Below are 70,765 nucleotides of genomic sequence, written 5' to 3' on the forward strand. Positions count from 1 at the left end.
AATTGTCTGTCTTCTCCATGTCTTCAGGATGAACCTACAGGGCACTGGGAATGAAGACACAGTCTCCTGTTCCTCACCTCTCTCCTAGCTCTGCACTACCCGAGTCACTTACTGCAGGTACCTGATGTCCTTCTTATTGTACCGTCAAGACTCCACACCCCTCCCCAGCGACCACTTCTACCTGAAGCTGACGCCCGCCCTGTCTGACACCACCTACCCTTCAAACCACATATTCCCCTTTTCCCCCCACTGAACCCCCTATGAAAGCAATCTTGGGGTGAAAGGTAAGAGATCAAAGAAACCACACTCGCACTCAAGGATAAATGACTAAGAGTGATGCTTAGCATCACCGGGTAGACCAGTTGTCCCTAGTGGCTCTTTGGCAAATGAGTATGTTTTGGGTTAGTCCTGAGAGGAGAGTCATGTTCCCTCTGTGTGAGAACCGTAGTCCTGTGGGCTGAGAGGCAGCGGCCGTCTTTCCTGCAGAGACAGCTCTGACTCTAGTGAGAAAAGCTGGTGCTGCATTTCCACTCTGTGGAAGAAGGGGAAGGTGCGAGGGTAAGTTTGAACATGGGAGGTTTTGCTTCCTGGAGCTTTATTTTCTCTTCCGTATTTTTTATGCTGATTGAGTCTCTTCTCTCTTCTCTGTCAACAGAGGCATTTGGGTCTTTCTGAGCCTTATTTATTTTGCTCGTGCTGACAAGCTGGAGGCTGAATAACCCGCTGACCAGAACATCTTCCTTGAGGCTCTACCCTGGGGACTTGCTACGCCACACTGGGGCCGAGGAACTAGGTGCCCTCCTGCGTGCCCGCGTAGGATAGTTGCCTGTGTGGGCCAAAGGCAGGCGGGGATTTGGAAAAAAAAATGCCTCTAGAACAGACACCAAGTTTTGAGATGGAGTATCTCAGAGGCTCGTGAAAAGAAGCTAAACCCTCCGGAAAGCAGAAGTACAGAAGGACACTTATCTATCAACTCAATTGGGAGGGGCAAAGAAACCACACACAAAACAGAATATGAGTAATGCTTTCACAGTGATCTCACCTCAAGTATTTCATGAATTTCACATGACCCGCCCACTTTTCCTCTGCACCTCTGAAGCTGACCATCTCAGCGGCAATAATAGTCTGTTGTTCAAGGCCCAGATTTACATATCAACGTAGCCCGGGCATTCCTGAGTGTAGAATATGTTACTGTTCCCCAACTGTGCGGTTTCCACAGCATGGTTAATTTTTTGCTCCCTTACCCCCCTCCCTTAATCTCATGCCACCCCCTACCTCTCCTCAATCACTGGCTTGTTTCTCTTTTGAATAGTTTTCTCCTTTCCTTGGGCATCAGGAGCTGAAGAACCCACGAAGGGTTGTACATGTACAACCCTGCTATGTTTTAACCTCTTCGTCCCTAGGCCGCAAAAAGCCCAGCCAGAGACAGAAAAGTCGGGACTTGGCATTTGCGAGAGGACTCAGGGGCTACCTTCTCCCCTGTGTCCATGCGTGGGCAAAGGTCCCTGTGTGCCCACATCATGGCCCCCTTTGTTTCTTTATTGGTGATTTTGATTTTTGGGTCACAACTGGCAGTGCTCGGGGCTTATTCCTGGCTTTGCACTCAGGGGGCACTTTGGGCAGGGCTCAAAGGACCCTTTGGGGGGCTGGGGATTGGATCTGGTCTGCAGTGTGCCAGGACAGCACCCTCCTCGCTGTTCTATCACTCCTGCTCCAGTGCTCTTTCTTTTACATACCGTTTTGCTAAAATGGTATGTGCCAGAATCGAATCCAACGGTTTTTCATTCCCAGTGGAAGTTTGGAAAGGGCTGGATGAAATTTTGAATTCTTCGACTCCTGTGTGTGAGACTTAATGGAGAGCCAGCTGGAGCCCACAGCGGCTATTTTAATGAGCTTCCTCTCGCTCTGATGTGCCCCAGAGGGTACGGGCCAAGCCGACCCATGTGGCCCGGGCAGTAACACGATCATCTTGGCTCTGTTTGGACACCTGTGCTCTCTAAGCAGGCAGCGAGGGGAACTGGACACACACACACACACACACACACACACACACACACACACGGACGGCCAGAGAGAGGAGACGTGGTGGTGTGTACCAAGCGCTACTGAAGCACTTGCCACTCGAAACTCAGCAGAGCTGCACACAGAGCTGGCTGGGTGGGAACCCACAGTGCCTCCATGTGGGGGGTGTCCGAAAGTAGATGAAAATGTAGGTGTCGGCGGGGGGGGAGGCAGGCGGAGGGAAAATGAGATGCATTTTTGAACAGGAACTGCATGCCTTGGAGGTTCCTTTCTATAAAAGAGAAGGCTAAAACCATGGCTCTAAAGTATGCCCAGAATCCTGAGCGCCTGTTCTCCTTCCAAGCTTCCTTCCCGTCCCGAGCCAAACACGCACCCACCGTATCGACTTCTCCAGGGACCGGGGGCTGCCCGGCTCTCCCACTCCCACGGTCTCTTACTGCAACTCCTCTACTCGTCCTCCTTAAACTCGATCTCTAATCCCTTTCGCTGTGTGCCTTGCTTAGTGATTTCTATGTCTGTGTGCATTTTTCCTTCACGGGTCAGAAAGTTTTCAGGGCTCCTACTTACAGAAGCGGATACACCCTCCAAGTCTCTCCTCCCTGCTTTGTTAACAATTCAACTGTTTCTCAACCAGTGTTAAATACGTGGTTGCTCAATACTTCATCTTGACTTTTGTCCCTTTCCAAAGTCTTATTTTACAACATGATACAGATTTATCTTTATTTTTTATTGTTTTAATTTATTTATTTTGGGTTGAGGGGGCACCCCGGCAGTGCTCAGAGCTTACTCCTAGCTTGTGCTCCTGTGTCGCTCCTGGTCAGGCATTGAGCCAGGGTCAGCCATGTGCAAGACCAGTTCCTTAACTTTTTAAAAAAATTTCTCCAACTCAGAGATGTATTTTTATAAATTCAAATGCAAATATTTCCTAAAGCAATTCCTCTTTTCAAAACAAGTGCTTACATTTCCATTAACTTAGATTCTTTTTGAATTATTGTAATATTGCAAGTACACAGTACAAAAATGATGGCACAGCAAACCTTCCATCAGCCAGATGAATGGAGTTGCTTCATCTCTTTTTTTTCTTTTCTTTTTGGGTCACACCCAGCAATGCTCTGGGCTTACTCCTGGCTCAGCACTCAGGAATTATTCCTGGCAATGCTTGGGGGACCATATGGGATACCAGGGATGGAACCCAGGTTGCCCGTGTAGAAGGCAAACACCCTATGTGCTGTACTATTACTCCAGCTCGCTTCATCTCTTTTTGATTGTGTACTCCTGGATTTGCACTCAGGGATAACTCCTGGCATTGTTTGGGGGGTTCATCTTTGGTGCTGAAGACTGAACCCAGAGGGGTGCATTCAAGTCAGGCACCTGCCCACTGAATTATCTCTGCAGCCCTGCCTCATCCCTTTAAGAGTTGAAAAGTGCAGCTAACTACCATGGCCTCCTCATCCCCTTCCTCTCCCTCCTTAAAGACACTCACTCTCCTAAAACAGGTGTGCAGGTGCCCAAGCCCGCGTTTAATTCCCACGTGATTCAAAGGCTCTCAGTGGCCCTTATGGAGCCAGCACCTGGTATGTGTGCTACTGGCTGGCCATGGGTGGAGGAAGATCCTTCCAGAAGTCTGGGAGCGCTTTCCAGAGAGGTTGCTGGGAGAGCAGCAAAGAGCCAAGGCAGGGGAAAAGCCCTCCCACCTCAAAGAAGAGACAAAGAAGAGACACAGAACCAAGAAGGGCAGAACCAGGAAGGCCAGACTGAGGTTATGCAGGAGCAGGAAGGGCTGAAAGCTCTCACGAGGGTGTCAACCCCGGAAGATGTGAGAACAGGAAGAGCACAGGTGCTCAGAAGAGCACTGAGTTCAGCACCCCTCACCATTAGAGCAAACGTGTCTGGGCGTCCCTCAAGCCCCCAACATGCAAGTTGGGGGTCCAACGGCCTTGGCTGGGTCCTTCAGTAGCAATCTCAGCATGTCAGACCCACTCCCAGCTACACGCCCTGGCTGAATGGTTTAACGTGAGAAACGGATCTACTTTTGTTTCTCTTAGGTGGGGAGTGGAGGCATCCAACTTTCCTCGGAAGACTCCCTTGATGGGCAGCTGGGAGAACAGAGGATACCCAGCTGGATAGTAGAGTTTCCGATGAACCTGGGTGACTTTGGAGGGCTTCATAAAAGTGTGTCTCAAATAATCTTGTGGGACATACTTTTTTTATACTAAAATGGTGTTCGTTCATGAGAAATTCAAATGTGTGTCCTGTATATATTTATTTCAAAACCTGGGTGGTAGTGGGGGGCTTATTCAGAGGACCCTCTGTGGTGCTGGGAACTAAACAGGTGGGGTGCAGGCAGGCTTTATGCTATTGTTCCAGGCCCCTAAAACCTGGAAATTCTACGTGGTGGGTTTGGGAAGGATTTAGCAAAGCACTTTCGCAGTCTTTGTCAACAGAGGGAGGGTCACCCTCTAGAAGGTGCAGCAACCAGCACAGCATCTTTATCAGGTTCTCAGTGGCCAAATCCAGGCTAAAATCACCACAAAACTGCCTTTGCGCAACCAGGAAAATAAAAAGATGCTTGCTCTGCAGTGGCCTCATTGAACTACCATTCACACACCCTAAATTCCTCTAGTCGGAAAGGTCCAAGCCTGTGGCCTGTTTCCTTCAGTTCACTGCGAGTGCTGTGCCAGGTGTCACCAAATCCATGGTCAAACACATTCGTCGCTCAGGGAAGAAACCCAGCACCCAGGACCAATCGCTGCTCCCCCCGCCCACACACACACACCCAACCCGGCCACCACCGGCTTTGCACCTTGCCCCCAGGTCCCCAACCTCGGCTCCTGGAAACCCCTCACCCACTTGTCACTTGAGACATAGCCGACTAGGGATATTTCATTAGAAACGGGAGCTGACGGGACTGGATCAATAGCACAGCGGGTAGGGGGTTTGCCTTGCACGCTGTCGACCCAGGTTCTATTCCCAGCATCCCATATGGTCCCCTGAGCACCGCCAGAAGTAATTCCTGAATACAGAGCCAGGAGTAACCACTGTGCATCGCCAGGCGTGATCCAAAAATCTAAATAAATAAATAAATAAACAAATAATAGAAAAAGAAACGGCAGCTGGGAACTGCTCGGTGGCCCGAGAGTCTGATTCGGTCACTGCGCCCCGGAGGCATCACGTGTTTGCCCCCTCCCCCGGCCCAATAATCACTCTTGCGTATTCCTATTGGGACACCGAGGTTCACTGGCTTATTTCTGCTTTCCTGGCCCTTAGGACTAGTGCCTAGTTAGTGCCTAATGCGATGAGAGGCCACTGGGGTCCAGGGACAGCTGCTTTTCCTGGTTCCAGCAATCGTCAGCCATACGGTAGCCCTGGCCGCTTGGGGAGGAACGGCGACTCGTTCGCCCCCGAAGCCGCACTATGCTACGTTCTCGGCTGCTTTCTGCAACTTAAGGGTGCCCCCGGTCCCTTCCCGGGCCCCCACCCCTCCGAGGGGCGCCCCGCATCCCTCCAGGCGCATCCCCAGCCGCCCGCGCACCCCCCGGGCCGGCTCCGCAGCCGCCGCAAGCCGCGCGCCCGGGGCCAATCGCAGCTTCGCCTCCCGCCGGGCCCCGCCTCCCCCAGGCCCCGCCTCCGCGGCGCGCGCCGGGCCGGAGGAAAAACAGACGCGCGGCCGAGGCCGTGTGGACATTGTAGTTCTCGCGGGCGCCGGGCGCGCAGGCGCCGCGGGGAGCGAAACTACAACCCCCAGCAGCCCGCGGGGCTACGGCGGCCGCGGGGGCCATTCCGCGTGCCGCGCCCCCGCCCACCCCGGCCGTCCGGGCGGCTCTCCAGGGCGTCTGTAAACACACCCCGAGACTGTCATGGACGGGGAGGAGGAGGCGGCGGCGGCCCGGGGAGGCGTTCGGGGCCGCCTCCCGGCTCCGCTCTGCCACTCCTGAGCGGGTCCCCAGCCCCCGTGACGGTGGCATCAGGCAAAGCCAAGGGTTAGGCGAGAGGAGGAGGCAGTCAGGACCACATCCCCTTCTCCCCACCCCCCCCACCCCGGGGCGGGGGCCGGGCCAGGGCAGGGGGAGGGCGCGCCCGGCCACCCCGGCCTGCCCGCCGAGATGGATGACAGTAAGGTAAGTCCCGAGGCTGGCACGCCGCCGCCTGCTTGCCGCTGAGTGCGGGTCCCGCCGCCCCGCACCGCCGCAGCACCTGCCCCAGACATCCCCGCGCCCGTCCACTTGTGGCCCCCGTGGTACCCCCGTCCACCCAGGAGCCCGGGGGCGGGGGGCGCCCTGTGCTCCGGGCCGCCGCCACCTCCCCTCTCCTTCCCACCCCCCGGGGTGAGCCTGTTTGTCCGCTTTCCCCAGCGCTCCGGACCGAGAAGAGAAGGACCACTGACCCCTCGCCACGGCCTGGCCGCCCCCCGGCCCTCCCCCCCCACACACACCCTCCTCCCAGGTGGTGGGGGTGCTAGCGAGTGCCCCCCTGGACCTGCCCCGGGCCCCCCCAGTCGCTCCCTCGCTTCCGTCGGGCACCCTCGCTCAATGCCCCATTCATATCAGCAGTTCACTCCCCCTCGGCGCTGTTTTCCTGTGGTTGGTTGGAACGCTCCGCTGAGCTCCTGTTGCTGCTCGGCCCGCGTGTGCAATCCGACCTCGGCTAGCGAGACTGCTCTTAGGGACTGGACTCCTTCTGGTTCGGCCGCCTGTTCCCTAGCCCGGCCCCTGCCGCTCTCCAAGGCGACAGTCCGCGCCGTGGGGTCACTGGATCGATACAGAACCCGCTTTTCTGCCTTTTTGGCTGTCACTGCAGTGCTCTTTAGCTACCCAGGTGTAATGGGTATAGGAATAACTTATTGACGTTTTAGGTTGCTTACAAATTGGACCTTTTAAAGGAATTAGACTTCTAGAATTTCCCTTTTTTTTTTTTTTAATGAAAAAATAAAATCACTCCTTGCCCACTTTCCAGAGAATTTACTTCCCACAATTTCTGGCATGGCCCCTGGGGGACCCTTTGCCTTTGTTTAGGTCCCTTTCCCGCCATCTGACCAGTGATGGTCAGATCGCCAGTGACTCGGTTCCAGGGGGGGAAAAAAAAAAAAGGAAATGATTTCCCATAATTGAGATTGCCAGGTTAATCTTTCCGTGTTGACTTTTAAAATTAGATCTGAAACTCTCTTCATTATTTTCCCCAGAAAATAATGACCTGGCTATGTAACGATGCTGAATTACATTTTTTCTTTCATTTCCTTGAGATTGTCAGTGTTTGGGACGTCCGTGTCAGATGTTTGTCTTTCAGAACTCTGAAACATTTCATACGTCTCTCAGAGTCTTCAGTCATCTCAAATAAGCCCAAGAAAAATATGTAAGATTCAGGGTTATTTTGCTTTCCCATAAAAAATCACATAGAGATCACATCTTAAAGGAGCAAACTGTAGTGGAGGGATGGATCGCATGTTACTGACTTGCCTGAAGGAGTGAGTGAAGTTAGTTGCCGGTGGGGGGGGGGGGAGAGAGGCGAGCCCCCATTTCCAGTAAGCAAAGTGCAGTCAAATCTTTCTTTGAAATTCGTGGTTTATCTGAGTGTTGAGAAACAGGCCGTTTGTTAAACCTTAATGATTAGGGACCAGAATGTCCGTTTCCACTGCCTGCGGATGGCGGGCGCCGCTGTGAAGCACCCTACTTTCACTTTGAGCCCTTGTCATCGTTTACTGTGGATGAGTAATATTTAAATACCGTGGCCGGCAGCACCGGCTTCTCTTCCTCATCAGCCTTGGGAAAGAGCCTTCGGGAAGCCCTGTGGCCACTCCCGGTCCCGGCGTCTCTGGGCCCTGCCCTCACTACACCCCACAGGTCACTCGGTGCCCCTCGGCCCCCCGCACACTCACACACAAGACCCAACTCTCCCCGTCACGTCCTGCGTGGACGCAGGAGCCAGGTCTCGTCTCCCCTCTGGAGTGACGCTGGTGTGGGGTCTGTGCCCATGAGCACAGAGATGGCACGTTGGCAGTGAGGCCGGGGGACGGCCGGAGGGTGCAGCGGGCAGCGCAGCAGTTAGAGGTGGGACTGGCCTGAGCCGCTCAGGATACTGACCGGGAAGGCCTGACTTTTCCAACCAATCGGATTCGGAATCGTTTTCTTATGGGGTGTGAGTGGGTCGGCCAAGCCGTTTCCACATCCTGCCTCCTGGACCCGATGGGAACAGGCCACAGCGCTGCCTCCGGGAATCTCAGCGTGTGCCCGATGCAGCGTCCAGCAGGAGGGAAGGGGGACAGCGCTGAGCCAGGGGCAGAGCTGCGCTCAGGTGCCCCGCGAGGGGTCAGGCAGATGGTGCGGCGGCTGGGAGAACACCGGCCTCCCAGCTCCGCGGGGTGTGACCCCTTTTAAAAAATTCTGATGTCGCTGGGCTTCATGAATTAGCGTGTTCCACTCAGCAGACCAGCTAGAGCGTGCAGCCAAGAGAAAGAGCGGAGAGACGGGGCATCCCAAAGCCGGCCTGGGCGGAGAGCAGGGGGCAGCTCAGGGGTCTGCGGGGTTGCGGGCTGTGGCATCTTTGGCTCGCATGAGGACTGGACACCATGCCCGCAAAGCTTCCAGTCCAAGCCCAGCGCTGTTTCACACCCACTGGGTGTCACCTCCCGCAAAGGGGCTGGCTGGCATGTCCCAGGGGAGCAGGAGAGAGTAGCCTCGCATGCTGCTGGCGACAGCTTGTTTGTTCGCTCTAAGAAGACAGATTTCCATGGGGCACTGACCGCTTTTCTGAAAAGGCCAAATTGGGGTGCCCCTGGCTCGTAAATACACAAGTTGGGGCTCAGCGTGTCCTTCTCATGCTTCTCCCCCTGGCCTTGACTTTCGGGTCCTAAAGATCGTGCTGTCGGTGTCCGGGACACTCACTTTCGTTCCCTTCACCCCGGGCCAATGAGTGGTCTATAGTCACTGGCCCGCAGGTGCGTGAAGGTTCAAAACCACTGATCTGCAGCTGCGTTTACGCCTGACATGCCCCCCTCCGCCCCCCTTAGCTCTGCCTACAGTGGGACAGGGCAAGGACACGGCACCAGGGAACACAAGCTCCGTCCTCAGTGGTTCGGTAGTGTGAGACTGAGAAAGGAGAGCGTTTCAGAGAGGGAAAGGGGGCTCCATCACATACCCCCCCCCGAAAAAAAATGGTTACGTGCAGTAAGTAGTGAAAAAGCAGGTACTGGACTTGGAAAAACTGTATAGGAACCTAGCAAGGGACAGTGACCAAGTGACAGAGACCAAAGCTGAAATGTAGGGTTTGAGGGAAAAAAAAACAAACACTGAGGGGGGCTGGAGCGATAGCACAGCGGGGAGGGCGTTTGCCTTGCACGCGGCCGACCCGGGTTCTAATCCCAGCATCCCATATGGTCCCCTGAGCACCGCCAGGGGTAATTCCTGAGTGAAGAGCCAGGAGTAACCCCTGTGCATCGCCGGGTGTGACCCCAAAAAAAAAACAAAAAACACTGAGGACAGACCTAGCCATGCCAGGCGAGCTATTTACTAGTTCTGGGCGTTGCTAAAACATATGGACTGTGACATGTAGGTGAACTAGCCGGGACCAGGGACGTGACTCAGTGGCAGAGGCCATACCTGCGTGTGTGAGGTCCTGGGTTTGATCCCCGGAACTGCAAGAAAAAAAATTTTTATACTATAATGTCAAGTAATAATAACTCCAAAGGAGGGAGGTGTCGACCTTCTCATCTTCATCTTCTTTCACTTTATCTCCTGCAAAATTTGTTTCCTCTGTTGACTAGAAAAACTGGCAGGACGGTTAGCAGCAGGAAAACGTGATCAGCCTTTCTCTGAAGATGTGGGAAACACAGCCCCTGGGGCAGAGCTGTGAGGGTCTCGGGGACCAGGGCACCAGATGAAAGCGCAGCTCTGGGGCCGGAGTGTTGGTCCAGCACGGAGGGCGTTTGCCTTCACGAGGCCAACCTGGGTTCGATCCCTGGCATCCCATATGGTTCCCCAAGCACCACCAGGAGTGATCCCTGAGTGCAGAGCCAGGAGTAGCCCCTGAGCACCGCCGGGTGTGACCCCAAAACAAAACAACAATTAAGAAAAAAAGTGCAGCTGGGGCTGGAGCAATCACACACCAGGTAGGGCGTTAGCCTTGCACGAGGCCGACCTGGGTTCGATTCCCAGCATCCCATATGGTCCCCCAAGCACCGCCAGGAGTAATTTCTGAGTGCATGAGCCAGGAGTAGCCCCTGTGCATCGCAGGGTGTGACCCAAAAGGAAAAAAAAAAAAAAGTGCAGCTGCTTGTATTGTCTTTAAAGCGGGCCCCTCCCTGGCTCTGACGTCTGGGACTGATGGGAGAGAGCTGCTGAAGGGGTGTTGGGTAGGAAGCGAGCCGGGCTCTCTGCTCAGTTGCCCCCTGGGGGCCAGTGCTGCAGTCACTTGGTGAAGGCGACCGTCCTCTGCTTAACAGCTTGAGAAGCATTTAGGATTTGCTCTGAGAATTAGACTATAGGATGTTACAAAAGGGGTTTTAATGATCAGAGTTCTTGGTCAGTTTTTCAGACTTCATATCCCTTTACCAAGTATTTTTACAACCTCTGTAAGTCGTTATCCATGATAACAACTTAGATGTATTTCAAAATAGTATTAGGTTTTGGGGCTGGAGCGATAGCACAGCGGGTAGGGCATTTGCCTTGCACGCGGCCAACCTGGGTTCGAATCCCAGCATCCCATATGGTCCCCTGAGCACCGCCAGGAGTAATTCCCGAGTGCATGAGCCAGGAGTGACCCCTGTGCATCACCGGCTGTGACCCAAAAAAAAGCAAAAAAAAAAAAATAGTATTAGGTTTTTTTTTCATGTGATTTCTTTTCCGTGGGGGAGGTTGAGGGTTGGGGCCACACCCGGCTGTGGTTGGGGCTCCCTCCTGGATCTGTGCTCAGGGCGCACTCCTGGCCATGCTCAAGACCACATGTGGCGCCCGGAATTGGGCCTGTTTCAACCACACGGAGGCAAGGGCCCAATCCACTGGGCTATCCCTCCAGCCCCACTGGGCCAGGTTGCAGAGTAGAAAATACAGTGTTGACCCTAAGGGGCTCCCACTATTTGGAGGGGAGAGAAACAAAGCATGCGACACCACCCAAACCAAACAAGCCGTGTAGCACAGATGCAGTGAGCTAGCTCCTGTGTGTTCCAGAAACTTGAAGAAGACAAACGACTATGGGCAGAGTATGGGTGAGAGCTTTGGAGAGAAAGGAGCGGGACGGAGGGGTCCTGTCATAGACTAGCATCGTATTTGTCCTCTTGGATGGAAGGGGGCCGAGGCGGGGAGCAGAGGGAGAAACGCACCCCTGGGCCGGGAGGTCTCTCCTGGGGATGACGAGGCTGACTTGGCGAGGGAGAGTCTGGATGTACTGGCTAAGTACCTGAGAGTACCTCCGCATCCTCATCCCTGGAACCAGGCAGTAACGCCGCGTATGAGGGAATAGTCCCTGGAAAAGAGTGAATTATGGCCTCATACGTGAAGGAGACGAGGCCGGCTCAAGAATTGGGAGAGGAGGGGTTCATCCTGGATTGTCTGGGCAGACCCCAAAGCCAGCTGTTCCCACAAGGGCTGCAGACGGGAGACCACCAGGGCAGAGACTGGGGGGCTTCGGGCCGGGACTGTGCTCCGCGCGCTGGGGGGAGGCAGAGAGAGGTTTCCAGGTGGTTTTGTTCATTCCGCCTCTGTCCGGAATGGCTGGTTTAGCCTGGAGATCGTAGACTAAGACCAGGCATTGTTTTGAATTGTTGAGCGCAGCGTGGCCAGAGAGACGGCTCAGTGGCTGAGCGCGTGGCCCCTCGCTCCCACTCCTGATGGCACTGGGGACCCAGGCAGGGTCGGTCACAGCCAGGGCAGGCGCCAGAACCCCGGTCCCCACTCTCCGGCCCTTGGAGTCCTTGATCCAGTCACCCGGCCGCTGGGCATATAGGCTGGGCCACGTTCGGGCTACTGAGTGATGCTGCCTTGCACATACGGGTGCAAGTAGCGTTTTTAGTTTGTGTTTTCACATCCCGAGGCGTGGCTATCACGAGGGGTGTTGGGTTATCACTAGGAGGTGTGTGGTACTTTCATTTGTAGTGTGTTTTTAAGGGGTGTGCTATTCTCCCTAGTGCTGCAGGGATTCCCAGTTCCCTCCCCCCACAGAGCACCTGCGCCTTTTCCTCCAGCCCTGTGGGTGCAGGCCCTCCTCACAGGTGTGGGCTGGCCTCATTGTCGTTCTGACTGACGCTTCCTTGCCTGTACGTGCGTTGAGGGTCTCTCCACACGCCTTCGCACCATCGGCCTGTCCTCACCGGACATGTGTCCCTTCGGGTCTTCGGCTCGTTTTCTGTCTGATTTTGGTTTCAGGGGCAGACCTGGTGGTGCTCAGGACTTACTCCTGGTGGTACTGGGGGACCAGACAGGTTTCCAGGGTTGGGGCGGGGGTCCCCCTGAGCCAGGCAAACGCCACAAATCCTGTCCTAGCTCTCCAGTCTTTGTTGTCGTTTCTGGTTTGGGGGCCGCACCCGTTGATGCTCAAGGGTTACTCCTGGCTCTGCACTCGGGGATCACTCCTGGCGGTGCTCGGGGAACCAGATGGGATACTGGGAGTGGAGCCCAGGTGAATAGCGTGCAGGGCAAGTGCCTTACCTGCTGCACTGTCTCTCCGGCCCCTCTCCAGACTTCTTTTGCTTGTATTTTATCATTGCTTTGCTTGGAATTTTTGCTTTTTGCTTTAAAAAAAAATAAGCTGAGTGAGTTCTTTATTTTGGATATCATTCCTTTGTTGGATGTATGATGTGCAAATAATCTCCTAATTGCTAGGTTTCCTTTTTGATATGGGGGAGTTTCTTTTGTTGCATCAAAGCTTTGGTTTTTGTTCTCTGCTCCTTGGGTGCTCCGTGCCTCACTGTACCCAGCTGAGTGCACCTGCCTCCCACGGCACCCGAGGGACAAGGCTGTCCTTTCCCTATTTCCGCTCTTTCAGCGTTTTGTTGAAAATCAGTGTAAAGACATATTTTTGGCTTTCTCAGTTCTCTTCCATTGATTCATATGTCCCAGTACCTGATTTCTGTAGCTTTCTAATCACTGTATCACTGTCATCCCGTTGCTCATTGATGGCTCTAGCAGGTGCCAGTAACGTCTCCATTCATTCCTGTTGCATGCTAGTATAGCCCAGTGGTGTCTGCTAGCTCCAGGAACATGAAGAGCACGTTGTTGTTGCAGTTTTTGGCATATCGAATATGTCATGTGGAGCTTGCCAGGCTCTGCCGTATGGGCGGGATATCCTCAGTAGCTTGCCAGGCTCTCCGAGAGGGGCGGGCTTTGAGCTTATATAGCTGAGCCGGAGGTGGTTTGTGGTTGTGTCTCCCACATGCCTAACTTTTGGCCATTTAATTTCTTGGTAAACTTGGCCCCAAGTTGGGGTCTGGTCAAAGGCACAGCAGCAATTTGGGGATATCTGGAAGTCTGAAGGCACCACCAGGCTGCTGATGCAGTCGCCCCACAGGTACAGGTTGACCTGCTGGCAGCACCAGACCCCCAAGTAGCTTTCTAATACGTTTTGAAATGAGAGATTATGAGTCCTCTAACACACACACACACACACACACACACACACACACACGAAGATTGCTTTGGATCCTTTGTATCTCCATCTGTATTCAAGGGTCTTCTTGTCGATTTTGCAGGACGTCTGTGATTTTGCGAGGCTGGTGTTGAATGGTTGAATGTGCAGGTGAATATGGAGAGAATTTGCGCTTTGAACAAGGCAGAGCCGTCTGGGCACTACCAGGGAGGCCCTTTCTCTTATTCTTTGAGCTTCCGTTTAATCTTGCAGTGATGCTGTGTGGTTCTCAATGCACATGCCTCGTGTTCTTTTGCTAAATTTCTTCCAGAGCACTTCGCTCTCTCGGATGCCGCTCTGAGTAGTATATTTGCCAATCGCCCGGTTTTTCTAGGGTAGAAGCACAACTCATTTTGGCTCCTTTGTGTCTTGAGGAATTTTATTCATTTCATCTCCAGTTTCTAGTTTGCTCTTCTTCTCTTCCTAGTTTCTTCAGGTGGGAAGTTTGCGTTTTTATTTAAATCTTATTCCCTTTAATGTAGTATTTGTAGCTTCCTCCGAGTGCTCTTCAGCTGCGTGTAACAGTGTTTTGTCACTCGTGTTTTCCTTGTGATTCCATCTTTGACCTGTTACTTAGGAATGCTTAGCTGTTTTTTTTTTCTTTTGAATTTACTAACTAGCCATGCCAAGTTAGAATTATATGACACATTCCAGTGCTCCCTTTCTAAAAATAATGACCTCTAGCCTATTTGTCTCAAAGGAGGAAGCATTAAAAACAGAGGCTTAATGGAAAAGTAGGAACTTTGCTCTTATTTGCATATAACAAACTAACATTTAAAAAAATATAATGAAGACAGACCTACCTTAAGATCCCTACTGAAATCTAATTTTTATTTTGTTTTTTTGTTTGTTTGTTTTTTGGTTTTTTTTTTTTCTTTTTGGGTCACACCTGGCGATGCACAGGGGTTACTCCTGGCTCTGCACTCAGGAATTACCCCTGGCCATGCTCAGGGGACGATATGGGATGCTGGGATTTGAACCCGGGTCGGCCGCGTGCAAGGCAAACGCCCTACCCGCTGTGCTATCTCTCCAGCCCCTGAAATCTAATTTTTAGTAGCCTACCCAAGTGAAATAAGATCTCTGTGGAAAGTTTTTTTTGTTTTTTTTTTTTTTTTTTTTGCTTTTTGGGTCATACCCAGCAATGCTCAGGGGTTACTCCTGGCTTTGCACTCAGGAATTACTCCTGGTAGTGCTTGGGAGACCATATGGGATGCCAGGGATTGAACCCGGGTCGGCCTCATGCAAGGCAAACGCCCTACCCGCTGTGCTATCGCTCCAGCCCCTCTGTGGAAAGTTAAAAATCAAGGGCCGAGAGACAGTACAGCAGACAGGACGCTTGCGTTGTGCGTGGCCACGCCATGTTGGACTCCCGGCAGCCCATCGGGTCCCCACCACCTCCAGGAGTGATTCTTGGGTACAGAGCCAGGACTAAACCCTGAGGACCCCCGGGTATGGCCCAAATTTTTAAAAATAATAATACGTGGACAGGGGCCTCCCTCAGTGGTGCTCAGGTCTTACTCCTGGTTCTGTGCTCAAGGATCACTCCTGCTGGGGCTCACTCGAGGTCTTCTGGGTGCTGGGGATCAAACTCAGCTTGGCCGCATGCCAGGCAGCTGCCCTGCCCACTGTGCCATGGCTCTGGCCCCCAACATTGCTCTTTCCTAGGGACTGTAGGCACAGTACAGTGGGTAGCGCACTGGCCTTGCATGTGGCCAACACGGGTTCGATACACAGCATCCTATGTGGTCCCCTGAGCACCACCAGGAGTAAGAGCACCAGGTATAGCCACCCCCCAAAAAAAACCAAACAAACAAAGAGAATTACCCGTTTCTAAAAACAGCTATTCAAATTTACATGTGTTTGAGGAGACAGCCTGAAAGGCTGTGTGTGTGCTGTACATGCAAGTGATCCGGCATGAATTCTTGGTACTGCATGGTCCCCTGAATCCGACCACCAGGGTGGGGGAGGGCAGGCAACCCCCGCCACACACACACACACACACACACACACACACACACACACACACCCCTTCTGCTGCACCCCAAGTAAATAAATTTTCATGGGGCTCTTTGTCAACAGAAATCGAATTTTAGAACAGGAGGAGACTGACTGGGGGTCCTTTCCCTACGTGTGTTTGTGTCGGCCCTGCCAGAACTTGCTGTTCCGCCTTCCCAGCGGTGCTTGGTGCGGTAGGACCCCGGCCGCCTCTGGCCGCGCACTCGCTCCGGCGCTCTGGCCGGTTCTCTAGCCCGGAGTCAGTACTTCCCTCTAAGCCCATCTCTGTGCCGCCGCCCAGGAGAGGCTGGAGGAGAGGGCAGGGGGCAGTGCAAGGGGCAATGCGGTTATCACTGCGTCCGTGAGAACTTTGTGAAACGTTGCTAAGAGTGGCTTTTTGGCCCCGAGATATTTAAGGAATTTGTGAGTTTAATTTTCAGTTTCTGGTTCCCAGTTTCTGATGAACTTCCCCTCCCCGGCACCCCGTGTCTCTGTCTCGGCGAACTACATCGCGAAGCCAGCTTGTGTGCCCGCCTCCGTGCGGGCAGCCCCCTTTCCCTCCAGACAGCACAGGCTTCCCGACCCTGGGAGCCTCTTGGGTCTGGACCGCTGGCGCATTTATCAGATGGGAGCTGGCACCAGACGCAAACACTTGGGTCCATTACTGGGGAAGACTAAGCTAGAGGAGAGGTGCCACCAAGTCTCCAGTACCATCTTTATAGGCGGTGACAGGAACCGCCAGAAACCTGCCTTCGTGGACTGTGCCGTGCTAGTAGAGAAAGGGAGAGCGGGATAAGATAGATCCAATCTCAATATTTTGCTACCATAAAAACTAAGCAAAGAGTTTTTAACTCTTCTGATTTTGTGACCGCGCTCAGTTTATTCCAGAAACCAGTGAAGTCTGTGAAGTACGCTGTGTTCTCTTGCTGGCTGCTGCGAGTAGCCACCCTGAATTAATTAGAAGCAGCAGTGCCGGTGTTGTGTAAGAGTGCCGTGTGATTGGTGACTCATTTTACAACACGAAGAATGTATGCAATCACTATTGATTTCATGATTGACAGGAGTTACTGCTACAAAAACATTGCTTTTAAACTGCAGTAGGGGGCTGGTGCGATAGTACAGTGGGTAGGGAGCGTCCCTTGCACACAGCTGACCCGGGTTCGATCCCTGGAACCCCATATGGTCCCCCAAGCACCGCCAGGAGTGATTCCTGAGTGCAGAGTCCAAGTAGCCCCGGAGCATTTCTGGGTGTGGCCTCAAGTCTCCCCCCCAAAAAAAAATAATAAATCAAAACTGTAATCATAGCCAATGTGCTTTGTTTTAACATAGGGTGATTTCATAATGTTTCAGTTGTACAGCTGATAGGATCTATGTGTAATTTAAATTTTAGCCCGAGGTAATATTCGGATGCTCTGGTCATTCTACGGCAGCAGAATCAAAGGTTTGGCTCTGGGGCAAGTTTCCTGACTCGAGTCTGACCCTGTTAGAGAACAGGCACTGGGAGTGGGGCGAGTGAGCTCCGCGAGATCCTTCCTGGAGAATGTGCCGCCACCTCGGGCCACCTCAGAGATGCTTGTTTGCGCCTCGGCTCTGAGCCAAGATGGTGTCTTCTCCAGCGTCCCTCGGTGTGGGGGTCTCGGCCAGACCGTGAGGGTCCGTGGAGGGTACGAGTGGGGCTGCAAAGGCAGGAGTCAGTGTTTGGGAGACAAAGGAAGGTGGCCACTCTTTCAGTCATGGGACCTGGGAAGGCATCTGATAGGTTTTTTTTTTCTTTTTGGGTCACACCGGGCAATGCACAGGGCTTACCTCCTGACTTTGCACTCAGGAGTTACTCCTGGCAGTGCTCAGGGGACCATATGGGATGCTGGGAATCGAACCCAGTCGGCCCGTGCAAGGCAAATACCCTACCCGCTGTGCATTATTGCTCCAGTCCCATCTGATAGTTTTTCCCCTAGTGGTTTGACCAGAGTTTTGTAAATGTTTGCATCTTCCGCTTTTATTTGCAATTGCTTTAAATCCTCAGTAGTAATCCCTTTTGTTATGCTGAAGTGATAGTGTCTGTAATCTTTTTTTTTGCTTTTTTTTTTTTTGGGTCACACCCGGCGATGCACAGGGGTGAGCTCAGGCACTCAGGAATCACCCCTGGCAGTGCTCAGGGGACCATATGGGATGCTGGGATTCGAACCTGGGTCGGCCACGCGCAAGGCAAACGCCCTAACCCGCTGTGCTATCACTCCAGCCCCCAATAGTGTCTGTAATCTTGCAGGCTGGTTTCGGGAGGAGACTTTACTGGGAAGTGGGCAGTCATGTGCTTGGAAGCTGAAGAGTCCTGTACTGCACTTGACCCTTGTTCTGCCAAGGAAGATAGGAGGCCAAAATGACATATTCCCCACACCTTTTTGACCTTCCATCCCCCTTTTCAGAAAAAAGCCAACCAGCAACCCCCCAAACCTTCTCTAAGGGCACAGAGGCAGCCCTCCAACGCTCTGGGGGGCCTTGAGTGTACTCCCTGGGTCCGCCCCTTGCACAAACCCTGCTTCCGGCTAGTAAGGACAGCGCCTGGTAAAAAAGAGTTCCAAAAGTATTTTCCCTAACAACTTGTTTATTAGAAAAATGTTCCCTGCCTTTCCGAGTGACTAAAGGACATTTAGCTGATGTATAAGTTCAGGTTCAAAATTCATCAGCTTTACTCCTATTGTATAAGAATTTGGGGAAATTCCAAAGCAAAACAATGAAGATTAATTTTCTTTGCCAGTTACCCAAAAGCTGTGCCTCCACAGGCAGCTGAATAACAGGGCCATTGAAGACATGTCTCCTGACCCCAGGTGGAGCCCGGCTGAGACAGACAGAGTTATAATTACAGGCTTCCGAAGGCGGGAGAGAATTATCCAGAAGATTCCGGGACTTCCTGTGTGTTCCTTTGGGCTCTCCAGCTTTGAAAAGGGAATTTACAGCCAGATTACTAGACACACACATACACATACACACACACACACACACACACACACACACACACTCATTTATATTGTTGTTAACTGTAAGCATTTAAAAACCATTTTAAATACAGATGAGAAGAAGGTGCTGTTGTCCAAGAGTTTTTCACTGACTTGGTTTTGGGGCCAGGCCGGCGTGGTGCTACTCCCAGCCAGCGTGGTGCTTGAGCCTGTGCCCTCAGTGGTGCTCAGGGGACCGTCTGGTCCTAGGGACTGAGCCCGGGACCCCACGTGCAGAGCGTGCACGCCAGCCCTCGGAGCTGCCCACCCTGCCATCATTGGCTTATTATAAACGTCCTTCTTCTATTCAATTTTTTCTAGCGTCTAGTGTTTTCTCTAGCACTTTTGAAACCATGCTAAACTTAAAATTATGAGTATGGTTTTTTTTTCTTTCTTTCATTCTTTCTTTTTTTTGCTTTTTGGGTCATACCTGGTGATGCACAGGGGTCACTCCTGGCTCTGCACTCAGGAATTACTCCTGGCAGTGCTCAGGGGACCATATGGGATGCTGGGAATCGAACCCGGGTCGGCTGCGTGCAAGGCAAACGCCCTACCCGCTGTGCTATCGCTCCAGCCCTTAGTGCAGTCTTTTTTTAAAAGCCAGGTATATTATGGTTCATGTTTACTATTAAATGCTTTAAGGTGTATGATAAAAGGTATAAGGAAAACTTAATTTCTTCTCATCTTCATGGCATCAAACATATCAAAAAAACTAATAAAAAATTAAAAGATTAAATTTCAAAACAAAAACAAAAAAATAAAAGATTGAATTAAAAAAAATGGTAGAATTTCAAATGAAAACAGTTGAATTAAGGTTAAATTTCAAAAGAAAGAATAAAAAAGGAAAGGCAATGATTTCCGTCTCCTTGGGAGTGGAGGCTGTGGCCCCAGGGGCCAGGACAGGCATCTCATGTCCCGAGGCCCTGAGCCACATGTCCCAGAGCGCGGCCGGCCACAGCCCCTACAAACTCATGAGTCTCGCACGACACTGCATGGGATTGTGCTTCCTGGCACCCTGAGCTTCACGTACTTAGTGCTGTCCATGTTCTCTTCACGAACAGGCGTCCATAGCCACCTCCCTAAGCGCAGAGCTCAGAGAGCCCAACGGCTGTTCTTTCTCGCTGAAGGTGGTCGGGGGCAAAGTGAAGAAGCCGGGGAAGCGCGGCCGCAAGCCGGCCAAAATCGACCTGAAGGCCAAGCTGGAGAGGAGCCGGCAGAGTGCCCGGGAGTGCCGGGCCAGGAAGAAGCTCCGGTACCAGTACCTGGAGGAGCTGGTGTCCAGCCGGGAGACGGCCATCTGCGGGCTCCGAGAAGAATTGGAAATGGTAAGTCAGGGCCGGAGCGAGCCGTAAAGCCCAGGCTCGGGGCGGGCCCCGGGTCGAGCGGGACCCGGTTTATTGCCTGGCACTGCAGAAACAGGCCATAAAACACGAAATCCCCACTTTCCACGAGCCGGCTGACACGTGGCAATGAGTGCAAATGGGCGTTTAGGCGAATGCACATTTTCACACGGCTGTTGGGAGCAAAATGTACACGATACCATCCTGAGGGATTGTTTCCCGCAGGAGTAAGTGGACTCTTCAGGCAGGCACAGCCAGGCCAAGGACTGTCAGAGTGGACCCTGGCCTCCCCCACGCCCCCTGAAATGAATAGTACTACATGATTCTCTTATGTATTATACAGTGAATACGGATTGGAGCGATAGCACAGCGGGTAGGGCGTTTGCCTTGCATGCAGCTGGCCTGGGTTCGATTCCTCTGTCCCTCTCTGAGAGCCTAGCAAGCTACCAAGAGTATCCCGCCCGCACAGCAGAGCCTGGCAATCTACCCGTGGTGTATTGGATATGCCAAAAACAGTAACAACAAATCTCACAATGGAGACGTTACTGGTGCCCGCTCAAGCAAATCGATGAACAGCGGGACAGGACGACAGTGCTACAGTGCATACATTGCATAACACACTTGGCTAACATATTGGCACTTGAAAAAGGATGAATGGTACCTAGCAGTGTATAGTGTGATCCCGTTTGTATTCAAACATTGATCACCCATTCAGATTGTGGGGCGTATAGTCTCCTGGAACACTCTGTAAAAAACAATTGAAACCCTGTTACCATGAGCTCTGAGAAGGAAGACACAATTTTACAGAACTAGGACAGGCCTCCTCCGATTTTCAGACGAGCTCTGTGTACCCACTGTCCGGTGGATTTTGGATGCGTACTGAATCTATGGATTATTTCTCATCTTTGCCGTGTAAACCACGGAGAATATATGTCACCTTTAAACTGAAGTGTCCTTGTTTGTCCCCAAGGTCTAGAGAAGCGTGTCCCAGCCAGGAGCCTCGTGACCTGCTGTGGGCCCCCGAGAGAGCCCAAGGGGGTCACGGGTGAAAATGGCATAAATGGGACGGGGGCCAGGGCATGAGACAAGGGGGGCCGGCCAAGAGGGGCTCCCGGAAGGAAGCAGTGTTGGGGAAGGGCGAGAAACTCTTATCTAGAGCAGTCAGCTCGCTGGTGCCCTACCTGGTGAACGTTGATGAACAGCAGAAAGGAAATCGCAAAAGAATGTACTTGGGGGAGTGGAAATAATTAGCAAAAAAAAAAAAAGATGTGTTCTGATTAGTGGCTACCCTGCAGGGAGCCCTTTAGCCAGAGGGGGCTTTTGGCGTGCTCAGGAGCCCCCTAGGGTGAGGCAGGGGGTGGGGGGATGTGTGGCTTCCAAATGCGGGGACGGCTGTCTTCCCACCTGGAGGGCAGTCGGGGCGCTCTGTCCAGGGCCCCGGTCCCCGAGAACCCCCTGGACTCTGGCCTCGGGAGTCTCCTCAACCTGCTCTCCGTGTTCCAGTACAAGCAGTGGTGCGTCGCCATGGACCAGGGCAAGATCCCGTCTGAGATCCAGACTCTGCTCGTGCTGGACGAGCCGCCCAAGCCGCAGCAGAGCGCCAGCCGGCACGCGAAGGCCGGCAAGACGGACGCGCACAGCAGCTGTGAGTGCAGCCCCTGGCTCCCGCCCGCCCCTTCCCTCGGCTCTGTGCTGGGGGGCGGTGGGGTGGGGGGCATGTTGAGGCCACACCCGGCAGTGCTCAGGGCTGACTCCTGGCTCTGTGTTCAGGCCTCCGTCCCGGTGGGGCTCAGGGGGCCCTCTGGGGTGCCTGTGATGGAACTGAGGTCAGCTGCGCTCTCGGCCCACGCCCTAGCCCTTGTCCTGTCTCCCTCCGGCCCGGTGCGCCGTAGCAAGTGTTGCTGTCCTTTGTCAAACCCCTCCTGAGAGATGGGAACCAGGGGCTTGACACCGAGAAGACAGGCTGGTCCTCAGTGACACGCGCGGCAAGGTGATCCACCCTGCGCGGCGCTTGCAGTGACACGAAATAAGGCTTATAAGGGAAATTGCATTCGGGATCTGGAAATGCACTTCACACGGGCTCTGTAAAGAGCCACAAACACACGCATGCACACACTATCGTATTTGAGTAGATTTACGCCATGAATCGGATCCACTTTTCTACTTGCTGCTAGTAGCAATTTCTTGTATTTGTATATGCATCTTGCAAAGGCCTGCCTGTCATTCACTTAGATTTGTCGTAAGTATTCCGCCAGTGTTCTTTGTTACCAGACCACACTGCCCTCTGTGCTGCCGGTTCGGGCTCAGGTCCCAGATGTGTGGTCACATCTTCCTTCCCCTGGGCGCCATTCTGACACGCCCTGTTGAGACGCTCTCTTCCCGCCTCGGGAGGTTCATGTGGGCAGGGAATTCACCATGTTAGGGCCTGAGAGACGGCCCCGGGGATAAAGAGCTGGCCCTGGCTGAACCCCCGTACACATACGGCCCCCCGTGGCACTGCCAGGGGTCACTTCAGGATGGCCCCCCACCCCCAGAACTGCTGTATGTCACCCGCAAAGAACAACAGCAGCAACAGACCCCAAATATTAAGGAGTTCAAAGCAACAAGTCAGAAATATTCTGTGCGGTCACAGCACGCCACCCCCCCCCCCCGTCCCACCCTCCCGGATGGTTCATGTCCGGCCCTGCCTGGATGAATCTGAGCTGCTCTGGGTGTTTCGTGGGAATGGGGTGAGGCCCGCACGGCGTCCGCACCTGGGGTCAGGCCCTCCGTTCCTTACGGACGCGGCCGCACCCCCGACTCTCTCCCTTGCCTGGAGAGTCCAGCCCCAGGGTGGGTGAAGGATTTGGGTGGCTTTGCCTGCTGGGCCCTGACGTGGTGCTTCCTGTCCTCTGTGTTGTGTGGCTGTCTGTGTTACCTTTTTCAGAGAAGTATCTGTCTCAGTGTCTTTTCCATGTTTGAAGGCAGAGGTTCCCAAGCTTCTTTGCCGCTCCCTCCCACCTCCCTGGCTTTGGCAGACACGCCACTCAGTGACCCCTGGAAAATGGTTCTTTAAGGGGACACACAGGCCCAGTAGAAATAGATTCCCCCTCCAGTTTGACCCGAAGCTACTGCTGCCTGCTGGGGTGGTGGCAGGCTCCCCTCGAAATGCACATGGGTGGGATCACCCACTTGGGGACCTTCTGTTGTAAAATGGATTGTTTCATTTTGCTGTTGAAATGTCAGTTATAAGTTATAGATTCTGGATATTGAGGGGGCTGGAGCGATAGCGCAGAGGGTAGGGCATTCACCTTGCACGAGGCCGACCTGGGTTCGATTCTTCCGCCTCCCTTGGAGAGCCCAGCAAGCTACCGAGAGCATCCCGCCCACACGGCAGAGCCTGGCAAGCTCCCCGTGGAGTATTCTATATGCCAAAAACAGTAACAACAAGTTCACAATGGAGACGTTACTGGTGCCCACTCGAGCAAATTGATGAGCAGCGGGATGACAGTGACAGTGACATGTTTATCATGATAGTTCTCCCATTCATTAGGTCGCCTTCTCTCCCTCTCTCTCTCTCTCTCTCCCTCCCTCTCTCTCTCTCCCTTTCTCCCTCTCTCCCTCCCCCCCCCCCCCCCGCTCTGGTTTTGTTTCTGTGTTTTTGCTTTCGCACCATGCCCAACAGTGCTCCAGGCTTACTCCTGCCTCTTCTCAGGGTCCCTCCTGGTGTGGCTCGGGGGAGCTTCTGGGGCTCTGAGTGACTGTGTCCAAGGCCAGTGCCCCACTTGCTGTGCTCTCTGGCCCCAGTGTCTTCATTCTTTTGATAGATCTTTTGATTCACACACACACACACACACACACACACACACACACACGCAAAAACTGTATGGAGTTGAAAGGTTGACTCCTTTTATTTTTTTTAAATAAGATAATGTTTGCCTTCGGCTTAGTTAAACTGCCGAGGAAATGCAAACCTCTTCATTTTCCTCCCCTCTGGACTTAAGAATCGCTTAGTAAGTAGGGCCAGAGAGCTAGTACAGCGGGTAGGAAACTTGCCTTGCTTGCGGCATACCCGGGTTCAATCCCCTGCACCCTGTACGGTCCCTCGAACCCGCCAGGCGTGATCCCTGAGTAGAACCAGGAGTAAGCCTGAGCACTGCCTGGTGCGGCCCCCAGACAGAGAAACACAAAGAACACCCTGCGTACAGACACGGAGCCGCGGGCCGGGAGTAGCCGCCTCAGGTTCAGGGTCACTGGGCTTCACTGTGCTCCACTGACTCCATTCCCAGAGTCAGGGGCGGAGCCACAAGGAGGGACAGTCTCACGGTGGGCGCTTTGGTCTGTTTTCAGGGTGAAGAGCGTGGACGGTGACGGGCCAGGGACCCAGGCCCGGCCTCAGTTCCTCTGACCGGCGAGCGGGCGAGATGGCGCGGCCGGCTCCCTCACCCTGCCGCTCGGCTCCTCCACCCACAGCTCCCGGCAGAGCCCCGGCGTCCGCACGCAGAAAACCGACGGCCCTTGGGGCTGCCGGCCCGGCCGTGACGCTCGCGGCATTGAATGTTGCAGTGCTTGAAACCGGGGGGTAGGAAGAAAGGTGAAGGCTGTGTTTTCGCACCCAAACGCCACACTGCTCTCTCGGTTCATTTCTATTCCTCCCACGTGACCCATGTGATTGTATGTGTCTGTGCGCGGGCTCAGCCGCCCCGGCAGAGAACGGTAGGAGGCGGCTGCCTCCGGGCTCCCAGCCTTCATGGACCTAATCTTTTTTGTTTTTTTTTTTTCCTCTCTTTAGACTTACTTGAGTAATGTTTGTTTTCTGCATGAACCATGATTTCTCCGGTGAGCCATTCCAGCATAAGCTGTGACTATGTATTTCAAATATATACATTTCTATTTTTATAGTCCATATGATATGCCTGTTTAAAAAAAAAATGCACATGTTAACAGAATCCATCAGGAAAACCCTGCAGACAGCCTCTAGCTAAAACTTGTGTCGCTGTCTTCCCAAACGATCTCTTAAAAGGCTGCCAGGGCCTAAGCCCTCCTTCCAGAATGATTCGGCATATTTTATTTTTAAGCGAGAAGTCACCTGTAAGGCATTTCAGGAGCACGCGTCACCTTTGCCGGCCCAGCGGTCTGGGTTTCCGGCGTCCGCTTGTGTCTGTCTGTCCGCAGGCAGGCTGAATGTTCGCACACGTTTCCTCATGTACTCAACTGCTGGAGAGTTTTTCCCTCCAGAAAACAGGATGAATCTAGCTGCTGAGATTGAGTTTCTGCCCGGAGAGGTCTGGAACCAAATGAGGCATAAATTGCTGCTGGGCTGGGCTGGCCGCTGCGAGCAGAAGGCCGCCTCCTTCCCGGGGCAGGTGCTGGGCACCCCCCCCCCCATGTGGGAGGGAGGCAGGGGGGTCTGCACGCAGGGTGGAGCCATTCTCTGCAGTGGCCCCTGTCACCTCGCCTTCCCCCCTCCCCCCGCCACCTCACTCTACCTGGCGAGAAATGGAGTCCCGATGGGGTCCCTGCGGGCAGAGCCAAGCCCCTTCCTTACCCCCCCGCCCCCACCCCGCCCCTCTCCGCTCTTTCTTGGAGGTGGGTCAGGAGTCTCATTCTCTGTGGCTGCTCCATTGTCATTGTTTTGGGAGAGGAAGAAGCCAAACCTTTGCTTTGGCACCCAAACAGAGTCTGCTCTGTTCCACACTGGCAGCCTCAGGGGGCCTTGTGGCGGCCAGGGGGTGGCCTCGAGAGGGACCACAGTTGCGAGGACGAAGTCCTTTCGCCTCCTCTGGGGCCAGGCGCTCTCCCGCGGTTGAGGGAAGCGCCTCAGGCCGCGTGGCTCCCGGCCTCTCGCCTGGAGCCCCGTGTGACTACTGACAAACCACTAGCCCGCCACCCCCCCCCCCCCCCCCCCCCGTGTCTGGGGCTCCAGGGGGATTTAACGCCTCCCCTTGGGGTCACAGATGCGGGGCGCTGAGCTCGGGGCTGCTCAGGCCTTCCGCACGTGTTTCCCCGAGACAGTGTTGAAGGCTGTACTGGGTATGTGTAGGCCACCTGGGCTCCCCAGACGTCTACTTTTCACTGTGCAGAACAGCCCAAGACTTCCTCTGTGTTGCTCTGTCCGGTCCCCTTTGCATCCTGCACCCCCCGCCCCCCACCCTGAGTTGTTCTCAAACCCAACATTCCGAGATGGACGTGGCTCCCCCGGGGGCCGTCTCTGTGCCCAAGGGCTGCTTCTCTGCTCCCCACGTTCTGTGACAAGAGCCCTTTGAGTTCCCCCCACGCCCGTTATCTCTGTTAGCACAACAGTGACTTTATCCTCAGGCCGAGGGTGTGCAATTCTGAGGGAAAGGGAGTCACGGGGGCTGGGAGCTTGTTCCCGTATTCGGGAGTAGACCCAGCCGCGAGGCAGCTCCTGGGTCTCGAGAAAGGACTGTTGGGAGCGCTCTGGGCCTCGTGCGGCCTCACGCTGGGGCCACACGAAGCCTGTTAATGAATGTCCCTGGTTCAAGCCGCGGGCGCCTGTCTCTCTCCCCCGGCCGCTCGCTCTCACAGGCCGCGGGGAACAGCAGGCCGTGGGCCGAGAACCCCTTGGATCCGGCTGTTTCCCTCACTTTCTTGAGTAAACAGCAATGTGTTTTTTTTTTTTCTTTTTTCTCCCCCCAAAGAAAGGCAAGGGGGGAAATAGAGTTGTGTATTTAGACTGCCACATTGTGTTACTAATTTAGCACAGATCTGCTGTATATTAGAGAACTGAATCTAATACAGAATAAGTTTGACCAAGTCAGGTCTTAGGGTATAATTGATATAATTTTAGGATATAATTTTGAAGTCGTTCTCCTATTTTATCTCAGATCTTTAGGTGTCTGAATCAGAATCTGACTGCAGCAAACGTATATCACTGTTTACCAGCTCACTGACAGTACTTAGCAGTATCATCATCTAGCATTTTACCTGTCATCTTTGAATTATGATAGAATTGATTTGGCTCACTACAAAAAGTACAGCTTTAAACTGGACTTACTTTAGTTCAAATGAGGGCAAAGAAAATCGAAAAACAGAAGCGCTATATTTCACAAGAAATCAGTTGCATATTATCAATGGCATACTTAGTTTTAAAAGAGGAAGATGTCTAAGAACCCACATCGTATTTGGGGGGCATTGAAGGAATTTTTCTTTATGTGAAGAGCGTTGTATAATTATATTTTTATGAAAATAAAAGATCTTCACCAGAGAGATCTCCAGTTGTCTGTTTCACGTCTCTGTGTGTGGGGGGGGGGGGGGCGGGGCGGGAGCGTGAGACTGAGCAGAGGCCTTCCCGAGTCGGGGTCCGAATCTTATTAAAAACAAGCAGGTGGGGGATAATTCGCAGTTATTGGCAGGCAGTTAGGGGTTCTAAGAAACTGATTCCTAAACTTACTTAGCTGGAATCTAACCCAGTGGCCGTGTGGCTCTCTTTATCCCTGTAATAGAACAGCTGGGCTGGAGCGATAGCACAGCAGGTAGAGTGTTAGTCTTGCCTTCGGCTGACCCAGGTTCGATTTCTTTGTCCCTCTCGGAAAGCCCGGCAAGCTAACGAGAGTATCAGAGCCTGGCAAGCTACCCATGGCGTATTCGATATGCCAAAAACAGTAACAATTCTCACAATGGAGACGTTACTGGTGCCCGCTCAAGCAAATCCATGAACAACAGTGCTACAGTGCAGTGTAACAGTACAGCTAGTTGCGCCCTCGCCCTCTTCCCCTCTCCCACCCCTCCCCCATGCCAACTTTTTCTTTTCAAAGCAAAATAGCCTTCTAGTAATTAGGCTAATTCGAAGAACAATTAGTGTCCCTGCTGGCCGCAGTCCCACACTGCGCCGGGTTGGCCCTAGGTAATTTGGTTTCCTCCTTCCCCAAGGCAGCAAGCGGGTGCCCGCGGGGTGAGCAGGGGCGTCCTGGGAGCTGCAGAGAGGCACCCCCAGAGGAGGGGCGGGGCGTTTCCCTGCAGCCCCCCCCCCGCCCCTCTTCCTGGGGACCCTGTGAAGAGGGGTGAGAGCAGGGGGGCTGCGGCCCCTGGCTGCTCTGCTCGGCTCCCCACCCAGAGCCCCTTCGGGTGGGCGGCGGCTTCTGATTGGCCGAGAGAGAAGCGCCTTGAGTCCTCAAGGAACCTTGGACTGAGGAGAGGAAGGCGGGGGCGGCGGGGGGCTGCAGGGCGAGTGCCAGGCCTAGCCAGCCCCAGGGCCCCCACGTACCCGGCACCTGCGCGGTTTTCTCAGGGCGCCCTGGCACCGCCTGGCCTCCTGGGAACTCCCCCGGCTTCATAGCGGGGGTGACCGTCGCCCACACCTACTGACCCCACACACCCCTGGCGCTGTGAGCTGCAGCCTGCGCACCGCTTTGACTCTACACTTAGGAACGACATGGCCAGGACCTCTCCTGGCACCCGGCAGGACCCCGCCAGCCTGCCGGGTGTCAGCGCCAGCGTCCGGGCTGGGAAGCTACGGCTGCGCGCAAGGCCAGCCGGGCCTGGCTCCTGCCACACTCACACCAGGTGTGGCCAGCTCTGGACCAAAGGCACCAGCAGGCCACATGGCAAGCCCTCAGTGTGTGGGAGGAGGGCGTGGGGGGGTGGGTGGGGGTGTCAGAGCCCCAGCCAACGCCTTTTGTTTTTTAACCGTTTGATTTGGGGGCCACACCTGACTGTGCTCAGGGTCTACACCTGACTCTGCGCTCAGGGATCACGCCTGGTGCGGCTCCGGGGACCAGATGGGCGCTGGGGACCGAGCTGGGTATGTCGCCTGCAAGGCAAGCACCTTGCCCGCTGCCCTACCTCTCCGGCCCCCACTGCACCTTTTTAGACCTTCTTTTCTGCGGCTGCAGAATCAGGACGCAGCTTCGCCAGGTTCCTGAACCCACAAAGCTGCTGTCAAGGTGCCAGCCGGGACTGGCCTCACCGGAAGGCTCGGCTGTGGTAGGGTCTGCTGCCAGGCTCGAGGGGTGGCATTCCACGCCCCCCACCCCCCAGGGGGCCGTGTGCTGCCAGGCCCACTCCCACCTGCAGCCCGGCCCTGGGCTTCTCGGGCTTCCCGGCTTGCAACCTGAGGCCCAGGAAGAAGCTTCCGGCAAGCAGAGACTCTGCCTTCTGTGACCCGTGCGTGTGCAGGCCGGTCCACCACCCTCCCCTCCAGCCCACCCTCGAGGGCAGGAGGCGGGCAGCAGCGATGCTCCCCTCACGAGGTGGGGGGAGGGTTGGGCCCGACTCCTGGCTCTGTGCCTGGGGGTCGCTCCTCGCAGTGCTTGGGGGACCCTGTGTGCTGTTGGGGAGTGAACCCACTTGGCTATGTACACGGCAAGCATCTTACCCACTAGGCCGTTTCTCCAGCCCGTTATTTAGCACCCGGAGCACCACCAGGAGTAACCCCTGAGCATCACTGGGGTGGCCAAAAACACACAAAAAGTTACAGATAGGGCCAGAGGGCGTATGTGTCGTCTGCTGCAGTCCACTGATCTGTGTGCTCAGAGCCGGGAGCAGGATGCCTGGGTTGGACTCCCAGCACCACGTATGGCCCAGAGGAGCTCGGGAACTGACCTCTGAGCACCGAGTCAGGAGTGTTCCCAAGCACCGCCAGGTGTGGTCCAGAGACCAAAGATAAATTGAGAAAATCTATGGCTAGAAAAGCTTATTTGTGACTATGTAGACCATACCTCCTAAAACACAATCAACTATTTGCAGCTTGCTTTTGCTCCTTGTCGGCCTGCTCTTAGGCGGAGCCTCCCGCAACAGTGCTCAGGGAGTCCAGGGGCCACTCAGGGCCACTTTTGGCACAGCTGTACAGGCCTGACGATGCTGCCTGGGTCACACCTACTGTTCCTTGGCTCAGCAGGGCAGTGCTCGGGGAACCACGCAGTGCCTGGGATTGGACTCAGGCTATCCAGAGCTTTCCCCTCACGGGTCTCACAGCCAAGGTGCTCTTCAAAGCCTGCAGAGTATTTCATCATAAAGATGTAGCAGTTGGGCTGGAGCGTTAGCACAGTGGGTAGGGCGTTTGCCTTGCATGCGGTCAACCCGGGTTCAATTCCCAGCATCCCATATGGTCCCCTGAGCACCGCCAGGAGTAATTCCTGAGTGCAGAGCCAGGAGTAAGCCCTGTGCATCGCTGGGTGTGACCCAAAATAGAAAAAAAAAGCATTGATTTATTTAGGGTGTGTTTGTGTGTGTGTGTGTGTGTGTGTGTGTGTGTGATATTTTAGATCACGGCTGGCAATGCTTAGAGATTACTCCTGGCTCTGTACTCAGGAATTACTCCTGGCGGTGCTCGGGGGACCACATGGGAAACCAGGAATTGAACCCGGGTCAGCTGGGTGCAAATCCTACCCTCTGTACTATTGCTCTGGCCCCAGTTGATCTATTTAGTCCCTAGCTTGGTGGCCACTTCTCTCTGGCCTTTTGTTCTTGCGATAGCACGACAATAAGCATACATCTTGGCACACTCGGACTCTCTTAGCTGATGGCAAAATGGGCCCAGTGGAGCGGTTGCTGCACGTGGCTGGGCAGGTGTTGTCTGGATTGCATTAGTCTGTCCGGAGTGGTCATTCAGGGCAGCGTTCCTGAATGAGCCACACTGCAGCCATATGGCCTCCCAGCGGGCCCCCAGGATATTCCAAGGAGGCTACAGATGAAGACTGCAGAGATCAGTAGGACGGGGGTCCCCAGGAAGAGAACGTGGTTGGAAGGCGCCACCGTCTAAGGAGAGGAGGAAGGGGAAAGTGCAGGGCACGTGGCTGACTCCAGTTCGAATCCCAGATACCACACATGCTCCCCTGAGCATTACCAACAGTGAGCCTTGAGCACAGAGCTGGGTGTAGCTCTGAGCACTGCTGCCTGTGGTTCCAAAGCAAAAAAAAGAAAAAGGGGGCTGGAGCGGCTGACCCGGGTTCTATTCTCAGCATCCCATATGGTCCCCTGAGCACCGCCAGGGGTAATTCCTGAGTGCAGAGCCAGGAGTAACCCCTGTGCATTGCCAGGTGTGCCCAAAAAAAATAAAATAAAATAATGGTCGAGAAACGTGGAGCTCTTTGTGTCCGAAACAACCTTCTCCTGTTTCCTCCTCAAATCTGCGCTGGGGGCCCTGCTTCACCCAGGGGAGTCCGTATCTCCCGAGCCCCAGGCCGAGGGCTTACATTTGTTTGCTAGCTTCTCACTTGTCCCCAAGCTTTCCTTGGCCCACTGTCTTTTCTCATGAGGGGACCACACTCAGCTCTGCTTGGGGCTTACTCCTGGCTCTGCCCTCCGGGATCACTCCTAGCAGTGCTCGGGTCCGTATGAGGTGCTGGGGCTCGAACCCGGGTCGGCCATGTGCGAAGCAAGCGCCCTCCCTGGAGACTATCCCTGGAGACCCCGCTCCTGACTCGATCCCGTTCCCTCCCAGAACCGCAGGGAGGGAGAGCGGCGCTTTCAGCTCTTCACTGTCCAGACACCTGGACAGGACCTGCGGACCGGTGGCTTTCAGTTTCCCTTCTTCTTCCTCGCCACAGCTATCTGTGCTCAGGGCTTAGCTGGCCCTGAGCTCGGAGATCACTCCTGGCAGTGCCTGGGGGACCCTCTGCAGTGCTGGGCTTGGGCCTGGGCTGGGCGCCTGCAAGGCCAGCGCCTTCCCTGCTGTACTGTCTCTCTGGCCCGCTTTGCAGCTGTTCTTCACTTGTAAGCCGGCACCCGTGGTTGAGGACTCTGGCCTCGCTGTGGGGAGCAAACAGCTGGAGCTGGTTTAGGCGCTGCCTGAAGCTGTGACAGTCCCCAGCCCGGGCACCTGCAGCCCCGTCCTGAAACCAGATACGCGCGCGGCTCGCTGGGCGCTGGTTTCCTGTGGAGCTAACGCCACACATCCTTCACTCTAGGCGAGTTCCTTGACTGACTAACTCAGTGAGGGCTGGCCCAGGGTTGTGGAACTGAATACACTGTTTTTGTGAAGTAATCCCCCAGCAGTGCTCAGGGATTGCTCCTAGCAATGCTTGGGATCGAACCCCAGTCCACCCCGTGCAAAGCAAACACCTTACCCACTGCGTTCTCTCCAGAAAATGAAGACTTTTGAGGAGGCTTACTTCGAGTTCCGCTCCAAGCCCATGCTCTCCCTCGAACGCCTCTCGCTGGCTCGTCTCTGCGGATCTTTGCTCACTTGCATTTTCCACTTACAGGAAGCGCGTGTTCTCTCTCCTCTCTTCCTCCCCCACCCCCATCTTTCTAAATAAGTTTCATTCCACAGAAATCCAAAACCGCGCGGCCGCAATCACGGCCTCATATCTCTCCACAGCAGGTCTGTCTCTAGTGGGGAACTCCTAATAATAATAGTGAGTTTTTTGGGGCTGGAGTGATAGCACAGCGGGTAGGGTGTTTGCCTTGCACGCGGCCGACCCGGGTTCGAATCCCAGCATCCCATATGGTCCCCTGAGCACCGCCAGGAGTAATTCCTGTGCAGAGCCAGGAGTAACCCCTGTGCATCGCCGGGTGTGACCCAAGAAGCAAAATAATAATAATAATAATAGTGAGTTTTTTGTTGAAATATTCAATGTATTCAAAAGTAAAGAGAAAGTAAAGTGAAATTTATCAGTTACACAGGTGGGTGGGGGGAGGGATGGGAGGTATACTGGGGTTTTTTTTTTTGGTGGTGGAATATGTGTTTCAGCATTGTATAACTGAGACTTAAGCCTGAAAGTATTGTAATTTTCAACATGGTGATTCAATAATGAAAATTAAAAAAAAAAGTTTCATTCCCTCAAAATGATCTTGCTTCACTCCAGAAATAAAATGAAGAGGCTGCTTCCGAGAAAGAATCCTGGAGCTTCTGAAAAGGGGGATCAGTTCAGCAGAAAGGCAGTGGCCCAAAGGAAAGGCTTGCTTTCTGGAAAAAAAGTGCGAAGGATCAATACTATATGTCACTGCTTACATTCCGGGAGCAGAACATTTTGCTCTCTGGGAAACTGCTCAGAGCAAGCCTGTTTGCAATGCCGCAAGCAAAGATGCAGAAATGGGGAGAGGGGGTCCCAGGAAGTGTGGGTGGCACGACCACCAGTTTGGTGGTCTGATAGGTTTGAGTTTTTTTTTTTCCATTTGAGGGGGTGGGCCAGATAACACCATTTGTAAAGTGGGTTTAAAAATAATATTTTGACTAGTCATTTCAGGTCTGTAAAGGGTATTATTCGGGAATTGCCTCTGATGTGTGGCCGCTTTGTGCTCTGAATATACTGATTGATTGGTTAATCTACAGCTGCTTCGTGCCTGCAGTGCTCCCCAGCTGGTTGCTAAGCGACCAGGCCTTTCTGAATCCGCCCCAATGACAGGCATCCCCAGGCGGTAGCAACTGCCACTAGCACAGCGCCACCCAGCGGCCACCTAGCCAAACAGCGGAAGTGGGTGGGCTTCAGGCCCGGGGCTGATCCACGGGCAGGTTACGAATGCCGAGCGGCTTTCGTAGTCTTCTGCGCAGGGAGCCTTTTTCTCCAATGAATGAATCATCCCCCAGCAAGTAGAATGGCTGGACGTGTAGGCAGGTGGCATTTACATTTACCTCTGAACAGTGACGGGTGGGGACTCAGTCTCCCAACATACTTCTTGTCCTATGTCTCACTCTTTGCTCCTCTGACGTCTGTTCTTAGAAGCACAGCCTCAGAGCCGAGCCTGGTGCAGGAGCTCTGCCAAGTCCTACTCCTATTCCTTCAAAGTGAGTTTTATTTTCCCAAAGGGTCCTGATTTCCATGTATTCGAAGTATAAAGGCCAGAGATAGTACAGCAGGCAGGACGCTTGCCTTGCATGCGGCTGACCCGGGTCTGATTCCTGGCATCGCATATGTTCCCCTAAACCCGACAGGAGTGATTCCTGAGTGCAGAGCCCTGAGCACTGCCAGGTGTGGCCCCCAAAACAAAAAAGTTCTAAATAAAGACGTATGTGTCCGTATACGTGTGCACATGTAAACAAGTATATGTATGCACGCATCTGCAAGCATATGTGTGGGGTTAGATGGACACATTCTCCACAGCACATAGTCTGTAAGACTGTGACGGGGAACTGCACTTTCCACGAGCACTTTAGAGCTCCTCTGCACGCTCAGAATGGTGCCCAGGTGAGGTAAATGCTGTCGTGATTCCCTCGGCGGTGCTGACCCTCAGTGGCTCCCAAGACCAGGTGACGGGGCCGAGGAGATGGCTCCAAGGGCTGGAGCACGGGCTTGGCAGCTGGGAACCCTGGGCTTGATCTCCAGTGCACCTGGGAATGTCCCCTAAGCCTTGCCGGATGTGGCCCCAAAACCAAAAAGGAAAAACTCCCCTCTGCTGGATTACTCTGCACACGCTCGCAGCGTGCTGGCTGGCAGCATGGACTTGCCTGCTGTGCCCAGCCGCCAGCCCACAGGCCCTGGGTAAAACTGCCCTCGTGGTGGGTCCTGGTCTCTGGCAGGCAGGGGTGTAGGTCCTCTCGGGGGTGTGGACTGCTTCTCTGCAGCAGGCTGCTGGGAGCAGAGGGGTCCCCAATCCCACCCGAGGATGCACCTGTCCCTCTGACCATGTGGGGAGCCGGAAGCGGGGAGAACTGTCTGCTCCAACCCTGCTACTCCCATGGGAGGCGACGTGAACTCAGGGTCCTGAGCCCGAGTGGGCACCCAGGAAGCAGGAATTGCCTTCCGCTGCCCAGCAGCCCGCACCGCTGGGACTTAGCTGGTCCTGACCAGGCAAGCGCCACGCTGTTGACACAGGACAAGCCGCCTCCTGGCCAGCCCGTGCCCTCACTGCAGCCTCCACCAGCAGCAGGGGCGGGAAACGGAGCTGAAGACTAAGTAAGTTCCCCACAAGGAGAACGGTGAGCCACGGAGCTCCAGGCTGGCCCGCGCCTCGGCTGCCATTCCTGGCAAGGCTTTCTACAACACCACTCTCCACGAGTCCGACTCACTGGACTTCCATCATCGGGGCAAACTCACAGACCGTGCCACAGGGGCAGTGCCGTGATTTGCCACATCCAAGTGTGAGCCACTGGTGGTACGTGCCAGCATCAACGTTTTTTTTTTCTTTTTTGGGGGGGTCACACCCGCACCCGGCGATGCACAGGGGTTACTTCTGGCTCATGCACTCAGAAATAACTCCTGGCGGTGCTCGGGGGACCATATGGGATGCTGGGAATCGAACCCGGGTTGGCCGAGTGCAAGGCAAACGCCCTCCCCGCTGTGCTATCACTCCAGCCCCAGCATCAACGTTTTGAAGACAGCCCAGAGCTTATCTACCCGCTAGTCATCGCATTTCAACTCAAACCTAAATGTGTGTCGGCAACTATGTACGTGTGCTTTGCTGTGTACCTTTACACACTCTTCGAAAAATTATATTTCACTTACAAGGGAAAATGTAATATAATTCATTACAGGGATTTTTTTTATATTTTTAAACAAGTTTGTCCCACAAAATTGAAGAATAGGAGTCAAGACATAATACAGCAAATGAGCCACTTGCCTTGCACGCAGTCACCTGGAGTTGAGTGCTGACACCACACATGGTCCTCTGAGCACCGTCAGGGGTGACCCAAAGCACCAACACCCCCACTCTCAAACAAAATTTCAAGGGTCATGTCAGAGAACCATTTAGTTTGTTCTCTTGGGGTGCCATTTACTGTGGAATAAGAATGTGAAGACAGGGGGCTGGAGCAATAGCACAGTAGGTAGGGCGTCTGCCTTGCACACGGTGGACCCTAGTTCAATCCCCGGCATCCCATATGGTTCCCTGAGCATTTCCAGGGGTAATTCCTGAGTGCAGACCTAGGGGTAAAGAGGAGTAACCCCTAAGCATCACCAGGTATGACCCAGAAAGAAAAAAAAATGTGAGGAGAAGAGGAAACAATGATACTCTCTTTTAAACTTGACTCAAGGAACTGTTTAACCTTAAAAACTCAGCTCTGCAGTTGTTTTGTAGACGAAATGTCTCACTGTTGTTCCAAATATCAGGCCCACATCGTGTTCTTCGCTTGGGTCTGTGAGATAGAGGCAGAGGTTGCTTTATCCATCTCAGAGGTTCAGCAAAGGCCAAGAGAAGGGAGGGATGAACAGCAGTCTCGGGCAGGAGGCCCACGAGGCCTGGAAGTTTGGCCCCCGCGTGTTTTCTAGATGTCGTGGCATTAAGAGCCACAGGCAGGCTGTTGGAGCCCAAGCATGAGCAGTGTCCCCGTCCCCGTCCCCTTCGTGTTCCAGCATCCCCAGATCTAAACCAGAGATGAGAGTAGATGCCTCAGAGAGGCTGAGAGGATCAACTGAGGAAATGCAGCAAACAAGCCAAACAACTGGAATTACCACTTGCAGCTCTTGTCAACTTGGAGATGAAACGCACCCCCAGTTTAGCTGTAGCCCCTTCCTGTCTAAATGAAAATATTTGGGGGGGGGGCTGGAGCAATAGCACAGTGGGTAGGGCGTTTGCCTTGCACGCGGCCAACCCAGGTTCGAATCCCAGCATCCCATATGGTACCCCGAGCACCGCCAGGACTAATTCCTGAGTGCATGAGCCAGGAGTGACCCCTGTGCATCGCCAAAAAACAAACAAACAAAAAGAAAATATTTTTGGGGTGCGCTCATCCAACATTGGCAAATAGTGGGCCTGGAAGCATGGAAGCCAGTCCTGAGTTATCGCAGTACGAAGAGGTAGGAGTCACCGACCCAATGCTGGAACCTCCACATGAGAGACACGTGTTGACTCCCCGGGAGAAAGGTCCTCGCTGGCCCGGTCACCTGAATTATAGCTCAGGACAGGGCCGAGAGAGCCACTGGGACTAGAGAGGCCACCTGCACGGACAGCCCATCTGCCACATTCCCAAAAGCATTCTGGCCTAGGACACCTGCTTGTCAGCCAAGTTTAGCACCAAGAAGGGATGCTACGTCCCACATGCTGCTTTGGTTGAGGGTGATGGGTAGGAGGTAAAAAGAGATGGGAGGAGAGATGATGTGTGTGAGAGATGGGAGAGAAAAGACACATCTATACACCCTCACACCCTGTCCCAAAGAAACCTGATTACAGTGTAATCTCAGGGACAGGGAAAAGGCTCAGGGGCGAGGGCACAGGCTTTGCAAACAGGAGTCCGGAGCCCAGGCACTGCGTGATGTCCTGAGCACCACCAGGTGGAGCCCCCAAACAAAACCAAAACAATCACAGAAGATTGCTGTCTCGCAAGTTCTAGAATATTCTATGGAAAGCATCCCAAACATACAGAATACTTTCCACAGCAGGTCTAAACAGGGGGACTGGGAAGGTTAATGTGAAAAACAGACTTACAGGGCCAGAAAGGTAGTACAGCGGGTCGGGCGCTAGCCTTGCCCACAGCCCACCTGAGTTCCATCCCCGGCATTCCCTATGGTTCCCTCAGTGCTGTCAGGAGAGATCCCTGAGAACAGAGCCAGGAATAAGCCCTGAATTCCTCCCCCACAAAAAAAATACAAAACAAACCAACATACTGGAGCCTAGAGATAGTGCAGCAGCGAGGGGACATGCCTGGCACAAAGCCCCCCAGAGACTGAGCCCAGGTTGGCTGAGAATCACCAGTGGGGGCCCGGGGCCTCCTGAGCACTGCATGGGATCCACCCGCCCAAAATAAGAAAACAGAACAACTTATACATCCAGATAGCTTCGCTAGGAGCAGCTCGGTAAAGAGCTGTGAGTCTCTGAAATGTGTGACCCATTTCAAACAGAAACACACGCCCTAAGCAGCCAGGGAGGAGGGGAAAATAAGAGGCAAGAAAACTAGGGTGAACCACTAATCAGACCGGGTTCGACTGAGGGTTTTTGCCCTAATGGCAAATCAGCACAACAGGAAAGCTTTCTCTCTTTCGGCACGAAACAACGAAAAGGCTGTTGACCAGAGCTCTGGGTGAATCCTTCCCCCCAAACAAAAAGCAGCTCATATAAAACCCACAAAACAAGGTCAATACATGAAGGCATCTTAACAAAATAAACATCGCCCTCGTTTGATTGAATAAACAACTTCGTTTTTTGTACACAAAGCTTTTTAATCTCTGGCACATTAACAATGATTCAAAGAATTCTGAGAACTTAGACAAAAGTATTTGGCGGATTCGAGTTAATGGGCCAAGCCAGTTTTTTTTCCTTGGCTTCTCTGTCAAATGAATCATAGATGGAGTCTTTGGTTATAATTTTGGCCGTGGGAGGCATTTCTGAAATGCCCACATAGTTTTTTTTGGCCATCCTGGAACTGGTCGTGATGGTATAGGCATTGCTTCGGTAGCATTTCATCGATGACATGCAAAAGGTCTCCTTCATTCCTCGCCTGAAATTGGCATTGTAAATTGAATACAGAGTCGGTTTCGAGGCGGAGGAACTGAACGATATCCACGTGATCGCTGTGAAAACCAGGGAACTTTTCTGATAGTCCCGTTCGGGCGGGTGCCACAGCTGGGCGATGTGGAAAGGCAGCCAGGAAAGCAGAAAGAGCAGGTTTAGAATGAGGAACATCTTGATCGTTTTCACTTTTGTCCTCGGGACAATGTTCATCGTCCTCCTCACAGTGCGGCCATCGGCGCCGATTCTCCAGATATACTTGACGACCTTCTGGTAGAACAAGATGATGAGGATGGTCGGGATCACATAACCCACCAGGAAGTGGAGGACGGTGTAGGCGGTGCCTTCCCAGGAGGAAGGGAGGAAATAGTTGCAATGGTGGTCCCAGCTGGAGCCGTAGAAAAAGAACACAGGGGTGACAAAGGCGGCCTCGAAGATCCACGAGGCCGCGATCATCTTCTTGGCCTTCTCTCGGGACACCTTGAAGCTCAGCGGGTAGACGATGGTATAGAAACGGTCGATGCAGATGGACAGGAGCACGTAGATCTGCACGCCCGGCGTGAGATACTGGAAGTAGCGCACGACTTTGCACATGGCGCTGCCCAGGCTCCACCGGCCCGTAGCAAACTGAAGCAGGACAAAGGGCGTGCTGGCCACGCTGATGAGCAAATCGGCACATGCCATGGACACCACGAAGTAGTTGGTGGTGGACTGTGTCCTCCGGCTCCGGTGGATGACCAAGCAAACCAGGGAGTTGCCAAAGATGGAAAACAGCCACAGGGTCCCGAAGAAAACGCTGGCAGTGGCCACTTCGCCGGGCTGCAGGCGGAGATGCGTGTCGGTACCATTGCCCCCCCAGCCCGGCTCTTCCTGCAGCGCCCCCAGGTCCTGGCTTGGCTGGGGCACAGCAGGCTCTGTGCAGCTGTGGTTGGGGAGGGGCCCCAGGACCGTGGGAATCACCAGGGGCAGCTTGTGGGCGTCCATTCTGTGAGTAAAAACCATACTCACTTCCCCCCGGAGAGTTCTGGATAAAGGAAGAAGAACAAGACCTCCCGTTACAAGGCGGTGTGATCCATGAGCTCCACAGGCCAACACCCTGAGCTAACCTCAGACTGGCTGTCATCTGCGGGTGGGTGAGGAGAAACCGACCCTGTGTGTGCAGAGGAAGCACGTGCCTCCAACTCCCCGTTCAGTCGGGAGCTGTTTTAGCAGCTGTCAGCTCCAGCTCTTTCTGCCTCCCTGACCGCACCCTTAGTCACATGTGGTCGACTCACCCCAATCCCTACTCCTCAACACAGCCCTGGTCCCCTACCCAGCAGGGTCACAGAGACTAGGGAGCTCAGGTCTGGCCGTGGAAGAGCTGCTGGGATTCTGGGCAGACTGTGTGAGAAGGTGCTGAGTATCTGACACCCAAATCAGGAGGCTGCAAGGGACGAATGAGAAGAGATACACAAACATGCACACACACATACACACTCATACATGCTCACATTCACACATATTCATACTCATTCATGCACATACACATTCACACATTCACACACTCATACATGTTTACATTCAGACATTCATCCATTTATTTGTGCTCACACACATTCACACATGCTCAAATTCACACATATTCACATTCACACACTCACACACGCCACATTCACACTTATGCTCATATGCACACATTCATATGTTTATGCTCACATGCACATTCATACTCACACTCATATATGCTCACATTCACACATGTTCACATTCATGTATGATCACATTCACACATACACACAAGCCCACACATTCACAAATATTCATTCATACATGCTCAAACATATACTCACATTCACAAACTCACATACTCACACCTGTTCACATTCACACAAATGCTCACACACACACACACACACACACACACACACACACACACACACACACACACACACACACACACTCTCGGTTCCAGAAACAGCAAGAATCTGAGAATCTGAAGACTGGCCAATCTGGAAGTGTGTCCTGACTGTTGGCGGAATTGCCAGGACAGAAGCATTAGGAAGGCACGTGAGCAACCCTAACATTTGGGCCTGGGCTAGGAGTGGTTTGGAGTTTAAGTTGCTGACCGAAGGCCATGATGGCCCGCCTCCAAAGAATGTGACCAGGTCACTAGAAATTTTTTTTTTTTCTTTTTTGGGTCACACCTGGCGATGCACAGGGGTTACTCCTAGCTCTGCACTCAGGAATTACCCCTGGCGGTGCTCAGGGGACCATATGGGATGCTGGGATTTGAACCCGGGTCGACCGCGTGCAAGGCAAACGCCCTACCCACTGTGCTATCTCTCCAGCCCCCTCACTAGAAATTTGAATCATTCTGAAAGTTAACAATAACCAATAGAACTGTTCCTCAGAAACTTTTTTTTTTACATTTATAACCCTTTAATCTTAAAAAAAATGATAAGGTTTCATCTTTAACATTTTTATTCCTGAGAAAACTGAATCTCACTGTGAGGGAACTGATTTAATGAATTAAAATGGAGGGACTCCGGTCAAGACTGGCTGGCCGAGGGAGAGCGTGAGCTGAGCCAGTGAGAGGAAGCACGTGCCATCCGGGCAGCTCCCTCTGGAGCCACTGAGGGAGGTACCGAGTGCCCCTTTAGGGGCTTCCGTGGCTCTACGTCTGGAGTTTCAGAGTGGGAACTGACTGTCCTCGTAATCCCGTTTTCCCTGAGAGAGTTCTGTGTGACCCTGTGATAACGGAGTGGTGGGAAACGGTGGCCTGGCCCCGGGTCCTCTGCACGCTCAGAGCCGCGCACGTTACCTTCAGGGCTCCTGTCCATGAGGCCGCCTCACTTCACTGCTCAGAGGAACGGAAACTGGCGAGGCCTTTCCGCTGGGAGACATCTGTGTGCGGCGGACGGCGGCCACTGGGAAGGCAGCAACCACGCTGGCCAGGGACGCCATCAGGACACACAGTCTGGAAATAGGACAGCAGAGCTAACGTGAGCCCCCACCTAGAATCTGACCCGCCTCGGCAAGTTCCACTTATTTGTGCCCCCAAAACAAACAAACAAACAAACAAAAATCTTTTACAATGTGCTTTCATTCCAAGATCAAATAAGCAAGAGCAATTTTCCCGGACAGCAAAAAGCACCTCGAAACTATGGGAGGTGTGTGTGTGGGGGGTGCCTGCAGCCTCAGGAAAGCTTCCGGCCATCAGAACACAAGCCTGAAAACCTCCGATGATCCTTGGGGCTCTGCTCAGGCCACAACTCCTGAAGGGGAGGCTCCGGGGTCTCGGGCCTGCCGCCCTCATCCCCCCTCTGCCTGCACCTACATGTGGTCTGCCGGCTCTTCACCCCAGGAGCTCACGAGCGGAAGGAGTCCAGGCCAGCAGGAAGTGGTGTGGGCTGTGGTGCTTGGGAAATCTGGGTAGGGAAGGCTTTATCCCAAACAGGAGAGACGGGCAAAGCCAGCCATAGCAGAGCTAGACTAGGGAACCATGGTAAGAAGCCACAGCCAGGAGGAAGATGAATGCCCAATCTTTGGGCTGCAGGCCGCAAAGGCAGGAGGGGAGTGAGGGGTGCAGAGGATTTGGGCTGTATGAAGATGGGGGCCAGGAAAGCAACCCCATCCTACCGGGTGGGGACAGAGCCTGTGTGGACTGAGTTTGGAAGGCATCCCTCCAGGTTTATCTTTGGGGGCCCCTTTCCCCTTAGAGGTGTCATTTCTTGCAGACCAGCCCTCCCCAAGTCTATGAGGTCTTTCTTTATTCTATTCATTTTGGTTTGGGGGCTACACCCAGCAGTGCTCAGAGCTTACTCATGGCTCTGTGCTCAGGGATCACTCCTGGCAAGGTTGGGGGACCAAAGAGGGTGCTGGGGTTCAAATCAGGGTTAGCCCCTTGCAAGGCGAGGGCCTTACCCACTGTCCTATCTCTGTCTTCTCAATGCCCCAGCAATTAAACTGAACTCAGCTAGTCCCACAGTTACACCAGAGGCTGATCTCCTTCATTCCGCCCATCTGGCCACACCTCAGATGGGGCATCCATGTCCCCAGGGGGCTGGGGGTCCTGCTCAGTGCTTGGTTCCTGCAGTCTTCCAGAAGTCTTCCAACTGCGGTTTTCTTTAGAACAGTGGCTCTTTGCTCAACAACATGGAGGATTCTGAAATGGGAGCTTCGAACACACTGGCCCTAGCCTCGGCCGCAGAGGTCACTGGTATGGAGTGTGGCCGAGCACTGGGAGGTCTCAGGGTGTCCCAGGGGCCCCAATGTGCAGCCAAGATTAACACTCACTCACACTGGTGAAGGGATGGGTCCTCAAACTTTGTATGGGGGAAACATGAGCACAAAAATGTATAAATCTGTAACTGTACCCTCACGGTGATTCACTAATTAAAAATAAATAAATTTTAAAAAATTCAATAGCTAAAATATAACCCTGCTTCAGTATGTGCATACTTACATATATAAATATATGCACTGTAGCACCGTCAAAAAAAAAAAAAAAAGATTAACACTCACTTCAGGAGAATCCCTGCCCATATGCTCTCACCCCTTCCAGGAGGAGTATTATGAGAGCAGGAGTATGTGCTCACGCAGCGCCCTTTTGTTAACACACGATCAGTGACTATTTGCTGCGCTGCCTCCAGAAGGACGGGGCCCTGAAATGAAGACGCCGAGTGAGTGCGGCTCTGCCAGGAGGTTCTACCGCAGAATTGAAAATCTGGAGATTCTCAGGGAGCAAAGACTAATGAGTGTGGACATGGGGTGAATGGGACTGCGGAGAAGAGCAGGGCAGGGAGATGGATGTCACCAACCACTCAGGCACCACAGAGGGAGTTCAGGTGTCCTCAGAGAGGCCCTGGCACCGCCTGGCACCCAGGAAAGGCAGCACGGCATTCTAGAGCACCAAGGACTTCAGGAAGCTCTCCCCTGCTCTATTCATTTGGAAATAAAATATGCTTTAAAAAAATAATTGTTCGAGTTTATTTAGGGGACCTGGCAGTGCTCAGAGTTTACTCCTGGCTCTGTGCTCAGGGATCACTTCTGGCAGGGCTCAGGTGCCAGGGACTGAACCCGGGTCAGATCTCAGTCAGGCAAAGCACCTTCACCGCTATATTATCTCTCTAGCCCCTGGAAAAAAACAGACTTCCAAGAGGGCACTTCTGAGCCTCGAGGTCTGCGTCACTATGTTGGGTCATCCACTGGCGGTGCTCGGCGAAGGACAGGAAAGATGACCCCTCTTCCCACTCAACTGTCTCGCCCTGACTGCCATGGGTCGTGCTCCTCTGGGGTGAACCCATCAAGACTCTTACTAAAACCTGGAGCTCCGGGCTCCCTAGAGATGCATTTTCACACTGAGGAGGGGCTGTGGTAGCTGGACTAGCATGGTATGGAGCCAGGGAGGTGATGAACCTTTCCCCCCAGGCACTGTCATTTCTACTTTGAGCCTTAGCTTCCCACATTAGCCTAGGAATTCCTTGAGGAAACAGATCTTTGTCTCTAGAGCCCTCAGACAGAGATAACAATACAGGCTTGCTGAATAAAACTGGATGTCAGTGAAAATGATCTAATAGTTAAAGACAAGGTAAGGTGGCTCTGCACTCAGGAACCACGCCCGGAAGAGCTCAGACCATATGGGTGCCAGGGATCGAACCCAGGGCAGCTGCTGCAAAGCACGTGCCCTTACTTGCTGCACTATCTCTCCAGCATACGTTTCCAACACATGCTAAGACACTGATAAATGTGTTTTCTCAAGGATTAATTCTCTGGGGGAGTGGGGAATGTTTCTGTATTTATTTTTATTGTTGCTTTTTTAGCATCACACTTGGATGGATGGATGGATGGATGGATGATTAGGTCCTAGTGAGAGGACCACAAAGTGGAAGGGAGAAACACGAGAGGCCTCGCTTTACCCTTCAGCCAAGGCTGTCCTGGCTCTGTCTCTCAAAGGTCCAGTATTGTCACAAACAGCCCCTCCAACTGATTCATTTCTCTGATGGAATTATAATCAACCACAGGAATTATTAAAATAAAACATTTGGGGGGGTGGTCCACACTGGGTAGTGCTGGGGCCCTTCCTAGCTCAGTGCTTTGGGAGCCTTCCTAACGGTACCGAGGGAACTCCACAGTGTGAGGGATCAAGGCCTGGACTCCCACATGCAACTAGAGCTCTTTGATACTCTTTCTGGCCCTGCAGTTACATTAGTTACATTCTTTCTGGCACTGCAGTTACATTCTTTCTCAAGAATGCGGTCCAAAAAAGAAGAGTAGATGAAAAGAAGTTCCTCTTTTGTATTAAAAAAATTTTTTTTGTTAATTAAGTCTGGGGGATAGGGCACTATACCTGGCTAAACTCAGGGAACTAGGTGGTCTGAGATGGGACCCCCCCACACACACCTTCTCTGCTCACGAGTCACCAGCCCCCGCCCAAGAAGACCATTTTTTTTTTTAGTTTGGTTTTGGTTTATTTTATTTTATTTTATTTTTGCTTTTTGGGTCACACCTGGCGATGCACAGGGGTTACTCCTGGCTCTGCACTCAGGAATCACTCCTGGTGGTGCTCAGGGGACCATACGGGATGCTGGGAATTGAACCCAGGTCGGCCGCGTACAAGGCAAACGCCCTACTCGCTGTGCTATCACCCCAGTCCTTGTTTTGGTTTATAAGCCACACCTGTGCAGTGCTCAAGGCTCACTCCGGGCTCTGAGCTGAGGGACCACTTCTTGAGGGCTCCAGACCAGACGTCAGGTCAGAAACTGACTCTGCCATCTGCAAGGCAAACGCGCTGCCCGCTGCTGTCTCTAGCCACAGAAAGATCATTCTTTTTTTTTTTAATTGAATCACCGTGAAATATAGTTACAAAGCTTTCATAATTGAGCTTCAGTCATACAATGATCAAACACCCATCCCTCCACCAGTGTACATTTTCCACCACCAACGTCCCAGTATCCCTCCCGCCACCCCCACCCTACCCCCTGCCTGTACGACAGACAATTTCCTTCTTTCTCTCTCTACTTCTGGGCATTATGGTATGGTTTGCAATACAGAAACTAAGAGACCATCATGTTTGGTCCTTTATCTACTTTCAGTACACATCAGAAAGACTATTCTTATTTCAGAATTGTTTAAGTGTAAAAATCCAGCCAGCATTTGTACAATACTAAACTTTTGCCTGATCTTGTTAAAATAAACCCAAATCTTTTGTTTTTGGGGACCATACCCAGCGGTGCTCAGAGATTTTTCCTAGTTCTTAGGGATCATTCCTGGTGGGCTCAGAAGTGCCAGGGATCAAACTTGGGTCACCCACGTGCAAGGCAAGTGCCTTGTCTGCTGTCTCAAACCAAATCTTTTTGGTATAACGGGAAATATCTGCTGAAACAGAGGCACTACATAAGGCCACTTAACTGATTCATTACTGTGAGATAAATTACAAAGATGACAGGAGCCGTGATATTAGAACTGACGAGAGAAGAGACTTATTTTGAGTCTCCTACTGGCCAGGGACTTTATCTTAGGCCCCATGCAGAAAATCCCATTAGCCCCCAAAGACAAACACTGGAGCTCTATCCTAGGGGTATCCAGCTGGAAAGCGGCCACCCCTGCATCTCCTCCCCCCAGAGTCCACAGAGCATGACACCATGGGTTCTGAGTTCAGAGAGTCACACTGGCTGCCAGGAAAAGGTCCTTCTCGATCCCTCAATTAAACACAGAAATATAAAATTATACCCTCCCAACTTTGTGCCTACCCACAGATACATCTGATCAAAATGCTGGCTCAGAAATGTGTCAAAGAGAACATTCGGGGCGGGGCTGGGGGTGGGGAGTCACTCCCACATCGACCACAGAAAGGCTGGGTTGACAGGCTGGCCGGGAGATGCGGCCCTTATGAATCGAGGAGCTGAGACCGCTGGGAATTCAAGGCCTCGATCCACATCCCCAGATGGCAAATGCTCAGGAGGCTACACCGGCCCTCCGGGAGCGTCTCAGGCCTGAGCCTGGGCTTTAGAGAGCCGTCTAGGGTCCCCTGGGCACCAGCACGGCCCAGTAAGAGAAATGATAGGCAGAGAGGATTGTCCTCGAGGGCATCCAGAAGACTGCCAGCTGGCATGCAGGAGGCCAGTGACATTTGAGTTGCAGATCAGTAACAACTGATGCCTGTGTCCCCACAGCCCCACTGTGGTGCCCTGTATTTCATCGAGCCGTCCACCCCCAGATCACAGTCTTCTGCTGACAACACGGATCATGACGGGAGGGTATTGCCAAGTGCTTCCCTAAGAGTGGTGAAGTCAGACACTGAGAGACAAACCCCACCTCTGTCACCCGCTAACTCATGGGCTCCAGGACAAGTTATCCAACCTTCCTGAGATCCAGTTCTGCTATCTGTAAAATAAGAATGACTTCTCCTCGTGTGAAGGTTACATTTGTGCCAGGGACTTAGGGAGAGTTAACACAGGATGAGGGTCACTCAGGAAGAGCCATTCTGTTGTATCAGAAAACACCTAGTTCAGTGTGTAACACCACAACAAGTACTTTGAGGGGCTGGATTGATAGCACAGCGGGTAGGGCGTTTGCCTTGCACTCGGCCGACCCGGGTTCAAATCCCAGCATCCCATATGGTCCCCTGAGCACCGCCAGGGGTGATTCCTGAGTGCATGAGCCAGGAGTGACCCCTGTGCATTGCTGGGTGTGACCCAAAAAGCAAAAAAAAAAAAAAAAAAAAACAAGCACTTTGAAAATGAGCTCCCTCACTCCCTCAGCTGGAACAAGCTGATCTTAGTAACCACCACCCACAGGACAGGGGACCCCCGCCCCCCTCCAGGCTCCTCAGGTAAGTGCTAGCCTGGGGATGTACTGGAGCCAACTCAGAATCCTTAGCAGTCAATGAAACCTCTTTCAGGGCTGGAGAGATGGTAAGCAGGGAAGGCCTTTGCCTTCCACATGGCAGACCCTAGTTCAAATCCCTGTGTCCCACATCACCCCCCAGGAGTGATCTCTGAGTTCAGAGATCTGAATTAAGCCCTGAGCACTGCCAGGCGTGGCCCAACACCCCCCACCCTGCCCCAGCCGTGCAAAAGATCTACTCCATGGGGTGCAGGGAGGAGAGACAGAAGAAGTGAACGTACAGGGAACCCGCTTTTACTGTGGGCCTCAAAATAGCACCCCTTTTCTCCTGTCACCCCACCTATGTCCTTCTGGGCCACTACCTGGGAACAGAGAACACCCTTGTTTCTACTTAGTGGAGGGAGGAACCAGGGAGGACCCCATTTTGGTGGGTCAGATGTCCCACCAAAGAGGTGGACATCTGACTTGCTACCTCCAGGACATGCCAGGGGCTCAGCAGCAGTCCCTGAGGCAGTTCCAAAACCATGTCCACAGCAGCTGGACCCCCAGACTTACTGGGGTGAGCAGCAGGGAGGCAAAGCCAGACTCCAACAATCAGAGCAGTGAACTGAAGAGCAGTTGCGATTTACCAGAGAAGGTGCAGGAAAGAGTCCTTCAGAAGCAAGTACAGGGGCCAGAGAGATAGTACAGCAGGGAGGTCCCGAGTGCAGAGCCAGGAGTAACCCCTGAGCTTCGCTGAACCACAAAAGCCAAAACAAACAAACAAAAAAAAAACCCAACAACAACAACCCAAAACCTCAACTGTGAATAACTTGGAAATCAGGCCTTGGGTCTGACCTCAGGTGCCATGGTAATTCCAGTGAGTATTTTTCTAGAAGTAACTAATTTCCTGTCACCTGTCAAGCCATTGACATTCCAGAGGTTGAGAGGCCTGAGGGGTTCAGAGGTCACTGTACCTCCAGAGCCCACAGGCAGTGTCTGGGCCACTCGAGTCCCAAGCACAGGAGAAAGGTGTTAGTGACACCGGGAGAGTGAGGCCAGGATACAAGAAGACAACGTCTGACAAGCGAGAAAGTCTGCTCCAAAAGGCCAGGAAGCAGAGACTGAGAGACCTAGTCCAAGCCGAGCCCCATTTCAAGTCACTTATCCCTGGGGTAGCCTCTGGTGAACTACTTAACTCTGTTAAATCCACCAGTAACGGGAAGATAATGACAGTGGCCACTTCGCTGATCTGCAGAGAGAGCAAAATAAAAGGCAGGACCTCCCTCCCTCCCTCCCTCTTTCAGGCCTTATGGTTTGCAAGAGAGATAATGAAAATTTATAAGGTTATATCCCTTTACCTACTTTCAACACTCAGTTCCAAAATGATCATTTCCAAATATTATTGCCATGTTGGTCCCTTCTTGATCCTAACTGCCCTTCATCTGATACACACTCAGATGTATTCCATTGACCAGTCCTCCTGGCTTCTATTTACCCTGGCCTTGGATATTAGTCTCATAAAATACACATATATTTTTACATTGCACAAATGAATGTAGTCATTCTATATCTGTCCTTCTCCTTCTGACTCTCTTGCTGTTTTTGAGGCCTGGCAACCTCCAAACCTTTGAGCTGTCGCCCCAGGCCTCTGAGTTTCGTCACTGGGCCTCTCACCACACGTGTGCAGAATGCCCATTCCACCCGGCCCCAGAGGAGACACCAAGTCATGCTCGGTCCTTCCCTCTGTTCCTGCCTCTCCCAACACAAAGACCCTCTACAAGGGTCCATGCACCCATGGGAAGGCTCCCAGCTCCTTTCCCATCTGTCACCCTTTTTTCTTCTCTCCTATTCATGGCTAGGCTGCGCCTCCCTGGGGCTCCTCCCCCTTTCCTCTCTCAGTTCCATCTTCTCTGGGCTGGGGAAGAGCCCACCCATCGGGACTCTGAGAGCACACTGGGCTGCTCACCCACAGCCCCCCCACAAGTGTGTAGGGGTGTGTGTGTGTGCGTGTGTGCAAGTGTGTACAAGTGTGCACGAGTGAAGCATGCGCCCCTCAGGATGGCCTGGCCTCCCGTGACTTCATAGCTCACTTTAAACACGTGACACTGGAGCAAAGAGGAGGGAGCCGCTGTGAGCCCCAAGTGACCCCCCCACACACACACTTTCTTCTCCCTCCCTCTCTCATGATGCTGAGGAGGCTGAGTTGGGCACAGGAGCCGGAGCAGCGAGTGTTCACAGCTGTGGGCCCACAGGACACTGTGTCCTGCACGCAGGACCTGGGCAGCCACTGCCTAACCCTGAAGAAGCAGCCCACACGAGGCGGCCCACAGTCCCGGGAGCTCCTGGCACGCCGCGCTGAGGCTGGAGCACCCAGCAGACGAGCAGTTCCTGCTGGGGCCGGAACAGGCCTCGAGACCCGCTCCCCCATGAAAGGTGTCTCAACAGGGGTGCGAGGTGACAAGCACAACAGTGGCAGAGTCAAACTGTGATGTCCTTTCCTTCCTGATCCATTTTACAGCCAGGAGCGCTCGGTGATAGGGGGCATACACGCACTGATCGGGTCAGGATTTGCCCCCAGCACCAAAATGTGTGTGTGTGTGTGTGTCCATAAAGAACAGAATCAGGGACTGGAGTGATAGCACAGCAGGTAGGGCGTTTGCCTTGCACGTGGCCGACCCGGGTTCAAATCCCAGCATCCCATATGGTCCCCTGAGCACCAGCAGGGATAATTCCTGAGTGCAGAGCCAGGAATGACCCCTGTGCATTGCCGGGTGTGACCCAAAAAGAAAAAAAAAAAAAGAACAGAGTCAGGCAGGTGGCTGACGCCCACCAGGGAGCAAACCCAGTCACTCCACCAAGAAGCCACAGCTCCGGCCCTCTGGATGTCTGGGGGCTCGGGTGCGCTTCTACTCCGGCATCAGCCTGCCGAGCAGACGAGACCTCAAGGATCAGGCTTGCAGTGGCCAAGTTCTCTCCTCTCTGCAAACACGTGCACAGGAAGTGAGCACAGGCCCCAAACTGGGATAGCAGAATACTGTCAGGGACCCCAGAATTTTCAACCCCTCACTGAAAGTTACCCAAATAATCAGGCCTGGGGCCAAGTGCTGGAAATCCCAAGCAGGAAGGCAAAGGTCCCTGCTCTGAGAAGCCCACTCGGAGGATGGTGACAGTGTCCTGCACTGCCCATCACAGCACAGATCAAAGGCTCCTTGGAGGGAACACAATTAACTCTTCCAAGTACACTTCATCTCCCCAGTTCACGCAGTATTATAAAGGTGGATGTTCAAAGATTTAACTGAAAACCAAAACAAAGCATTCTTCAATGACACCCTGAAGGGAAATGCTTTGGTAAAGAACCTCATGAATTTTAGATTTCTGTCCAATCTTCCGTTTGTATCTTAGACTGAGTGACTCCTAGCTTTCCCACCGCTTAGAGGAATGAGATCATGATCTTTAACTGTCAAGAGCCAAAGGGAAATTACACAGATCAAAGGGAGGAAGTCCTTACAGTTTAGAAACTTCCAGAAGGAAAAAACCAAAACTTATCTTTTTTTTCCCTTAAAAAACTGAAACAGGGGACTGGAGCAATAGCACAGCGGGTAGGGAGTTTGCCTTGCACGTGGCCGACCCGGGTTTGGTTCCCAGCATCCCATATGGTCCCCCGAGCACCGCCAGGAGTAATTCCTGAATGCATGAGCCAGGAGTAACCCCTGTGCGTTGCCGGGTGCGACCCAAAAAGCAAAAAAAAAAAAAAAAAAACTGAAACAATTTTTTTTTTTTTTTGCTTTTTGGGTCACTCAGGAATTACCCCTGGCGGTGCTCAGGGGACCATATGGGATGCTGGGAATCGAAGCCGGGTCGGCTGCATGCAAGGCAAACGCCCTACCCTCTGTGCTATCGATCCAGCCCCTACAAATATAATTTTAAAATAAATAAATCCATGAACCGGAGAAATAGTACAGCAGGTAGGGAGCTTGTCTAGTACACAGCTGACCCAGGTTCAATTCTTGGCACCCCATGTAGTCCCCCAGCCCACCAAGAGTGATCCCTGAGTGCAGAGCCAGAAGGCAGTCCAGGTGTGGCCCCCAAATAAAAAATATATACAAACTACTTAAATAAACCCAGTGAATTTGGTATTTTCATTCAAAATCTTAAAACATCTTAACCTATTTTATTCTTTAAAATGGTTATTTTTAAAGACAATATGTTTAGTCTTATTACTAGGTTCCGAGGATGGAAGAATGCTTTGAAGTATAGTTTGGAAAAAATAAAAACAACCATGGTGTAATCCTAGATTTCTTTTTCGAGTTTAGACATTATTTGGTTACCATAAGAACACCAGGTTTTACTACCAGATATCTCCATAGCACAAGGAAAGGTAGGGACACGCAATTACTTTCTGGGTTTTATGGAAGTGCAGAATATGACTATCGAGATAACTGAAAATTAAGTCTAGAATTCACTGGGAATTTATATTTGGACCAGCTGATTCAACCCTCTCATAATGTCTGCTAAACAGCATTTATAGCCACATTAACTATAAACATCATTTGAAATGATCCAAGCAGAATAGAGCAGAATCCAGGGGTTAAAATTAGACTCTGTTTTGGGTTTCTGGGATTCTTGGTGGTGGAATATGAGCACTGGTGAAGGGATGGGTATTCGAGCATTGTATAACTGAGATTTAAACCTGAAAATTTTGTAACTTTCCACATGGTGACTCAATAAAAAATTAAAAAAAAAAATTAGACTCTGGGGACCGGAGCGATAGCACAGCGAATAGGGTGTTTGCCTTGCATGCGGCCGACCCAAGTTCAATCCCCGGCATCCCATAGGGTCTCCCAAGCACCGCCAGGAGTAATTTCTGAGTACAGAGCAAGGAGTAACCCCTGAGCATCTCTGGGTGTGACCCAAAAGGCAAAAAAATATATAAAATTAAAAAAAAATTAGACTCTGGGTTCAGATTTCCAGGGTCCAAATCTGCTTTTACTATTCATTAGCCAGGTGACCTTGAAAAAGTTCCCTAACTTCTCTGTGCTTTTGTTTCATCTTCGAATTGTGGGTAAATAATAACACCTGCCTCAGGTTAGCAGAAAGATTAAGTGATCATTCTTAGAACTACACCTTGCACGTGACAGCTTGTTCCTAGAATGACACCACGCACACTGCAAGAACTTTATCTGCATATGTTAAATAACAATGACATACATTTTTCATTTGCCAGTTTTCCTCTTGGTGCTGGGTACAAAAGGCCCAAGAGTGAAGTGCTCAGGCAGCTTATTTTAACCTAGAATCTGGGTAGATTCCTTGGAGAACTTCCTGGAGACGGGCCCGTGAAATCTGGACTTCAGGGGAAACCTCCTGTTCGCCACCAGAGCCAGAAAGCTCCAGCTCTCATGGGAAAGGGGCATCGGAGGGAAGACATGATACAGCGCCCAGCCCAGCCTGCTGCTTCCCAGTCCTCCACTTTCTGCCACTACCCCCACCCAGAACAGGAGCTTAGAAGCAGCCTGGAGGGGTGAAAGAGAATCTGATTGCAAGGACAATGAAACTGAGGCGGTCTTTGTGTAACACTGCTTCTTCTCTCTTCCCAGGATTCAAAGGGCGTAAACAAGTCTTTTCATCAATGAGGACTTAAATTTTATTAATGACCACGATACACATTTTCCATCGACTTTTCCTTCAATAGGCACTGACTCTGGCACATGATTCATTTTACAGAACTGCCTAGCCTTCTGTTCTGATTCTGGACCCAATCTACGGCCGCTCCCCACCGTCCAAACCAGGACCCCCCAAAACACCTCCAGATTGCCTGGGGAGAGACGGGGAGATGTGCTCAGGGCCGCGCCACAGCGGGTGCGCTCACATACCTTCATCGGGACTCGCTTTCAGAGCCGGCTTCCGCGGGGCTTCGTGGTCAGGAAGAGCCGGGGCGAGGGGGTTCGGAGAATGCCAGAAACCAGCAGGAGGGCGAGGGAACACATTCATATCTGTCCTCGGTCTTCCCCTTGGCTCAGTCTGCTTCCTGGTAGGGAGACAAGGTGACGTTTCACAGGGTCGACCGTTAAACCATCTTCCCGCCCCCAGCCCCACGCTCCCCTCCCTTCTCCTTTCCAGGGCTCTGGAATGTGTCACATGGGAAATGGATCATGTGGCTCCAGTTGGTGGGGGGGGGTGGGGAACGTGGCCATCTTCGCCCTCCCTTCCCCCACACTTCCTCTCCGGAGCAAGGCAGCAGAAATCTCCGCCCTGATTGGCTCGGACCAGGATCTCCATATGAAAAGGGGGAAGAGTCAACTCTCCAAATCTCCGGCCTTCTCCACTTTCTCTCCTGCTTTATTTCTCATCAGCAGATTTGATCCTGGGCTCAGATCTGCTCAGCAGGAAGGGGAGTGATGCCTCCCCGCAGCCCCTTCCTCTCGCCTTACCAATCCCTAACACTGCAACATCCCCTCATCTCCCTCTGGAGCTCCCCTTGGCCCATCTGGGACAAAGGGGGTGTTCAGCACCATGGACAGCCCCCCTTAAGGCCATTTGGTGCTTTCACTCTCAAGTAAATTAAAATATTCCTAGAATACTTCCTTTCCCCATCCACATATGAATCAGGTCAAATATTTAAGGGTCAGAATTCCACTTGTATCAAGTTGCTGTGACCCTACAAATAAAAATGATTTTTACAGAGTCAAGTCCCAAAGCCCATGCCATCCTTTGAATAACACCTATGGGGCGGGGACTTTTCATCACATAGTTTACTGTATGTCCACAGCTATTCACGATCACAGGCAAAGCCACAGCATGGGGCAGGCCTGGGGGCCCTGGGCCCTGGCAGAGCTCAGGACCTGGGTGAGCCCGGTGAGGAGCAAGAAGTGGCTGGCTGGCTGGCTGCAGGGGGAGGGGCAGCTCTCTTCTGCTGACGTCCCGGTTGCCATGGTGCGAGGTAACTGCTGAGGGGGAAGATTTCTTTCAGAGACAGTCACCATGGAACCCTGCAGACTAAAGAAAGGAAGAGGGACAGGCCAGCACCGCAGAGAACATTCAGGGAGCGACTTCAGAGCCCACAGAGCCCAAGAGCCCCCCTTCCAGAATTTCAGGGGACCTTGAAACTTGTATGAGTGTTCTGATGATAACTCCCCTCCCCCATCCTTCCCTGGGAGTGAAATGTCAGCTCCAGATGCTGGTCAAGGGAGGGTCTGGAAAGGTGGGCAGCACATGGGGTGCTTAGGCCTCTACTGGGACTGCAGTATCTTGGGAAGCCTTGTTTGGGGGACCCTTTAGAACCACACCCAACTTCTTCTACAGGAATCACCTGCATAGCTTTATGGTGTCATGGATAACAAGATCTGTATTTTTAAAGGTGGGTTGTTCAATTATTTTCAAGAAAAATCCAACTGAGGACTGGAGTGATAGCACAGCGGGTAGAGTGTTTGCCTTGCATGCGGCTGACCTGGGTTCGATTCCCAGCATCCCATATGGTCCCCTGAGCACCACCAGGGGTAATTCCTGAGTGCAGAGGCAGGAGTGACCCCTGTGGATCGACCGGTGTGACCCAAAAAGCAAAAATAAATAAATTTTTTAAAAAAGAAAAAAGAAAAATTCAACTGATGAATAAGGCCATTTGAATGGTTTCCAACCAGGAACCTGAACCAGCTATTCTTTTGTCTCACAAAGCTCACAGACAACTGATTCGTTCTTCATATTATTTTTGGGCATATCCGGCAGTGCTCAGGGTTTACTCCTTGCTCTGCACTCAAGGATCACATCTGGCAGGGACCATATGGGGTGCTGGGGATATTTCCCGAATTGGCCACGTGCAAGGCAAGCATCCTTCTCACTCTACCATTGCTCCAGCCCCACCACTGATTGTTTCTATTTGAGACTCTTTATTTTTCTTTTCTTTTTGGGTCACACCTGGCAATGCACAGGGGTTACTCCTGGCTCTGCACTCAAGATTACTCCTGGCAGTGCTCAGAGGACCATATGGGATGCTGGGAATCAAACCCGGGTTGGCCGCATGCAAGGCAAATGCCCTACCCGCTGTGATATTGCTCCAGCCCCACTATTTGAGAGTCTTAACCTCAGGATTCTGCATCACGATGCAGAAAAACTTGTGATGCAATACTGCATCAGAAAAGAGGTGGCTTGGAGCTGGAATAGGGCTTCAAGAAGCTGAAGCTAGCCAGCCACAAGCTAAGATGTATTTGCTTCTTTTACTTTTATTTTTTGCTTTTTGGGTCACACCTGGCGATGCACAGGGGTCACTCCCGGCTTCGCACTCAGGAATCACTCCTGGCAGTGCTCAGGGGACCATATGGGATGCCGGGAATCAAACCTGGATCTGCCACTTGCAAGGCAAATGCCCTACCTGCTGTTCTATCTCTCCAGCCTCTGCTTCTTTTACTTTAGAAGTCAGCTTAATTCTAGTATTTTGATGTAAGACTGAAGAATTCAACTCTGCTCATTATAACCCTTGCTCCTTTAGAAAATGTGTCAGGGAAGTTGGATGTGTATTTGAAGAAATTTTTAATCAAGCTGATGACTTAGCCAACGATAAAAACAGCTAATCGAATAGATGACAGGAATCAGTACATGATGTCACTGAAAACTGCCTAAGAGGTCTGGATAGATGGTATGGGGTTAAGACATGTATCTGGTTTGATTGCCTGCACTGCACTGGGCTCAGGGAGCACCTCCAGGGGTCACTCCAGAGCAGAGACATGACTAGCCCCTAAGCATGGCAGATCTAATCCCAAAAACCTTATCAGTGAGAGAAAAGCTACTTTAATAGCCCTGTCTTATAGATGAGAAAATAGGCTTAGTACAGATAAGTAAATCTGACCCAAATCACAGAGTTGTCCAGTGTGGGAACTGGATTCAAAACTACTTAATCTGACTTTAAAGTAGACATGCCCTTTGTAATAGTCTATCATGAATAACAGACTAGTCTAAAGCAACTGGTCAATCTAACCTGACCCTTTTTTTGTGGGGGAGGGGGAAATGCATTTTGGGCCACACCCAGCAGTGCTCAGGGATCACTCCTGGTGGGCTCAGGGAACCATATGGGATAGCAGGGATCAAACCCGGGTCAGCTGAGTGCAAGGCAAATGACCTACTCACTGTGCTATCCATCTGGCAATTACTATGACCCTTTGACAGGAGAAATCACGAAGATTGCTTCAAATTCTCTCTCTCGGGGCTGGAGCAATAGCACAGGGGGTAGGGTGTTTGCCTTGCACATGGCCAACCCGGGTCCGATTCCCAGCATTCCATATGGTCCCTCAAGCACTGCCAGGAGTAACCCCTGTGCATTGCCGGGTGTGACCCAAAAAACAAAAAAATAAAAATAAATTCAAATTCTCTCTCTCTCTCTCTCTCTCTCTCTCTCTCTCTCTCACACACACACACACACACATACATATACACACCAGGTTATTAATTCCTTTCAGGATGACTTTATTCAGACTTTGTGGCTTAAAGATTACAATGAATATAATTTAACAAGGAATCAAAGGAATCATAATCTAGAATATCCAGGAAAATGTGTTATATAATGTGCTAATTCCATTTAAAAGATAATATTGGTAATCACCAAACTCATTCCTGACCATTTGGAAGACGATAAAGAAATAGCTGCCTTTCTTTCAAACCCATAGAATGTATTAACATGGTTAAGTGGGGTAATACATCAAAAATTAATATGATTATTTTCTCCTCTGCTGGCAGTACCAATTTGCCTTGGGGAGAGAAGAGGGAGTCTGGCTCTGTTTAGAAGTTACCAAAGGAATGGGAAAAAAAGAATTGTTATTCAGCTTCCAAAGTCCAAAAGAGGAGTGTATAGAAGGCTTCAACTCAGGCTTTGATAACAAAAACTATTACCAAACTGCCCTTATTACAGCTTTCACTTGTCATCAGCTGAGTCCAAAGAACCATTACGTGCATTCAGTAGCAAGACCAGGTCCTCAGACTCGGCTGACAAAAACTCAAAGGAGCCCCGTAGTACATGGGTTTCCTCTCAAATGATACCTTCAAGATGTCCTGCAGGATTTGGGTTCCCAGCCGACACAGGTTTGTTGATCCCCGGCATCCCTTATGGTCCCCTGAGCACTGTCAGGAGTAATTCCTGACTGCAGAGCCAGGAGTAACCCCTGAAAATCACTAGGTGTGGTTAAAAAAAAAAAAATGTTCCTAAGGTCCATTATTGAGTACTACTGAAATATCGGGACTCTGAAAGTTAGGAAACAAATCCTTTTAAAAATCTGGAGCTTGGGCCAGGGAGAGCTCAGGAGTCAGAGACATCTGCTTGCTCTGAGGACAGAGCTGAATGCATGAATCCCCCATACTCCCTGGTACAGCTTGGTGACCCCTGACCACCATGGCTATATGCTCTGAAAGCAGCCACCCCACTCTTTATGAGTGGGCATTCCCTATTAAAAACAAATAGAAGCCAGCAACTCTGCTCCTCTTGACCATTATTCCATAGCCCCCTCTTCTCTGGACTCTAACCTCAGACAGGAAAGGACCCACCAGTTAATCCAGGGCACTCGCCCTTCAAGGCCAAATCAATCCACAGTCCCTTCTGCCCTTGGAGGTTCCAGGGATGTGGCCATCGTTCAAGGGCCCTCCCACCCACCATGAGTGACCCCATGCCAAGAGAGGCTCAGAGCCAGGTGTCTCGATCTCTGCTCCTCTTTGGGCACCCCAAAAGACTCTTAGTCCTCATCCCCTACTCTTTCAAAGAATTTCAAAGGTGACCCATCACAGCTGCCCTTGAATTTCCCAAGAGGAAATTGCGTCTGATGAATTCACTGTATCACTGTCATCCCATTGTTCATCAATTTGTTCCAGCGGGAACCAGTAACATCTCCATTGTGAGACTTGTTGTTACTGGTTTTGGCATATTGAATACACCACAGGTAGCTTGCCAGGCACCGCCGTAAGGGCGAGATACTCTCAGTAGCTTGCCGGGCTCTCTGAGAGGGACGGAGGAATCGAACCCGGGTCAACCGCGCGCAAGGCAAACGCCCTACCTGCTGTGCTATCACTCTGATGAATTAAAGGGGAACAAATGATTCCACATACCCTCTACTGCATGATCAAAAGCAGGATCGTTTCTGCCTGGCTCTCTCCCTCTCAGATGACCCATTCAGCAGGAGCTGTCCCCATGGCAGATGGACATTCAAGCATCTTCTGAAAGGGCCTTCGAGTCTGCACCAGCCAACACCAACTAGCCACCAGTTGACTCCAAGTCTAATGAACTATGGTCCTGGCGTAGAGAAGAGGCCTCGCTCCACCCTCTCAGCACTCCTACAACTGGGCTTAAGGGGAGGGCAAGAAGGGAACCGAGGGCTGAGGGAAATGGCTGGCACCTGTTTGGGAAATCCCATGAACATTTTCCTGGTGAGCCCACTAACAGTCCCCCTCAAAGGACCTCAGGCTTCCATGTCATCCCCAATAGCTAATCCCCCCATCCCCCAAACTGTCCCCATTCACAGCTGGGAGCTGCTGTCCCCTACACTCCAGGTGCTTGGGGGCCCCCATGGTTTAGCCCTGCCAGATCCTCAGGCTTGCTCTGCCTCATTCTCTCCACCCCTGCTTGGACTCATCTTCTCTGAAAAGATTCCCTGACTTTGGGAATGAGCTAAAAGCAACTGCACCTGCATTTTTGCATTTTTCCACAGGCCCTGGGAAAATCTTCTTTATGTTCTGGGTCTATTCCCCCACACCCAACCCCACCGTGAGTGTTCCCATTCCTTCAGTTGGCGGCTTTTTTGTGAAGAGACGTCATTCGGTCGCTTGTCCTGGATAAGAGAATGTGCCAGCTGAGTGCCAGGCTCTGGCACCCGCTCCCGGGGTGCTATGCTGTGTGTTTGCAAGATGCAGGGAAGAAAGTCTCACCAGCTGATTATATATGAGGTATCTAGCTCCGTGCCTGTCTTTTCAACAGTACCTCTTTAATCTTTATACTCATCCTGTGAGGCTATTGACCTTAATTACTTATTTCTGTTTCTCAGGGGCCACACCTGGCTGTGTTCAGGGCTTACTCCTGATTCTGTGTTCAGAGACCACTCCTGGTTCTGCCCGGCAGAATCATACATGGTGCCAGGGGACCAAACCTGGGTCAGCCCCTTGCAAGGCAAGTTTCTTACCCCCTCTATTATGCCTTTGGCCCAAGTTGACCTTACTATAGAGAAACTGGGGCTTCCCAGATTTGATTTGCTACACGCCCCCCACCCCCAATACCTCATTGGCAACGTACTGTCTCTCCAAGCTAAGAGACACCACTCCAGAATCTAAAACACCCAGGCTTCAGCCCAGAATCCTTATTCTAGCTCACCCATGGAGTTTTCCTGACACATCAAGCCCAGCACGCGAGTAACAGGCTGCCCAAAGGAAGCGAGGTGTCCCTGGGAGGGTTTCATAGAGGACCCCCATGTTTGGGTCCACTCCGTACACGGATACCTTAAATCCTCCATCACTGCTGGCTCACACCATCTGGCTTCCTAGATCCAGCTGTCCTTACCACACCTGGGTCTAGAAACATTCCCCTACCCTTTCCCCCGGACAGTACGCAAAGAATCCAAACACACGGGCCAAGCTGCACAAGAGCACTGCCCACGGCCCTTTTGTAGGCACCAGTGGGGCGCCTCAGACACTTTGTAGCTAACTGCCACTGTTCCCCCCTGCCCCCAACTATTGCAGTATGGCCCTGCTGCGGGGAGAGGAGAGAGGTGGAACCTGAGGGCTCGGGGGAAACGGGCACTTCCTGCGATGGTGGTAGCTTCAGGGTCGCTGGCCCAAACCCAGTGCTGACGCTGGAGGTCGCGGGGTCCTGAGAGAGCGGTCGGGTCAGTCAGCCTAGCAGTTCCCCAAGTCTGACTCCTCCGACCTGTTGCACCCGGGCCCAAACTCAGCCCCTGTGCATTCGCGCTCTCCCAACCGTCCAGGCACCCCCACAGGTGCCCTCCCCGACAGCGCCAACAGCGCGCTGCCCCACTGGCGACAGCTCTGCCTCAGGAGTCTCACCTCTCGGGCGTCTTCAAAACTCCTCAGACACCCCATCTCCGCCTGCCCACACGGCTCGCGCGAACCCAACACTCCCTTCTTGTGCTCGTCGTGTCTGTCGTTTTGGGGGGGCGGGGGGCGGTGGATCAGGGGTCTGGGTCGTCAGGCTTACTCCTGTCGTCGCTCACACACAGACCCCCCCCTATCAGGGGCCCGGGCCCCCCGCCGGCCGCTGCCTCCTGCGAGTGGCCCGGGAAAGCAGCGCGCGCCGGAGCCCATCGCGTCCCCGCCTCGGACCCCGCCACAGGACGGAGCCCGGGGTCGCCGCCCGGCCCGCAGCTGTTTGAAACAGGCGCGAAAGCGCTCTCGGGCGCACGCGCACACGCGCCCCGGCGGTCCCGCGGCCCCCGCGACAAGTCTCGCGAGACCTGGGAACCCGGGGCGAGGGGACATGGCGGTGCGCGAACCTTCCGTCCCCACCCTCTCCCCTCCCCACACACACACACACACACACACACACCCCGCGTCTCACATACACCGCGTCACACACACACCCACGTCACACATACACCCCGCGTCTCACACACACCGTGTCACACACATACACCCACGTCTCACACACGCACACACCCGTGTCTCACACACACCGTGTCACACACACATACACCGAGTCTCTCTCTGACACACACACCCACGTCTCACACATGCACACACCCGTGTCACACACACCGTGTCACACACACATACACCGAGTCTCTCGGACACACACAGCCTCCCACACACACCCACGTCACACACACACACCCCGCCACACCCCGCGTCTCACATACACCGTGTCACAAACACCTTGTCACACACATACACCGAGTCTCTGACACACACCGCCTCTCTCACACACACATCCCGCGTCACTCTCCCACACACACCCCGTCTCACATACACCGTGTTACACACACCTTGTCACACACACACACAGCCTCTCTCACACACACACCCCGCGTCACTCCCACACACACCCACGTCACACACACCCCGCGTCTCTCTCTCTCTCTCTCTCACACACACACACACACACACACAAATATCCCGTGTCTCTCTCGCACACAAACACACCCCGCGTCTCTCTCTCCTCTCTCTCTCTCCCTCCCTCTCTCTCTCCCTCCCTCCTTCCCCGCCCGCGTTCCAGCCGGGAACGATCAGTAGTGCAGGAGTCGAAAAGAGCAAAAGACCCCAAGGGACTGCCCCGTTCCCGGGCCCGAGGGCGCGTTCGAAGGCCCCGGGAGCCGGGAGTTCCCGGCCCAGAGCCAGGGATGTGGAACCGGGAGAAGCCAGTGGTGGCTGCGGGGCTCGGGCTTTGCCTTGGCCGCTCGCGGGAGCCGGGGCGGCCGCGGCCGCAGCGCGCCTGCGCACGAGTTTGTTTACCGCGCTGGGCGCCCGCCGCGTCCCGCCCTCGGGTCCCGGGAACTGGTGCAGCTACTGACGGGGCTGCTGGAGTGTGAAGTCTGAAACGGGTGAACATCACCAAGGACGGTTGGAAACTCAGCACTTAGAAATCCGTGCCCGGTCCCAGCTGCCGCCCCAGCTCCCAGCTCAAAAGGTCCCAGGATCCTTTTAAGTAGGGACCTCGATACCACCCCAGCTCTGATCCTAAGCAGTAAACCGCCCGGAGACAGCCAGCAGCGTCGGCAGGATGTCGGCACCTGTTTTTTTAAAAAAAAGATTCTGAGACTGTAAAGATGCAAATAAGCCCCCAGCCTACAGCCGGCTTGTTCGAGCAAGACCTGCGCGGTTGAGAACGACTTGGGAAGCAAAGTCACAGGGCCCCCATGCAAATTTCTCTCGAGACTAAAAGGAAGGTTCACCGGAAAAAGCCCAGGCCGGCAGGCAAAGTTTGAAAAAGGGGTTTGAAGTTCTCTCAAAGTGGGTTTCAGGTGCTTCAGAAGCTCTGATCTTTAGAAAATGAGCAGAGCCTAAGATCCTCGGGGTTTCATATGGGACTGAATTTTGAAAAGCCTGCGTTTGAAAACAGGCAGGCGGCCTGATTTTCTGAAAATCGTTATGAAAGAATTTCCGAGAATGTGTGCTCAAAAACATTTTTTAAAACTGTTTGGGTAAATCTGCATCTTTTTATATGTATATTTTATTAAACCCTGTTTGTTGGGTTTACAATGATGAATTTGAAAGCTTTTAGAGCAAATTTCTACAAAGGAAGGTGATAGTTTTAAGTATCACGCAGTACAGAAAAGGTATCTCCCCGTGCTGATGGGCCAAGCTGTGATGGTTCTGGAGTCCTTCGGCATAATTTAGAGAGCTTTGCCTAAAAAAGAATAAGTGATATTCATATATTCTATAGACACATATATAGCTTTTGGATTTCTTCAAAAGCTCAACAAATCTACCAATTTGGACCACTTGGAGGCCTGCAGGGTATATTCCTGGTGGTGCTTAGGGATCCATCCAGGGTCAAACGGATTGGCTATGTGCAAGACAAAGGCCTTATTTACCCCTGCACTGTTTCTCCCCTCTTAGGTCTTAGATACTTTTAAGAAAACTTGAGGAGGTGGGGAGAGGCACACGGGAGACAGAAGTAAGGCCTCGCATGTGTTTGCTTTGACCCACTAACTTCTGTTTGAGTCCCAGGTACTGCATATATGCCCCGGAACATAACCATGGCTCACTCCTGAGGAGAGAGCCAGTAACAGCCCCTGAGCATTGGCAGGTATAGACCCCCACCCCCCAAAAAGAACTTTGTAGTAGGTAAGGATGTACCCCTCACAAATGCTTTAGCACTTGCCTTACAGGTGTGAGACCCTGGGTTTGAGTCTTAGCATTGCAAAAAGGGGTGCGAGGTGGGATGGGCAGAGAGCCAGTGCAACGGCCCTGGCACTGCAAGGGTCCCCTGAACACTGCTATGTGTGGCCCCAAAACAAACGAAAAGAAAACTACTGAAGCTGGAAGTGATCCCAGAACAAAGCACAGGAGCTTAGAGCACAGGCCTGGTTAGTGGACAGCCTCAAGTTCAAATCTCCAGTGTTCCACATTGGCCAAGCACAATTCTGTTTTCCATCCCTGACTGCACAAACTGTTTCTGGCCATACTAGAGCCAAATGTGTGTAAACACCTTAGGAAAAGGGATGTGAGGGGCATAGCGATAGCAGAGGGGTTTAGGTGCTTGCCTTGCATACCACCCACCCTGGTTCATTCCCTGACACCACTTACTTGGTCTCCTGAGCATCACTGAGTGTAGCACCAAAGGCCCCCAACCCCTGCTGGATGTGACCCTGGAGGCCCTGAGCACTGCTGGGTCAGCTCAGGTCAGCTGTGGCACTGCAGACCTCAGGTCCCCTGAGCCCTCAGGTCCTCACATTGAACTGCAGGCCCAGTGGATTGGGAGGAACAACCAAAAAAAATGTGAGCTCTAGTGAGTCTGTGTGAGAACACTACAGTGATCCCCACCAAACACCACAGCCATTACTGGACATCTCAATTAGGGGTATTGGGGCTGGAGCGATAGCACAGCGGGTAGGGCGTTTGCCTTGCATATGGCCGACCGGGATTTGATTCCCAGCATCGCATATAGTCCCATGAGCACCTCCAGGAGTAATTCCTGAGTACAGAGCCAGGAGCAGCCTCTGTGCATCGCCGGGTGTGACCTAAGTTTTTAAAAAAAATGATAAAAAGAGAATGAGATCAATTAGGGGTACAAGGGCTGAGAGCCACAGCTAACAAAGTGCAGGCCTCTTGAGCACTGCAGGCAAGTAATTGAGCACCCCAATGTGCTGTGCAGTTCCTGGTGAGTGTCACCACCAGGCATGTGTGCAACCTGGTGATTGGGACAATACTGCAGAGACGAGGGAGAGGAAATTAAGAAAAAGATTTTTACAAAGCTGTATGATTTCATTAAAAGGTGGCTTTATAAAAATCAATAAAACCTTGCTCCATTATCTACAGCAGAGGTTCCCAAATTAATTTTCAGACAAGCAAGTCTCTGTGCCCCATCTAGAAATCTCCCTTCTTTAACCCGTTAACTCATGGTGTTGTACCAGAGGCCACTGTCATCCACTGGATCCTTCCAGTGTCCCCCAGGGGGCAGTAGTGCCCACTCTAGGAAATGCGGAAAGTAGTCTCATGTGGTAACAACTAGTTTTCTAAGCAAGTATTCAACGGAAAAGTTTTTTCAGACAGAGCATACATGTCAGGAAGGTAAGATGATGCCTTAGCATCTTGATGGCTAAGACTCAGGGTTTACTTTGTCAGGGCAATCAACAACTGCGAAACAATACTTTTCCCAAAATAATTTGACTTCCTGGGGCTGGAGCAATAGTATAGCGGGTAGGGCTTTTGCCTTGCACGTGGCCGACCTGGGTTCGATTCCCAGCATCCCATATGGTCCCCCGAGCACTGCCAGGAGAAATTCCTGAGTACAAAAGCCAGGAGTAACCCCTATGCATCACCGGGTGTGACCCAAAAAGCAAAAAACAAAAACAAAAACAAAAAAACAATAATAATTTGACTTCCTAACTAATGGGGTGAGGGGCATGTGAGTGGTTAACACCCTTTAGTGGTCAGGGGCTACTACTGGCTCTATGCCTGTGATTTGTTCCAGCATTTCTCAGGACTAAACTAAGGTTAGCAGTGTGCAAAGTAAACACCTAATCTCTCTACTATCTCTCTGGCCCACAAACTACTTTTATTGAATGTGACGGGTTGGCCCTCATGGAAATCAAGTTTGGGAATCAAATGAACAGTTAATAAACAACAGAATCCTTTGAGTCCTTTGAGACTCTAGCACATTACAATATTATGAAAATTATGGTGTCATGCTGGCAAAAAGGTCAAATAAAATCTCATTTTTCTTCAGTGAAAAGAAATTCTTTGCTGGATACAAGAAACTCACTAGTGGATTGTTGGTTCTCCTATTTATCACAAGACTCTGGAATATACTCACCAGAATACCCACAGTTGCTACTCTAAAAAGTCATCCACAGCACTTCTTTAGTAGCATTTGGGGGCACATTCTCCTATGAACACTCTACAAAACAGTAAAAAATAACTGCTAGTTATACCCACATATCTATGTGGATCTACTGTGACATGAAATTGCTGAACAATGAATTTGATATGTATTCACCATCTACTAAAACTAGTTGACTTACTATAATCTTACATAGTAACTCAGTATGGATGAAACTTTAAGTGTGTTGGGGCTGGAGCAATAGCACAGTGGGTAGGGCGTTTGCCTTGCATACAGCCGACCTGGATTCTATTCCCAGCATCCCATATGGTCCCCTGAGCACCGCCAGGAGTAACTCCTGAGTGCAAAGCCGGTAGATAACCCCTGTGCATCACCGGGTGTGACCCAAAAAGCAAAAAAAAAGCAAAAACTTTAAGTGTGGGGGAGGATTGGGCCGCAATTGGCAGTTCTCAGGCCTTACTCTGGCTCTGTGCTCAGAGATCACTCCTGGTAGTGCCAGGGGGGACATATGTGGTGCAGGCGATTGAGCTTGAAAGAGTTGCATGCAAGGTAAGCCCCTTCCCCTATAGACTATCTCTCTAGTCCATTAAGACTTTGGAAGTATGAAACGAATTTGTAACAGTCAAACTGCAGTGTCTACATATGAGTTTTTTAAATGAAGGAACCTCAATAATATCTTGGTGTTGCTTTGAATCCTGCCCTTTTTTGTGGGGGAGAGGGAACGGAAGAGGCTTATGGGGCTACACCTGTTGTTGCTCAGGCACTGCGACTAGCTCAGTACTCAGTGGTTGCTCCTGGCAGTACTCAAATTGTCTTTGTTGCTGGAGGTCACACCCAGGCCCCCCCCCCCGTATGCAAAACATATGCCCCAGTCTAATGAGTTACCTCCCCAGCCCACTCCCTACTCTTCCTTTAGGAGAAATTAGGAGAAAATTCTGCACTCTCATCACATATAAAGGAAAAATGTTCCAGTCAGAAATGAATCATCAGCACGGGTGTCCGGGGGTTGTGGAGAAATGGGAAAAAAAAAAAAAAAGAGAACCCTGTGCCTATGAAGCAATGCCCACCGGGAACTTCTCTGCTCAAGTACTCTTTGCTTGGGAACTCCCACCCCCATTCTGTCTCGGCTGGTGGCTTCTTCATTCCGTTGCCATGCCTGCCTTCCTGTTCTACCATCCTCACTGTACTGTAGTCATCTGTTGTCCTCAAAGATGGCTGCCATAGTCCAGATGGCACGTTCTCCTGTAAACTATTCCAAGAGAAAAGCAGGTTTCACAATAAACCAACACAACGTTCTCCTTGTATTCTCTCTCACCTTACATGGGCAAAAGCTCCTGATGACTTCACAGACTTTCCTATAGGTCCCATTGCTCAAAACTCTAACTCGGGGCTGAAGTGATAGCACAGCGGGTAGGGCATTTGCCTTGCTTGCGGCTGACCCGGGTTCAATTCCCAGCATCCCATATGGTCACTCGAGCACCGCCAGGGGTAGTTCCTGAGTGCAAAACCAGGAGCAACTCCTGAGCATCACTGGGTGTGACCCAAAAAGCAAAAAAAAAAAAACAACTCTAACTCGTGAGTCCCCTTCCAGGGAGAAAGGCTAGGGAATCTACACAGAAGAGAGCAGGACATCATTTAGAATTATGCACTCAAGTTAACAGGACCCGTGGAAAGCAGAGAGTTCGGAGGAGACCACACTGACCGACCCGCTTTCTCCACAGGCTTGGAAGAGTTACTCCGCTAGTAAAGGCCAGCACTGACCTTCCCTGGTACTGCCCTCAGTCATCAGCAAGCAGAGCTGAAATCCAATGCGGTCACCACTAGCCATGTGAAAGTCTTTAAAAAAAAATTGTTTTTAAGTGTGGCTGTTTGAAAACTTTAAAGCACATTGTACGCTTTGAACAACACTACATTAGAATTTCCCAGCATCAAACATGTGTTTCCTCCTCTACAAAATCCTGGAGAGCATTTCCTTCCAATTCAAAGCAGTTCCATCAAAATAAAAACTAGACTCTGGCTTGAGCCAACTTGCCCAATAAATTCCACCCCCTCTTCAACACACTGAAGAAAATGATGCCACCCTTCATTTATACTGTGCAGGGCAACCTAACCAGCAAAAAGTCTGATGTTTCTTCAGGCAAACAAATGCCTTCTATTTGCACTAAAAAAGGACATTCTCCTCAAAATTCTTTGCTCTCCCTTCTCCCCAAAGTCCCTATATTGCTAAGATTTAAAAAATGGAAAAACATTTACTGAGGACCAGAGGGATAGTACAGCAGGTAAGACACTTACCTTGTCAATGGCTAATGCCTATTTGGTCCTCGGTACCACATATACTACCGCAAGTGTTTCCAGGAGTGGTCCCTGAGCACAGAGCCAGCAGTAAGCCCTGAGTACTGCTGGGTGTAGCCCCAAAACTGAAAAAAAAAATTAATCTTGAGAAAGCTTGCACCTGAAGTTTATGTGCAAGTTCAAGATGTAAACATACTGGGAAAACAATGAATGGGTCAAAGTAATTTCTGAATTCTATTAATATTATTTTCCGACTTACCAATGACACAGAAGCAAATGATGCTCATCTATTAGATAAAGCTTTCAGGGGTTGGAGAGACATTACAGCAGGTAGGGTACTTGCTGGGTTTGATCCTCAGCACCCCAAATGGTCTCTCTAGCCCCACCAGGAGTAATCCCTGAGTGCAGAGGCAGGAGTAAGCCCTGAGCACTGCCGGTAGGCCCCAAAACAAACAAACGAAAACTTTCATTGTAGGAGACAGGGCTTATAGTAAGCACAAAGAGAGATCATTTCCGGGGCTGGAGTGATAGCACAGCGGGTAGGGCAAGCGACCGACCCGGGTTCGAATCCCAGCATCCCATATGGTCCCCTGAGCACAGCCAGGGGTAATTCCTGAGTACATGAGCCAGGAGTGACCCCTGTGCATCACCAGGTGTGACCCAAAAAGAAAAAAAAAAAAAGAGAGAGATCATTTCCATGTTTTTAAAAGGTTGGTGTACCATACGGGCTATCTTGAACAATAGAAAAGTAACTTTTCTAGTTACTAGTAAACATTCACTTTTTTTTTCCATTTGATTAACTCAGTTATCAGTTACCTCTGAGTTAAAATCCACTCAGTTGGGCTGAGAGACAGTGGATGTTGGGGTGCATGCCTAACTACAATGGTCCGGACAACAGAGTCCCCCAAACAACACTGAGTTTGGCCCTACGGGCCCCCGACACTGGTGGGCTCCGCAGGCCCCCAGAGCACCACATGGGAGACCCTCCCCCCCAAAAGTGTATGGAGTCCTTAAAACTAATTTCAAGGGCTGGAGAGATGGGGCAGGAGGTAAGGCACTTACCCTGCATATGGTGAGCACCGTGAGAAGAGTCTCCTAAGCACAGAAACCCACCATTGTATCACTGCATCACTGTGATCCCATTGCTCAACGATTTGCTCGAGCGGGCACCAGTAACATCTCCATTGTGAGACTTGTTCTCACTGTTTTTAGCATATAGAATACACCACAGGGAGCTTGCCAGGCTCTGCCATGCAGGCAGGATACCCTCGATAGCTTGCTGGGCTCTCCGAGAGAGGCGGAGAAATCGAACCCGGGTCTGCCGTGTGCAGGGCAAATGCCCTACCCGCTGTGCTATCGCTCCAGCCCTAAAAGAAACCCTAAAAGAAACCCATACAAAAGAAGAAATCAACCAGGGCTGGCTAGCTTTTATTTTATTGTATTATATTTGAGGGTTGAAGGGCTGGGGTCACACGTGGTTGAGCTCAGGGCTGACTCCTGGCTCTATGCTCAGGAGATCACATGTGGTGCTGCAGATTGAGCCAGGGTCAGCTGCATGCAAGGCCAGCACCTTAGCCCAGTACTATTTCTCTGATCTTTGCCTCACTTTTAAGTCATAGATATCAAAACCATGTTTAGAGGTCAGAGGGCGTGCAAGGGTAAAAGCATTTGCCTTGCAAATGGCAGTTTCCAGTTCAGCCCCTCGCATCATATAGGGTCCCCCAAGCCAGAAGTGACTCCTGAGCACAGAGTCATGAGTAGCCCCTGAGCATTGTCAGGTGTGGTCCAAATCCACCCCGGTTCCAAAATAACAAACAAAACACACTTAAAATCCTGAGGATGTAGGACCAGATTGAGAGAGAGAGAGAGAGAGAGAGAGAGAGAGAGAGAGAGAGAGAGAGAGAGAGAGAGAGAGAGAGAGAGAGAGAGAGAGAGAGAAAGCACTTAAAGGACTAGGGCTTGGATTTTGTATATGGGCACCCTTGCTTCAATCCCCAGTACCACAAGGGGCCAGAGTAATGCTCGGTATGACAACTCCCTCCAAACACACACACACACACACACACACTAAGATCCTGAGAATTCAACGTTCATGTTGAGTAAGGGTTATGATGTGCCTCTAAATTATGAACCCTGTCCATCTGAATACACCCTTCGGCCGCCCAGAGATGGAGGCGTTGGAGAATGCTGACTTCATTCTGTCGCATCTTTTCACTTGGCTACAGTATATTAAATCTCATGTTGATCGAGGCCCTGCACTTAAATAGAAGCGCTCTACTAAAATAACTTAGGAACTGGTTTGTGAAAACAAAGTCTTAGACTCTGACAATAGAACTGAACTTGAAAGTGGGGACAGTGATGGAGGGGTATTGACACACTGGCAGTGGATACCAGGTATGCTGAGAGCCGCAATATGAACACGCTATTGTACTGCTGGAGCCATAGCACAGTGGGTAGGATGTTTGCCTTGCATGCAACTGACTCAGGTTCGATTCCTCCACCCCTCTCAGAGAGCCCAGCAAGCTACCGAGAATATCTCGCCCACACGGCAGAACCTGGTAAGCTACCCGTGGCATATTCGATATGCCAAAACCAGTAACAACAAGTCTCACAATGGAGACGTTACTGGTGCCTGCTCGAGCAAATCGATGAGCAATGGGATGACAGTGTATTGTATGACTGAAGCCCAATATGAATAGCTTTGTAATGCTCTATCTCCCAGTGATTCAATTACAAACACACACATACACAGTATTATAAAAGATGTTCTCTCGGGGCTGGGGTTATACATGCAGGATCCTAGTTTGATCCCAGTTCTGCATGGTTCCCTGAGCACAGGTCGGGGGGTATGGCCCTGGTGTCCTCCCACCCTGCCTGAGCACATACCTGACTGCCAGGTTCTGTTGGCTGGAAAGCCCCAGGAATGCCCCCTGAGCCCCCCAAGTACTGCTTGACAGACCCTCCCCCTAAAAATAGTAGAGGGGGAAAAAAACAAACAGAATCCCTCAATTAAAGTATAAGGAAAATTACTTGAGAAGCAAAACTGTTTAGGTAATCAGCACACAGTATCCCCGGAGTATCTTATTTGTTTCTATTCCTTTTTGTTTGTTGGTTTGGTTTGGTTTTTTTGGGGGGATACACCAGATGCTGCTCCCCCTTACTCCTGTCTCCATACTCAGGGGTCACTCCTGGTGGTGCTCTGGGGACCATCTGGAGGGCCAGAGATCCAACCCTTCCTCCCTGCTGTCTCTCTTCCACCTTCATCCTTCTATAGGGTGCTCATCCATTTTTATAGGGTGCTCCTTTCCCCCCGGGAGCCCCCTACATACTGAAAACTTCTCTCATTGTCTTGCTGACTCAGTTGTCTCTATAGCTGCAGACACATTTAGTTTGGGTTTTGTTTTGTTTTGTTTTTTTGAAACTCACAGAATGCCTGACACATGGTAGATCAGCCACAGATACATCTG

General features: G+C 51.9%; 2 protein-coding genes across 3 annotated transcripts; one reads left to right on the forward strand and one right to left on the reverse strand.

The window, feature by feature from the left end:
• Window positions 1-5,819: 5,819 nt before the first annotated feature.
• Window positions 5,820-27,167, forward strand: CREBL2 (cAMP responsive element binding protein like 2). Of its 2 annotated transcripts, none has more exons than XM_055118400.1 (4): window positions 5,820-6,140; window positions 19,682-19,945; window positions 21,464-21,605; window positions 24,290-27,167. In XM_055118400.1, the coding sequence occupies exons 1-4, from the start codon at window positions 6,126-6,128 to the stop codon at window positions 24,292-24,294; spliced, it is 426 nt and encodes a 141-aa protein (XP_054974375.1). In that variant the 5' UTR covers window positions 5,820-6,125; the 3' UTR covers window positions 24,295-27,167. The 2 variants fall into 2 exon arrangements, with proteins under 2 accessions (XP_054974375.1, XP_054974376.1); XM_055118401.1 differs by having other exon boundaries at window positions 19,748-19,945.
• Window positions 27,168-37,924: 10,757 nt separating this feature from the next.
• On the reverse strand, window positions 37,925-60,356 carry GPR19 (G protein-coupled receptor 19). Its single transcript, XM_004611307.2, has 4 exons — window positions 60,053-60,356; window positions 52,903-53,057; window positions 41,025-41,180; window positions 37,925-39,248 (listed from the first exon to the last, which is right to left on the reverse strand). The coding sequence occupies exon 4, from the start codon at window positions 39,224-39,226 to the stop codon at window positions 37,979-37,981; it is 1,248 nt and encodes a 415-aa protein (XP_004611364.1). The 5' UTR covers window positions 39,227-39,248; window positions 41,025-41,180; window positions 52,903-53,057; window positions 60,053-60,356; the 3' UTR covers window positions 37,925-37,978.
• Between the last annotated feature and the right edge of the window lie 10,409 nt (window positions 60,357-70,765).

Source organism: Sorex araneus, chromosome 10, assembly GCF_027595985.1.
Source record: "Sorex araneus isolate mSorAra2 chromosome 10, mSorAra2.pri, whole genome shotgun sequence".
In the NCBI taxonomy this organism is placed as follows: Eukaryota; Metazoa; Chordata; class Mammalia; order Eulipotyphla; family Soricidae; genus Sorex; species Sorex araneus.

What these genes read in the sequence shown, in the direction of transcription:
- CREBL2 (XM_055118400.1), top strand. An exon ending in TCCGAGAAGAATTGGAAATG is followed by an intron (nt 19,946 to 21,463) that starts GTAAGTCAGGGC and finishes TCCGTGTTCCAG; the next exon opens with TACAAGCAGTGGTGCGTCGC.
- GPR19 (XM_004611307.2), bottom strand. Translation starts at nt 39,226, where the DNA reads ATGGTTTTTACTCACAGAATGGACGCCCACAAGCTGCCCCTGGTGATT.